Source organism: Curcuma longa, chromosome 5, assembly GCF_044706935.1.
Source record: "Curcuma longa cultivar G26 ecotype Majalengka, Jawa Barat chromosome 5, ITB_CL_G26_1.1, whole genome shotgun sequence".
Lineage (NCBI taxonomy): Eukaryota > Viridiplantae > Streptophyta > Magnoliopsida > Zingiberales > Zingiberaceae > Curcuma > Curcuma longa.
The window spans coordinates 8682191-8750388 of record NC_133865.1 but is presented as its reverse complement, the minus strand read 5'-3'; the positions used below and the strand labels follow the sequence as shown (position 1 = coordinate 8750388).

General features: G+C 36.3%; 11 protein-coding genes and 1 pseudogene across 13 annotated transcripts in view; 5 read left to right on the top strand and 7 right to left on the bottom strand.

Annotated features, from left to right (window-relative positions):
* The window catches only part of LOC141829692 (rhodanese-like domain-containing protein 8, chloroplastic), a 5994-nt gene extending 1012 nt beyond the window's left edge, over positions 1-4982 (bottom strand). The window contains 7 exon segments of the mRNA XM_074717214.1: positions 85-185; positions 1147-1238; positions 3033-3207; positions 3585-3734; positions 4471-4524; positions 4669-4874; positions 4877-4982. Of these exon segments, the coding sequence (XP_074573315.1) occupies positions 85-185; positions 1147-1238; positions 3033-3207; positions 3585-3734; positions 4471-4524; positions 4669-4874; positions 4877-4982 (884 nt within the window).
* Positions 4983-5399: 417 nt separating this feature from the next.
* LOC141829260 (uncharacterized) lies at positions 5400-12156 on the bottom strand. Its single transcript, XM_074716697.1, has 11 exons — positions 11761-12156; positions 10350-10437; positions 9534-9625; positions 9247-9365; positions 7508-7623; positions 7302-7429; positions 7105-7191; positions 6294-6354; positions 6168-6208; positions 5966-6086; positions 5400-5888 (listed from the first exon to the last, which is right to left on the bottom strand). Exons 1-11 carry the CDS (start codon positions 12108-12110, stop codon positions 5829-5831), a joined length of 1263 nt encoding a protein of 420 aa, XP_074572798.1. The 5' UTR covers positions 12111-12156; the 3' UTR covers positions 5400-5828.
* Positions 12157-12820: 664 nt separating this feature from the next.
* Positions 12821-16774, bottom strand: LOC141829326 (glutamate receptor 3.1-like). The gene is made up of 6 exons (XM_074716779.1): positions 16012-16774; positions 14586-15934; positions 14209-14486; positions 14101-14132; positions 13597-14003; positions 12821-13509 (listed from the first exon to the last, which is right to left on the bottom strand). Exons 1-6 carry the CDS (start codon positions 16334-16336, stop codon positions 13030-13032), a joined length of 2871 nt encoding a protein of 956 aa, XP_074572880.1. The 5' UTR covers positions 16337-16774; the 3' UTR covers positions 12821-13029.
* Positions 16775-18536: 1762 nt separating this feature from the next.
* LOC141828821 (myb family transcription factor MOF1-like) lies at positions 18537-19920 on the bottom strand. The gene is made up of 6 exons (XM_074716208.1): positions 19779-19920; positions 19597-19673; positions 19484-19520; positions 19304-19406; positions 19100-19211; positions 18537-18767 (listed from the first exon to the last, which is right to left on the bottom strand). Exons 1-6 carry the CDS (start codon positions 19918-19920, stop codon positions 18537-18539), a joined length of 702 nt encoding a protein of 233 aa, XP_074572309.1.
* Positions 19921-23095: 3175 nt separating this feature from the next.
* On the top strand, positions 23096-27597 carry LOC141829639 (protein SET DOMAIN GROUP 40). 2 transcript variants are annotated; one of them, XM_074717160.1, is made up of 7 exons: positions 23096-23291; positions 23375-23525; positions 25291-25422; positions 25520-25660; positions 25747-25968; positions 26519-26738; positions 26841-27597. In XM_074717160.1, the coding sequence occupies exons 1-7, from the start codon at positions 23101-23103 to the stop codon at positions 27143-27145; spliced, it is 1362 nt and encodes a 453-aa protein (XP_074573261.1). In that variant the 5' UTR covers positions 23096-23100; the 3' UTR covers positions 27146-27597. The 2 variants fall into 2 exon arrangements, with proteins under 2 accessions (XP_074573261.1, XP_074573260.1); XM_074717159.1 differs by having other exon boundaries at positions 26519-27597.
* Positions 27598-28958: 1361 nt separating this feature from the next.
* Positions 28959-29709, bottom strand: LOC141829448 (RING-H2 finger protein ATL80-like). The gene has a single exon (XM_074716916.1). It carries the CDS (start codon positions 29671-29673, stop codon positions 29116-29118), a length of 558 nt encoding a protein of 185 aa, XP_074573017.1. The 5' UTR covers positions 29674-29709; the 3' UTR covers positions 28959-29115.
* Positions 29710-32157: 2448 nt separating this feature from the next.
* Positions 32158-34514, top strand: LOC141829282 (glyceraldehyde-3-phosphate dehydrogenase B, chloroplastic). The gene is made up of 9 exons (XM_074716720.1): positions 32158-32334; positions 32425-32542; positions 32621-32778; positions 32860-33027; positions 33098-33258; positions 33337-33398; positions 33494-33543; positions 33619-34025; positions 34120-34514. The coding sequence occupies exons 1-9, from the start codon at positions 32248-32250 to the stop codon at positions 34253-34255; spliced, it is 1347 nt and encodes a 448-aa protein (XP_074572821.1). The 5' UTR covers positions 32158-32247; the 3' UTR covers positions 34256-34514.
* A 222-nt stretch (positions 34515-34736) lies between these two features.
* On the top strand, positions 34737-37841 carry LOC141829815 (putative serine/threonine-protein kinase PBL7). Its single transcript, XM_074717318.1, has 8 exons — positions 34737-34845; positions 34934-35097; positions 35187-35379; positions 35656-36047; positions 36163-36439; positions 37140-37153; positions 37581-37670; positions 37773-37841. Exons 1-8 carry the CDS (start codon positions 34737-34739, stop codon positions 37839-37841), a joined length of 1308 nt encoding a protein of 435 aa, XP_074573419.1.
* On the top strand, positions 37725-41034 carry LOC141828967 (putative serine/threonine-protein kinase PIX13). Its single transcript, XM_074716360.1, has 6 exons — positions 37725-37919; positions 38245-38600; positions 39098-39233; positions 39591-39733; positions 39818-39941; positions 40368-41034. The coding sequence occupies exons 1-6, from the start codon at positions 37853-37855 to the stop codon at positions 40718-40720; spliced, it is 1179 nt and encodes a 392-aa protein (XP_074572461.1). The 5' UTR covers positions 37725-37852; the 3' UTR covers positions 40721-41034.
* A 196-nt stretch (positions 41035-41230) lies between these two features.
* Positions 41231-45011, bottom strand: LOC141829993 (protein NLP1-like). Its single transcript, XM_074717463.1, has 5 exons — positions 44979-45011; positions 43989-44807; positions 43875-43918; positions 42790-43804; positions 41231-42611 (listed from the first exon to the last, which is right to left on the bottom strand). Exons 2-5 carry the CDS (start codon positions 44698-44700, stop codon positions 41725-41727), a joined length of 2658 nt encoding a protein of 885 aa, XP_074573564.1. The 5' UTR covers positions 44701-44807; positions 44979-45011; the 3' UTR covers positions 41231-41724.
* A 20739-nt stretch (positions 45012-65750) lies between these two features.
* LOC141829532 (expansin-like A2) lies at positions 65751-67931 on the bottom strand. Of its 2 annotated transcripts, none has more exons than XM_074717025.1 (5): positions 67754-67931; positions 67570-67679; positions 67313-67491; positions 66472-66604; positions 65751-66391 (listed from the first exon to the last, which is right to left on the bottom strand). In XM_074717025.1, the coding sequence occupies exons 1-5, from the start codon at positions 67869-67871 to the stop codon at positions 66140-66142; spliced, it is 792 nt and encodes a 263-aa protein (XP_074573126.1). In that variant the 5' UTR covers positions 67872-67931; the 3' UTR covers positions 65751-66139. The 2 variants fall into 2 exon arrangements, with proteins under 2 accessions (XP_074573126.1, XP_074573127.1); XM_074717026.1 differs by having other exon boundaries at positions 67570-67676.
* A 225-nt stretch (positions 67932-68156) lies between these two features.
* LOC141829814 (uncharacterized) overlaps positions 68157-68198 on the top strand; it is a 13808-nt pseudogene continuing 13766 nt past the window's right edge.

The window sequence follows — 68198 nt, the reverse complement described above, 5'->3', positions numbered from 1 at the left end:
AATGAGGAGACCTATGAGAATAGTCGGAACTCAAGAAGGTTGTGTGTTTTCATATGAGCAGTGCAAGCAAGAACAATATGGTACCTAAGAATTGTGGAATACACATCACATCTTATGCCACCAGTACAATACATCAGTATATCAGTGTTTTCCATGTCGATTTTAGCTAAAGGATCGGAGGCTGCCTGGATGCAGAAGATGCAAAATGAGTTTGAAAAATGGAGAATAGAACTACCAAAGGGATAAAGCAGCAGCGATTTACATACATTATCTGCATTTTCTTTATAATTTGTCTATACAGGTGCAAATAAATATGCACTTAGGTCTTAAATATGCAGTTGTGTATGAAGTTCTAAGTATTTCCTACAGACCACATCATCACTCTCTAAGCAGGGCAGATAAGGAAGGTTTTTATATGGATCTCATGTCCGTGTGTAATATCATCAAACCCTACTATTTTTTTCCATCACTTTTAATGAAGATTATCAACATGGAGATTAGTAATTGAGAAGATATTTAGGGAGTTTCTCATTCATGTTGTGTCTTTTGCTTGGTTTGGGAAGATTGATGGGTGGTCCAAGCGAGAATTGTAATTGTAACACGAAAGTAAATCAATAATATATTTGTGAAGATGAAGATAAAAACAAAACAAGATTTACGCAAAAGCTGCTTTATCTTGGGCAAATGTCTTAACAAGACCATATTTTTCTAAAATGCTCTGACAAGGATCCCTTTTCAAAAAACAAAATATACCCCTAAGATAATTTCTCTCCATTTTTGTAAAAAATTGATGCAGGCCAATTTAGAAAAATAGGAACTTTTTAAGGCATTTGTCCTTTTATCTTTTGAGGCAATAAATCCAATTAAATAAGGTGGCTAACAAATTTTCAGTAGAAATATCTACATTAGGTAAGACACACTAAAAAATTGATTGTATGCTCGGTGCTGCCATTAGAAAGCAACTACGGTCATTTGAAATGCTTAATGCTATCAGATTAACTTGTGGGGGTGGCGGGGGGGGGGGGCGGTGTACAGATTAACCAAACAATGACAAAATTGTTTTGTTTTCTGAAGGTAACTATGCTAACATTTGGCCAGTTCTGGAACTAAACTAAGATAAATGTATTAGCCAAAAGGCGAACATACCTCCACATTTGAGAGTCCAAAAGATGTGCTTCTAAAACAGTCGACATTAGGTCTTTGTGCTCCTTGGAAATGACCAACATCCCACTCATAGCCTGCATAGATGTGACAAATCCAGATGGCATGAAAAAAATAAGCAAGCATGCAAAAAGCAAAAAAAGATATGGATCACAAATATATAAACAGCATTCTATGAAATTAGAAGAGAGAAATTCCATAAATGGTCATACACAATGGAAGGGAAAAGGCAAAATTCTTAAATTACACACCAGGCTGTCTTAATCCCAAACTGTGTTGTTATTGTTTGAACAATGCGGGCATCCATTGCTTTTCATGGACAAGTTCCTTACACAACACTTTCTTTAGGATACTATTATTGTTTCCTGTGGCCAAAATTACTTTTGATCGCCTTTTTCTCAAGTGGCAACTGTGTTACATTGACCCTTTCATCAACTTCGCAATAAGAACATCTTCATTCATGGTAGTCTTACTAAGAAAGTCTAATATGACGAAGCATCATGGAGGAAATTTTGACCTAGTGTGCAAGCTAAAAAATTCTTTGCACGAACCGGCACAATCTTCAGGGGCTTAATTTGAAAAAAAGTTAGCTATGCACTTTTTTAGCTTGAAATGACCAAGAGCTTGATAGATCACTAATACCTCACCTTTTAGTCAGAAGATGCCCGAATCCTTATTGTCTCGGTAGGCAACATCATCATGATTCCATTAGCATAACATGACCAAGGAGTACCTCTATTAGCATTCTCAGGCCAAAGACATAACATATCTCAAGTACTTATTTGGCATGAAGGTTGACCTCTTAGGGGAGGCATTAACAACTCTCAAAGGAAGTATGTAGTTGATATGCTTGAAGAGGCTTATGTGTTGGAGATCAAACAGCTAAGATTCTATCAGATTCTGAAGTACAAAAAGGCCAATAGAGAAATTGAATTAGCAAAGAATTATAAAGTATGACATCTCCTTTGCAGTTAGTATGATTATCATAATCACTATTATCAGGCAACCTTGAAGATTCTATAATACCGTAAGAATGCTCTAGGGCAAGATCTTTTGTCTCAAGCTATGAGGTATATTGACATTGATTAGAAAAGTTCTTTAATAGATAAATGTTCTGCACCATACTACCATAGTTTTTTACGAGATAATCTAATTTCCTATAAGAACAAGAATCAAGTGTAGATAAAATTATGACTCCAGTAACATGTGAGATCATTTGGATCAAAGTCATCAAATAATTGATAATCAAGTTGGGACATACTTCCAATAAAGTTTATAAAATTGTATTATGATAATCAATCCGCCACACAAATAATCTTGAATCTGATGTTTCATGAGTACCAGAACATATTGAAATTGATATCACCTCCAATACATAGAAGATATAATCCAATAAAATTCTCATTCATTTTGACTTCAATGATAAGTTGGTAGTTTGCTAATCAAATCATCAAAGAATCATAGAATCAAATATATTTGTAACAAGTTGAATTTCCACAATACATTTGAATTAGGTTAAGGGTGAGGATTATGGACCAAGGTAACTAATTGTAAATATCATATAGTATAGAGTGTAATGCATAAAGTTTTAAAATAAATATATGTACAAGTAGATGGGACTACCTAAGGTAAGAAAACCTTATAATTTTCACCATTAAAGCAATTCAAAGCTTCTCAAAACATTAAGTGTTTGATAAGTGGGTGTCGTTTATTTGTTGATGTCGTACTCAACTTTTTATATCAACTTTAAATCGTTCAGAGCATCATATCTTACAGCTCAGTTTTGTGCATAGATGACATCCTACTTAATCTGAGACACAAGTTATGTGATTGGAATGTTTTAAGTGTGCACAACAATGAATAAGAGTTACCATTTCTCACATCCAGAAGTAGGCATTGCCTACCAGATCCGTGGTTATCCACTTTGCTTGTTGATATGCCAAAATCATCCATAGCTTGCAGTCTTTCCTTCCACTCAGATGGAGTCAATGGGTGAGCTCTCATAGCATCATCTACTAGAGGAAGATGGGCAGTGCCACCTTCCATCTAAAGAAATATTAGATATTTAGGGGGGAAAGGTTAGAATATAAATAAGTTGAATACTACAGCTTACTACAAGTTGCTTGGTCAAAAGTGAAACTTCTAAAATATATTGCAGAAATCTAGAAGAAAAAATTTTCATTAGGAGATAACTGCATTATGGAGTTGAATTTTCTGTTACAATATAAAGACCCAAAGAGAGAGCAAAAAATTTCAAATTAAATTAATGGGGTAATCAAATTTCCAATAGATTACAAAAAAATCACAGAGCATTGTTTTTATTAATAAATGAGAAAATTTAAATATCAGAGACACCTTACAGATTAAGAATATTGTGTGGCAAAGCAAATCAAAAGACAAATCTAGAGAAAAAAATTGCTTGCCTGTACAAGTGATGGTTTGTATCGCAATTTCAATCGAGGGAAAGCATGGCCATTACAAGCTGGTGAAACCTGGACCAATAGATCTGAAAATCTATGATCTTTCTTAACCCAATCTGTGTATTCCAGAACATCTCCATTTGGACCACTATACTGCAAAAATAGTATGTTGACGATCCAACAAGAGCTTAAGATGAGTAAAAAGTAAAAGAGTCAGCTTGAAAACACTTCAAATTGTTATTGAATGTAAAATTTTTTGCATGCTGGCAAATCATGTGTTATTGTTGTCTTTGTTGCATTCACAAATCAAAGCAATGCACTGCATTGAACCAAACTGAAAAATCTGGTTCATCAGTTTTTTATTCAGTTTTGGATTAAGAAATAGGGGGAATATATATTTTAGGTTGAGACCATGGTAAACTAGTAAGAAATTTGACTGGCTGTTTTCTCTGAGCAATTGTCATGTATTTGTGAATCAGGTATATAGTAGTTGCATTCTTTTGCATTGATCTAACCAAAACACATTTTATCACTTTCCCAAACCCATGAACGAAGTTTCTGACCAGTCAATGCCATGGAGGCATTCATCAGAGCGGCGGGAGGATATTTGAATGCAGAATGGCCCATTATAAATAAAATGTTTTCTGATCAATTTACTTTTTAAACTACATTCCCTTGTCCACTTTCAGAAAACGTAAGGTGACACAGGCAGAGAATTCCATGAACAATAATCTAAGATATGGCGTTTCCTCTCAATTACATGTTCATACCCTATGTACTTCGAGTAATAACGCAGCTCACAAGAGAATAATAACAGATATTTTTCAGTCATACAGATGCTCTAGATTTACATCGTTCTTATATGCCAAAAAAATTATGTAAAAGGTACCTGCGCATTAATTCCTTGCTCGTTGATGTATATGCGACCGTGAATATCCCGTTCCTGGTACCATAAAGGCGATGTCATTGGGTATTTAGCATTCTCTCTATATCATAATAAACGACTGGCTTTTCATTGTGTAGGGTTAGTGTATTCTAATTCAGACTATAAAAACATATCAAGGAAATGTTTAGTAAAGAACAAGACCTGGATGAAATCGAGGTGCTTAGCAACCACAGCCTCGGGATCTTCGATGGCGGCGAACTTGTAGAAACTGGCAACCACGAAATCTTCCTCCGGGAAGATCGACTTTCTAGCTCCTGATTCGGGATTTTTATCGGCGCGGCGGCGGGAGCCAGCGACCCCGGGGCTTCTTGACGCCGCTCGAATGGGAGAGAAAGGTCGGAGCAGGAAGGGGGAAAAGAGGGGAAGCGATATGCGAGGGGAAGCCGGCCGAGGCAGAGGGCGGAGCGCGAGAGGGACGTGGACGCAGCGCTGCCGCCGACGCATGCCGTCGCCATCCCTCGAGCTGCGTTATCTGCAACTAGGCATTCGCTTAGAATTTTGCCGTTGCCAAATTTGCTAGAACATGAAAAAAAAAAAGGAAAGAGAATGTTTCCTTATCTAGCAGTCAAACATGAAAAAAAAAATATACAGAAAATTAATTTACACTGATAAAATCATTTCCTATGAAATAAATGTAATATTTATTTTTTTCACATCGATCTGCCCAAAGAAACAAAATGAGCGAAAATGGACTTGAGGAAGAGAGTATAGTTCCTTCCTCTAACTTTATCTTGCAATGCATTCTTCGAGTTTGAGATGATCAAGTGCTTATCTTGAATTGTTTCTACAAAGTCCAGCTACAAGTTTCAGAAACCAGAAATTTTATTGATGAATCATCTAATTCAGACAGCATTAGACAAGTGCACAAAATCTTGCAAAAGTGAAGTGGAATGATTCTATTCAACTTGAATACAGTCGATATTAGAATTTGTTTTACACTGGTAAGTGGTTAAGTACCAACCATAAATCTTATCATTTTCCTCAGCAAGAAGAAGAAGATATAATTTATGAGTCTCAAAAAAAGTTGCCTCGAGTAATCTACCCGCCGAGATGTGAGTAAACAACGGTAGATTTTCCAAGTTCGGTGTTCTCAACAAGGGCGGAGCCACATTCATGTCTACCCGGGCTGTAGCCCGGGGGCTCAACGACATTACAAAGGAGGTAAATTTTGATTTACTACTGGAGAACAGAGAAAAGAGGAAGATTAGTCCGGATAGCAGCATCAACATCGTCGTTTGTAGCCCACGGCTTGGGATCAGCCCGGGTAGATCACCCGGGTTGGCTCCACCATTGTTCTCATCTCATTTGTACCATCCAGCAAGAAAATGCCTCAGCAGGAAACAGAAAAGGCATGACAAAGCCTGCGTCGAGAACGAGTTCGCAGTATTGATTACATTGGTAGGCATGCAAGGTGAAGAAGTAATTACTACAAACTCACCTGGAAAATAAGAAGTCTAATGCATAGCATCTTTTCGGTGCACCGGCCGAACAATCTAAGGAACAGGTTTACTAAGGTCCCATCCTTTGTCCCAGTCAATAGTCCTGTTTGAGGATCAAATCTGGAAGAACACAACTTGCAATGTCAAGAAGGTTGGTAAAGATTGTAACATCATTGTAGCAAGAATCTAGCATGAACCTACTTTGGTAGGCGATGCCTTGGACAAGGAATTATCTTAAAAAGCTGCAATGATGATGAAAAGAATAAAAAATAAAATGGATAATTGTCAGTGAAATTAATCACAGGGAGGGAGGTTAAACCAACCAACCTGAGGACAGGAGTACAGGAAATTCAAAACTTGAGGCAAGAAGAAGAGCAGAAGTGTCTCACTGCAGAGAAACGACAGTGGCTTAGCATGGATAGTTGATAAGAGTTTACAGCCACGCGCATGTAAAATACACAAAAGTATAGCCATGCATTTGGATGCTTTTACTGGCATAATATCATGCAAACACTTCAACAACTATAGAAGATCACAAGTAATCCCGTCATGATTCGATAGAATAGACACCATCCAAACCGTACTTGTCTTTATCATTAGTTTCCAAACTGGCATTGAAGTAGAGAGAAAAATGACAAGTGTGGATGATTCTTCCTTTCCTCTGACTGCATCTCAAATCACACTCAGCAACAAAGATCTTCCACCGGCTATATCTCTCCTTTCTATAGATCGTGAACTCCAAGAACAGAGATGTTATGTTTTACTGGTCTGAAGAAATAGTGTTCATATGCCAAAATACAGATTTCAAGTTGATGCTAAGGCCTCCATTGCTCAGAATCAGTCATCAGGTGTCTACAAATATTTGCATCCAACATGGAGATCGAAATGTCTACAGGCGTCATGATAGTTAATTTGTTTTCTGCTAGTGTTGCCAATTGCCTTCTTTATGTTCTGGACGTACACTAATGAACTAAGGGCAACTAAATTTGTTTTATTAAAACTAATAGCCCACATAAAGTTCGTTAGATAGAGACCATTATTTACAGCATAGAGAAATATTATGAAGTTTATAGACAAGTAGGGACAAGAATTTACAGTTGTTATAACGAGAGAAAGTAAATGAAAGAATTGAACTTACCTGAAATGGCCAAGAATTCCAACTACAGCCAAAGCCATTCCAGCAAAGTAGGTGTAGGTATCACCAACAAAGACTGATGAAGGATACCTAGCATACAAATAGAAATACTTGCATCTTTGTATAAACTTCAGAACACCAAGCAATGCAAATGTTTTGTAAAGAATACCATAACCAATTGCTGAGCTGATTATGATTACCAGTTATATGAAAGTAGAGCCAATGAAGTAGTCAGTAAGGGAAGGACAAGATAAATAGAAAATGCATGAGCCTGCTGATATTCTGGGTCTGTAGATGCACCAATTTGCATCACATTATGAATTAAGACCTATAATTGGACTAAGTATTATTAGTTTCATCCAAAATGAAACATATAGAAGAAATATGATGTCTATAGCCTTCTTACTGCAGCGGAAATTACGACAGTCTGCCCAGCTTCCAGGCCATTTAAACCAGCATGGATGTTAATGGAGTTTGTGCAAAAGACTGCTAGCATGCCCATATATAGTTTGTAAATCCAACCTGTTCTTCAACACAAATATACAAGAAAAAAGAGCAAAGCCATGAATTGATCTTGAGATAGATGCAGCGTACAATCATTTAAGAAAGAAAAACAACAAAGTTTGCCACAGAACCCAAAAGACACCATGCATAACCAGATTGAAATAACTATTGTGAGAAAATATCTTTGTTGAAAAATTCAAGATTAAACAAGTTAATATGGTTGAAATTAGTGTTTCAGGATTTGGCAACCTTTCATTGTGAGCCCATTAAAGTTAAAATTATACCTCATCAGAATTAAACTTACAACATTAGCAATCTTATACTTAGGAGCCCATATAGAACTATATTTGGACAACAGAATAACAGTTGTGGCATGTTTAGTATGTTGAAATCAAAAGAGGAACAGAATCGCCATTGCACTTTGGATTTCAATCCTGTGTCTTCTATTTGAAAATGTGGAATGGAATTGTTCATTCTTAAGGTGCGCTTCCTATAAAAGACAGAAACCAAAAGAGAAATAAGCTCCCTCTGTTTATATTGATGGAAAAAATTAGGGTGGGTGATCTTTCTTCAATTTTCCTCTATATTTCTTCCGAGCAGAAATTGCACTCACATATGGAATGAAGCTCAAATTTAAGCCTAAAAAAATAAATTTATTTCTTTTTAAATATATATTTTTCTTATCTTTGACAAATAAAGTTTCAAAATTTTCTCCTTAAAAATATTTCAGAATTTTTCCGTGACTTTTTTTTCTCTACCCTCTTTTTTCCCTACCTATTTCTTTCCTTTGTAGGAAAGAAGGCCTAAAGTAGACGAATTTTAATTCCAAGTTCAAATACTAAATCATCCATTTCCCCTTATTTTCTCTTAGAAAAAAGGGTATGTGTGTATCTCATATTTACATAACTCTCCTTTAATTACCCAAAATCATTTCAATGTTTATTGGAATATTGAAACCAAAGATAGGAAGAGAATCAATTCCATTCTATACTGATTTCTATTCTATTCAATCCTGAATGCATTCCACTGTACCAAACATATATGTTTAGGTAAGAGGGAATGGAACGGGAATAAAATTGGAATTGAATGGAATGATAATTAGATTCCATTCCCAAAATATATTAGAAAATATCTGGAATAAAAAGAAATGTTTAGTGGTAAATCCAACGTTTGTTTCTTGTTTGATAAAAAAAATATTCAAAATCGTTAAAGGAGATTAAATGAATGCAGAATCATATGCATGGCGTGTTCAGCAAGTAAGACTTCCTTGTAGTTGACTTACTTCCTTTTAGCAAGTAAAATGAGGATTAGTCAAGTTATTCTATGCTGAAGTTCCTTTTACTGTTTTACTAAAAAACAGTAATGGAGATGCTGCCATCATGCATAAGGTATCTATCTCTGTTCATTCCCAAGATTCATCCGCTTACGTGTGTGTATAAATATTTCTATTGACATGATAACTAAATGCAACAAGAGAAATGATAATTGTTAAAACCATATTCATTTTTGGATTGAGAACTGTGGCACTAAATGCCATGCAAACTACAGTATCTGCAGTGAACACAAAAATCAAAACTAATATCCTCTGGACAGACAGTGTACGCAAAAACTTAATGTGTTTAATGTCCAACAAAAAAGTACCTAAATCAAGAACAGCTACTCCAACATATTGAATAAGTGGCTTTGGTATGATGATGGTAGTATGCCCAGCATATGCCATTAACAAGGGAAGAGTTGCAAATGAGGGTAGCAACAATTTTCTGCTCTTGAAAAGAAAAGAGAATCAGCTTCAAATAGAAACTAGGGAACAGCTTGCAGGATTCCAGATGAATGAGATGAAGTGGCTGCAGGAACTTGTCAAGAATAAAGGTAACACAAGAAAATACTAGAAGAATTAAATACAATAAAGTTCCTTCAGAAGATCATACACTCTCCAAGGGAGGTCAAGAACATCATCAACAAATCCCAGAAGAATCATGAAGCAGATAGAAGCCAGTGCTGCATTATATTCAACAAGCCACTGCATTCAGAACAAGTAGTTCAACCATGTGACTAAAAATCCATAAACACATGTTAAACTTCTGAAAGAAATGCGTCATGCACTTGCATTATCTGAAAAGAGAGCCATCTGCAATTCCGAGCCCATAACATGTTTTTGAACATAAATGATCAGAAATCAGAATGTGAAACAAGTCACAAAAACATCTCCATGAATAGACCACATTCAGATAATCAGAAAAGAATGGTAAGTCAAAAGGCTACATCGCACTACTTAATTCCTGATGAATCCATAAATATAAAATACAGCATAATGTTGAAATATGGGAGTGAAAGCATACATGGCCATGCTGGTCTCCATCACCAAACAACTGACAAGGTGATAAGAAATGAGAACAAAACTTTCCTAATGCAAAAGAGACCTGGAAAGGTACTAGATCTCAATGGTGGCATAGATCATCTTTTATAAATCTTAAACCACACTGAAGGTAGGAGTGCATATTATGCAGCTTTCAAAATTGTCATTTGCAAAGTTCAAGTAAACCATTTTATCACTGTGACAGTATTCCAACAGCATTTAAAGTGCATCATATTATATCAGCAAAAGAAAGCCTACAAACCATTTTGTTGTTTATTTTTGGTATATTTATGAAGAGTCATTCACAAAATTAATAAACAGAGAGATGCACATATACACAGCAACGTCACATGTATTTGTGAACTTCAAATAGGACAAATATACATACATTGGAGTCTGATGTGAAGTTGAAATGCTGAAACAATATAGCAACAACCAAGTAGACAAATCCAATAACGATGCCCAAAGATTCAGGCCTGAAAAAAAAAAGTGTTTATTATGAATTTTTTTATGCATAATATGATGGAATATCAATAAGAGAATCAGTATGTCTTGAAATCCATAAATATTTAATGCACTATACAGATTCATACATTTCCAAAATAATCTTGTCCATTCAGTAAGCTCACGCAAGAAGTCTTCTTTAAATAACCAGTGAAAATATGTTGATATTTTATAAATATTTTATGTGAGAGTTTAACTGAAAAAAAAAATCAAACTATATTAAGCGATTTCTAATCAAGTAAAATACCACAGCACTAGACAATAAACATTTCAAGTTTGAATTCAGTAGCTTAAAATTAAACTAAGAATAACAATAATTAAAAACTCATAAAAATCTAAAACACTTCTTCAGCAATAAATCAGCCTATTTTCTCAGTTATTTAGCTATTTCTGTACTGAAATCTACAAATATTGTCCAACCTAAAGATTATTACTACATATTTATGCATAAGAGGAACCAACTTTTGAAACAAATAAAAGAAGGGCAAACCAAAACAAAGTAAATGATCATCAGTTTAGTTATGTTGATAATTAAAGTCTCAATGGTTTGTCTCCATTATAGGGCAGCTTAACAATGTCAGCAAGTTCAATGCATAAATTGAAATAGCGTCAACTTGATGAATAACTTAAACATTAACCATGGAAGACAAAATACTTAGGTGATACCTTAATTCATATGTATAGCAGATTCAAATGTCAATAATTTATATATAATATGGAGACTTCATACTGCTTATCAACAAAAATATTATGACAACCTCAACAAATAAGAAACCTACACATTAAAGCCTCGATATGAATATTTTGTGTGAGCGGGAAGCTTCAATTCAAATGGCCAAAGCTAGTCAACTAGGACAAAAGCAGTTTCTCCTAAAACACCCAGAATTATAATGGTTAAATTGAATCCTCTCTTTCAAGTTGGATAAAAAGAAAAAACTGCACGCAACTCTACTAGTTCTAAGAAGTAAATCTTTGCACTATGTTTGAAGGCCATAGACTTCCCGATTGTGTTCAAGACATATTATGCTCTGGCGTAACTTACAAGCCTGAAGTCTAACAAAGTCAGTCAGCCCAACACAAGACACAGACTTTATTTAAGTAAAATGAAATGAATTTAATCGCCAGTATTTATAAACTCGGAAATTAACAATAAATTTCATGCAATCAACCTGCAGGAAGTCAGAAATCAGCAAAATTGACATCAAACAGGCGAACGAAAAGGCATAAAATTTCATCAAGGTAAGCGAAGCTTAATTAAGAAAATCAAGATAGAAAGCAAGGAGGAGAAAACCAACACTTTGATGGCTCCCTGCGGAGTCCCCTTCTTATTGATGTCAAACCCGAAGAGATTTCGGCGCAGCACGTAGCGTGTCGCCACGGGGATCATCTGCAGCGCCACGACGAAGGCGCCGAAGCTCATGGCGGCACTTATGGAGATGGATCTGCGCAATTCAGGCTCGATCTGGTAATGGACGAAGACGAGGTAAAAGAATGGGAGGAAAAACGCGGCGGCGGTTGCGACGATGATGCCAAGTTTCGGCGGAGCTAGGGGCGGGTCTTCCTCAGGTAGCAGTTTCTTTTCCTTAGCCGAGATCGGCGGCTGGATCTCTACAGGTTTCGAGGAGGGCTTCCGGCGAGTCGCCATGGCGGAAGCGGCGGGTCGTCGACTCGTCGGGAAGGAAAGGGCAGGGGTGAACTGAACGAACAAGAAGTGAGGGAAAGATGTCCACGCGGCGGCCGGTGAGTGGACGCTGGACGTGTCAAAAGGGAGTTAATAAGAGTGGGGCCCACTAATATGGGACCCAGACGGCTATTGGGTGCGAAATGTGATCAGAGGTAGCAAACGGGCAGACCGTCCGCTCAGATCGGGCTGAATCAACGGTTAAAACATTTAATCCTTTTCATATACTTCTTTTTTTAAAAAAACTAATTTATAATATCTTAGCCATTAAAGTCATCAAAATTAATATTCTAAATTATTTTTTTTTCGACTAGCCGGATCAGAGTCCATGCCATTAGGATTTTGACAATTTGAAAAGCATTTCATAATTCCGAAACTTTCAAAATATTTCAAAAAGAAAAAAAAAGAAAACAAATTCCTAAGATATTTTAATAATTAGCATGTAAGACACTACTAGCAAGCATGCAAAATTATCATAATACATGGTGTTATATGAATACTTACATTTACATTTCAGTAAGATAAAATTCATCACTTCAACGGTCTCATACGATCAGTTTCATAATTACCTGTAAAAAATAAATCGAGAAACTATAGTTGATATAAAAAAGGATATGATCTCAATTTTATCGAGATTCGACTTTTACCATTTCAATAAGTTTGTTCTGAACTATCTGAATACTTACAGTTATGGAGAGATATGGTAGAGCTAAATCCCACAGAACTTTGATTGGAGCTATTCGTATTGAGACTTCAACTGTCAACCACACTGCTTTCATCGAGAAGTTATAGTTGGTATAAAAAAGGATATTGTCTCGATTTCATCGAGATTCGATTCTTACCATTTCAATAAGTTTGTCCTGAACTATCTGAATACTTACAGTTATGGAGATATGGTAGAGCTAAATCCCACAGAACTTTGATTGGAGCTATGCGTATTGAGACTTCCACTGTCAACCACACTGCTTTCTTCTTGCTGCTGCATTTTTTTTCTTTTCGACCTGTTCTTGGCATCTTCTTCCTTCTCATCAATGAAAGAGAAGAACCTCCGCAGGCTGCGCCTGCACCTCGACCTTCCCACCACGGGAGAATTGGCCTCCTTCGAGGGACAGTGGCGAAGATATTGGCAAATCACGGTTACGAAATATATGAGCAAAGCAAGAACACAGGTCACTCCACATATCAAAAACAGACCCAAGAAGCTTCTTATTTGGAGGGATTCAGAATCGAGCTCGTTGATGTCGGAGCTGCAAGCGTCCGTGCTCAGCCACTTGTCGTGGATTCGTTGGAGATCGCCGTTTTCTGACAGCGTAAGGATCGCAGTAGAGAAGTCGACGGCTAAAGGAGAGTCCCTCGGAAATGCCTAGGATGATGATGAATGGCAAACACACAGGCTAATTAAGATTCATGAAAACTGAACACGATGATTGAAACTTCTTATAAAACTTACGAATCCCCAGCCGTTTCGGGTGAATGCTGATCCTACGACGGCAAACTTGCATTGAGTCGAGAGAAAGAGCTGGATATAGGGGAGCTCATCCACCACAGCGGCAACACCTCCATTGTTTGGCCCAAGCTCAAGTGCTCTTACGTAGTCTTCAGGAGGGCCAAGAGCAATTAGTCTGGACCTCGAAATGCCAAGCTCCTCAGCAAGATAGTTTTCAGTAAATGAGCCGGCTTGGAACCCTATAGGCTCATCACTAGCAACCAAGTTGTCGATGCCTGTCACTGGCGATCGCAGATGCTGGACGGTGAGAATTGAGGTCAGATTCGCTGTGTAACTCGACTGAATTATTAGCACAACGAAGAGCCAGATTATGAGGATCATACGCCCCGTAGTGCTTACAGTGTTTTCCCCTGTGAACAAATTACAGAGAGAAATCTGAATAATATTTGAAGCACAAGAATACTGCTAATCATAATTACTGAAGATCACGTAGGCTTCAGTTCTTACTATGAGCAAAGAATAGAGTTGAGAAGCTGAACCTACAATACAAAGCAATCGGAGATCAGATCGCATGGTGTCAAGTTCAAATGAATTAAAATGCAAATGAACACTTACCAAAACACAGTAACTATCTGTTTTCTAGGCGGGCCACGGAATTCATCGTTGAGCCTGTGCTCGAGGATCCAAATCACTGCTCCTATAAAAAGTAAGGAGAAGGCTGTGACACACCACATTTCCCAAGTAAACGGCTGCAAGAAAGCCCATGCGCCGGAGTTGCTCTTTTTCACGGCCGTCACTATTACAAGCCCAGATTCAGCATATGGCTGTGTGAAGTCAACAATCTTAGTTCGATTTGTTACTATGCTCATGTCACCAACAGCAGCATCAAATTCCTACAACAAGCAAAGATTCATCATGCTCAGTAAGTTTCAGTTTCTTCTTAGTGCTTCATTGAATTGTTTTTGCAGAACCATTTTTTCCTTAAGACTTACACCTAATGCAACCATTTCAGCGAGCTTCGTATAGCTGGGATTCTCATGGCCATTTCCGTAGGACACAAATCTGTAGGGAAGAGGATAAGGCAACAAGTTGACAGCAGCAGTGAACACGTCTATGCAGAAACCATTGATGTCGTTGCCATCTGATGATACTGAAACAAATTGTCTGAAACTAAATCTTTTTGGAACTCCAATTCTCAGCACGTTTCCATTGTTAGGGAAAACCCATCCGCGAGGTTTGGCCATCGTATCGCCGGGCCAAATCACACTGAGCAGTTGTTGGTTTGAAGTGGAAAGATTTGCTGGTTTTTCATACAATTTTTCAGGAGATACAATCGACAAACCAGAATAATTTGACCAGTAACCAATTGTTCTCCACCCAGTTCCTACTATATTGATCAAATCATAGGCTGGTTGAATCAGATTCCTTTCATGATCAAACTGGACTTTACCAGTTACACCATCAAAACTTGTGCTGAGAATCTTGTCCAGCAAAACCTGTCCCTGATCAAACACACTCATGGCCTCGAGATGTAGGCTCCCTCCCTCTGCGTCATGCAAATTCGAGTCGTTCGAAAATGAAACCCTCCCTCCATCGCTGAAAAAGGCATCCAATGCATGCGAAACCAACCAAACAGTATCGTAAGCATACAGTCCATAAGAGTTCAACTTGAAATTTTCAGCCTTTTCATTCTTGATTAGTTGGCTCCATCTTGAAATTAGCATGCTCTTGAGCTTTGAATCTGCAGTATGCTGGCGCAGTGAAAGAACTCCTTGCATTGTCTCCATAGTTGTTGCATCCAACGGCGTGGAAGAATCTAACAGAGAAGAAAGCCAATCCGTTGCTATCCAAACATACCCATTCGACATCATACCGAGGTATCTTGCCGTGGAGAAAATTTTGATACCGATATCTGGGCTCACATGTAGGACAATAATCCTTGAACCCATGAGTGCAACCTTCACCAACAAGTCCATGATGTCGCTCGATGTAGCCCCGGGCCGCAATGCAGCCTTGCTTGATATCATGTGGCGCTTTTCTGCAAGCTTGTCTCCGAGAGAAGTTACTGCATTTCGACCATGACCATCATCGATGAAGATTGCTATAACCTGGTTCCACTGATAATGATCGACTAGATCAGCAACAGCAGCCATTTGGAAGAGGTCGCTTTGGGTGCTCCGGACAAAGAAGGGATATTGCAGAGAGTTAAGTGTGGGATCTGTTGCAGCAAAGGACACGAGAGGGACTCGGAGCTCATTCGAAACATGCGAAATGACATGAGCAATCACAGACGACTGCGGGCCAATGATCGCAACAATGTCCGTCTCCATGAACTGCAAGGCTGTGCAAGTCAAATCCAAAAAGCATTCTGTTAGAGCTCACTCAGGCATTTCAACAAGCGGGCAATGTGCTACGCACCTTGAACAACACCTATGAGGTTGTTGCAATTGGAGTCTTGCATTTCGACAGCAAGTTTGGTGCCTCGGAGAATGCTTGGATCCGCATTGACGTCTCTCACGGCAGCATCAATTGCGACCTTGGCAACTCTTCCAATGGTGGTATTGTGTGAAAAAATGGCACCAACGTGCACTGTAGCAGGCCTCGTGGTGGAGCCATTCATACTGAGGCCGCTCAGGGGGAGATTAAGAAAGATAGCCAAAAAAAGAAGCAAAGCAGGCTTCATAACACTGAAAAATCTCAACTTTTTCCCTATTTTTAGAAACTTATCATAAATCCATCTCATACATGCACCGGTTAGCAAATAAGCAAAAAGGAAGAGTTGCTGAAAACAAGATCCATGAGGAACTGGAAAAGAAATTCGATTCAAAAGAAGTCGAGTTGTGAATCTAGTTTTGCAGGGCAAGGGGGGAAACAACAAAGGAAACAATTGCAGGATTTAGAACAGATAAGGAGGAGAAATAGGAACGTGTGGTTCAACTTCCAACTCAAAAAGTTGAAGCACAAACAGAACGCAAGTTCTAGATTAATGGAGAGAGGGACAGGAAACTACTTGCTCAGATTAAGAAGAAATATAGAAGAAAACATCTCACTGGATGCTGTTCTACTTCTCCTGAGAATTCTTGGGAGGAACAAGACAGGGCAGTGGGATGGCTTTTGTGCCATGGAAAATTATGCAAGGAAACATTTGTATGATATCTACACAAGTGAAAATTTGCATTTTAAGCGGATACAAATAATTTTATATATTCATGGAATGAGAAGACTGAATCTGATTAGAAATGGTTGAGGATATATAGTAAAAAATCCACATTATTTGTGGGAAAAAAGATCTTTAGATTCTGCATCACAAAATACATTATTAATTTATATTATTTTGGTTGTTGAAGGGTCATTTTCATATCATGTGATGCAGCGCAGATAATTATTAATTTATTATTCGAATATGAATACCGAATTATTGATTCAAAATTAAAATTTAAAATTAAGTAAATAATGATTTAAATAGATTAAGACCTTAACATTAAAAAAATAAAATATCCTCAAATTCTGACAAAAATAATTTAAAAAATTAAAATTATTCTTCTATTCCCACGTCACTATATTTTTTTTCTTATTTTTTTAGTTTATTGAAGTCATTCAAATGCATCAATGGATTAGGTTCTTATCACATGATGAAATATAAGCAAACAGCTCAGAAGTTTGTCATTATTGCGTTCCTCCAAAATATATTAATGGAGTTTATTTCGGCTAGATACTATAGATGATCAAGTTATCAGTCAACAAACAATCCAACGGTCATTACTTTTTAACCAGAGCTCAAAGGAAAATATGATGAGGACCTGAAACACATTCAACAGGAGATGAGAATAGTGTCGGGAGTCCCGACAGACCACTCCATGCTCAAGTTAATATCCGTGGAAGGAAAAATAGAAATGTAGAAGAAGAAGAAGACGAGTATATGTAGTTGCTCAAATTATCGAGAGAGAGAGCTCCTTGTTCATACCTTAAGAAGGGTTTATATACTAACGAAGAACGTCTCTCCCCGATGATCCGAAAAAGATCACTAGTTGGGGTTCGAAGAGACCGCTTCTGACGATTGCCGACCTAAGGTCCCGACATGAGGCATTTGAGGGACCAAGTCTGTCAGCCTCGTAACTAGCTTTGCGACGCAGTAGTCGTTGATTATTCTTGTCTTTTGACTTTATGCATGGTACGTGGATATTCGGGAGGTCAAGTTTGACAATCTTATAATCGTCCTAATCCCTTTGCAAGCACTGCACGCTTAAGAAATTTTAGTAGTTTCTGCGTAAGATGGAAGGTGGCGATCAAGATGTGCCAAAGCGAGACGGCTGAAATCGAGACAGCCGAAATGAAACTTTGGAACGAGACGAGAATGCTTTCGAAGCCCAAGTAAGATCTTGAGCCCATGCTGAACCCAAGGTACAGTCCAAGTTGAAGGCGACAGCTATCTCACTCTTGTGGGATCGTTTCTCTCGTATTCATATTGACTCATCTTGTCAAGATCAGTTTGAATCTTGACCTTTCGCTTAATTCTTAACTTTTATCCTAAAGAGAGTCACGTTATCTATGACACTTGTATTAGACTCCCCTTTTCTTTAATGTGACGTGATATTTTAAATTTGATATCGGCAATGAGTTTCCTCTCCTTGCGTTCTTGGGTTAAAAATGCTTCTTTTGGTTTTCATCATGGTTTGGACGAAAACTCAGGAGCTGCTCCAATTAGATAGATGGTGAGATTGAAGTTAAAGACAATGCATCTTTCATTCATCTCTCGCTATTCCTGCTATGTTTTTTTTTTTTGTTCTTTTGATTAATTTTGAAGATAGCCGGTCTTCCATTCCGAATTCACCCATTAATTAAGTAAATTCGAATCCTACAGCAAAAGCAGCTTCAATTAATCCCTCTAGTGAACTAGTATACATCAATAATTGTCTCACAATGCCACACACAAGAGTCTCTATTTAAGAGCTGCAAATAGACATGGAAAGATCCAGATTGATTCTGTGACCACCAGCTGAGCATCCACTGATCTGCCTACTCGACGAAGAAACTGCCTTCCTTTGAGCAGGAGCCGGCGATAACGATAGCGATAACGAACAGCCATAGGCTTCTTCCTTGTCCAATATCTCATCAATGAAGATTGGGGACTTGTAGCATCCATTTATGTAGCAGTGCCTGGTGTTTAGATTGTTCTGCACTTTTCTCCAAAGTTAAACAAACGATCAGCTTTACTGCTCAAAATGATCTTATAAACACCTTGAATCTCTTGCCACATTTCTTGCACTTTCTTTTTGTGTTTTTAATAAGAAAAACAGATGCTTACAGAATATAATCAGTCAGATGAACTTTCAACAAGGAATCGAACGTAATACATACACTCTTTTAAGTATTTTCTATCAAATATTTGAATGAGCTAGTTCAGTTCAAAGCCAAGCCTGATAATTCAGATACAGTTAAAATAAAAGAATCCAGAAAAAGAAAATTTTAACAAAGATGATTTCAGCTTCAGTTTCTGCACTTTTACCTTACAAAGCATGAATTCCTGCTTCAGTGTTCCTGAAGCATTAATGAGCTTGGCATGGTGATCGTTAAACCCCAAGGGATCAGCTTCTTTCTGCTGCGTTTCCACCCTAATTCTTTTAGCAAATCAAACACATATAAGACAGTGCGTGGCCAGAGCAAATTTGATTAGGTTTAAGTACTGCAGAAACATAACAAACTTAACTACCTTTTCAGAGGCTTAAAGAACTGAGACTGAAACTCTTTGCATGAAGCACCATCAACTTTCTTCTCACTTTCATAGCTCGCAGGGTGCCTTTTCGCTTGCAACTCTAAATTGAAAACAGTGGATAGAAATAATGCAGCAAGAATGTTTGTCGATGAAGAACACACTAATAATTAACCTTACCTTGTCTGCTCATGTCACTCCTTAGGCTTCTATACATCTGAGATGAAAGCGAAAGCCCGGGATGAAAAAGATTGATGATCATATGAATCTTGTTACATAAATTCGTTAGTTACCTGGAGATGGGACTTCACGTGAGATATAGTTAAGCCTCTGACATCCATCAACTGAAGCACAAGCTTAGGAGTGGCCTCTGTGCAAAGAGGAGAGACAAGAAAGAAGAAGAAGAAGGAATGAGAATTGAGGGGAGGAAGAAGAAGTGACATTTGTTTGATGATTGAAATGAATAATGAGAGACGGGAACGATGTGTACTGTCTTGGCCTCCAAGCTTCTGAATGGCGTTGACAAAGAGGTTGTGGAGGTCAGGAGTCCACTTGAGGCGAGGAAGCTTAGATCTCGTGTACTGCCTCACTGCTCCATTCCTCCCACAGTTCCCCATTCTTCCTCCTCGGAATGGCGATCAGTCTTCTTGAGGTGTAACGGGAGTGGCATTTTATAGGCAGAAAATTACATTAAAATAAACTACAAAATCTCTGCAAAACATTTACCTTTGAGGTGCTTACACGTGGTCTGCAAAGTATTAATCATGGATACAAAACACACAAGAGAACATACTTGCATTGCAATGCATTTATATATGAGAAGGAATTAAAGGAGAGGACAAAGTGGTGATGTTCCTCGGCTCCTCCATGGCCACCATGACCTGAGAAGAAATGTTAAACAATCATGATTATTTAGTTGCAGACTTTTTGACCCCTCACACACTAGGGACAAGGAGAGCAGATTTGAGGAGCCAAAAGGCTTGTAGTTCATCGGAAGGAGCAACACAAGAAAACGGTCGTAGAATCTCTGAGTCAGGGGATTTCTTTACCACTCCTGTGCCAAAACTCACTCTTTTATGTTGTGTCAATCTCACTAAAGCTATCTATTCATTTATTATATATTATTATTATTATTCAGGTTTTTATCTTTCAGTGTCCTTTTCTAGAAAAAGGAAATCAGTAGAAATAAACCTCAATCACCGATTCATATGATAGAGTGTTTGTCCCTTAGTTGAAGAAATACAAACCAGAGATAGGAGTTTAAAACCAAAGCAGAACTGCTGGCACATTTATTTACACAGTTTATTGATGAGGTCCCTGCGCAGGGATTTAAGCCTTTCCAAAGTCAATTTTAACAACTTTTTTGCTAATATTGCACTGAAATGAGCTCACAGGAGTAGTCCTGTAGGAGCAATGTTGGTGTTGCAGAAGCAAACAAAGAGGAAAAAGTATTTGCATGCATTGAACTCTTTTGCAGGGTGGGTACTTGAAAGCCTAGTCAGTGGCTGCCAACCTCTGAAAATTCTTCCTGCCTCGTGCAGAGCTGATCTGATCAGACCTAATAAAGGACTTTGAAGACCAAACCAAACCCGATAGACTCGAATTCAAATGCGACTGGTTTAGTCCAGTCGTCCAAACATGCATGGCTGCTAGCTACATTGCTGCCTAATGGAAGTTCAGAAAACAACATAGTAATTGCAGGAAGCTCTCTCTGGATTGCATAGCCTCCAGCTGCTGCTACTCTTTCTTTTCTTAAACAAATACCAATTCTGAATCCAAAACTTGTATGAAACAAAGGAAAGAGTTAGTGATTGGTTGAAGACTAGTCCTTAATATTTCTCCGGAGGTGTTGATAAAGTTGTGGACTTGGGAGTTAAATCCGTGGCAGGGTCTAATTCTTTTTGTCGCCATTGATCTGAAGAGGTGGGTCTGCAGAAAGAATGATGGGAATTGCTGCGGTTGCAGAATTCATGTTGCCAAACTATTAAAAGGAATAATAATTGCACTGCTGCTACTGTTTCTTTTCCATGTAATAGTAGTGAAGTAGTGAAGACAGTGAATCGATTGAGTATTTGCTACTATCTATCACATGAATTAAAAAGAAAAACTTATTTCCTCCATCCCCTTTATGCCACTGAGATCATGAGTGGAAGGGTGTGTGTGAGACAACTGTGAAAGAGACCTGTCTTTAGGAGGAGATAGAAGGGTCTGAAGGCGGTCGGCGAGGGAGGAGGATGACCACATCATAAGGCAGCGCATGAAGGTGATGAACACTTACTTACACTTCCGCCAGGCCACCACCACCACCATCATGCTTCATGCACAGCAGCAAAAGTTTTGCTGAAAGGCTTTTGGATATATGTAGATTGATATACACAAACGCTACATTGGGAATCAATATCAATCAAACACAGTTTTCCTGCTCCACGAGCAAACTGCAATCATGGCTTCTCCTGAGCAGCGTCCCCACTCCACAGATTGTTCTCATTCATGGCTTTTCCCTAGTCCTCTCCCTCTCTCTCTCTCTCTCTCTCTCTCTCTCATGTAAGCGATCTGCAGAGAGTTAGTCAAATCATAATCATGGTGCCTTGGACAAAGTTAGGTTGAGCTTTGATGGACAACTGATGCACTGCTGTGTGCAAAGTTACATCTTCAATGAAAATTTGACTCGGTTATACCGATTTTAGCTGTTAGATAAACATGGATGAAAAATGATCTGCAGTTTTGGAGGAAGGAATCGAGCATGGTGGCCTTAAATGCACTGTCATTGAGAGGTCCCTAGTTTCCTAAAACCTTGTAATTCCACTGCATAAGCAACCAAACAGCAGTAAATGCTCTTCTGACCATCTGATGTACTAGGTCAAGAGAGAGATGGACCACCGAAAGGGCCATGCCCACAAACTATTCATGGATCGCAGAGCATAACGTTGATAGTTCTGACTCTGGTTTGGGCGATGACAGAATGCAGATGAATGGATAATGGATTGGTTACTCGGATTAGGATATGTATGAGCATTGGACAGTTTTCTAAATTTAGGTGTTCTACATGAAATGGATGAACCTAACAACTCTTAACAGTTTTGGTAGATCAAATGAGCTAAACTAGTGTATATAGGAAAGGATAGTTAATGATCTAGGCAAATAAACAAACTAAATGAGATAGATCAAATTCAAACGAGTAAATAGTTCATACCAAATAGTTAGAAGAAATTGAGTGAGCTAGTCGAGTTGGAGAGATAATAAGTTCATATCAAAGAATTTGATGAACTTAAGGGAAGGAGAGCCAAATCAAGTGGTGTGCTTAAAGTACTTACGGTCAGAGCCTAAATCGAGGAATAGTTTAGTAGCCCAATTTGCTCGTTCACAATAGAAACATTAATGTTAATAATAGAGTTTTTAAATTTAAATTAAGGATGCTCAAAATTGAAATTGCAACGTTTAAATCTACACTGAGATTTGAAGAATTTAATACATAGTTTAAGTTATTAATATCTACTACTAATGATATTTAAGATTAGTTTGTACAATGTAATTTTGAAAGTTTCAAAATATTAAATATTTTTCATTTATTGAAATATATATAATGTTTCCAACTTTACTTTCTCTGCATCTTACATTTTTCTCGATTTTAGGCTCTTTTTCTGAGCCAAATAAAAAAAGGAAAAATAAAGGAATGAAAGGATAATTTTTAAAATGTACTAAAGATTTTTTATTTTTTATTTTTTTAAATTATTTTACCTAATTTAGTTGAGCTACGCGTACGAAGGGGGAGGCGGAAGGCCGACTCGAGTCTGAAGATGGCTAAATCCGCCGAACAGGATGGCATCGCCGCCCTCCTCCGGTTGGCGGCGCAGCTGGGCATATCCGACTCGCCGCCCTCTCCATCGCCTACTCTCTCCACTAACTCTGACCATCCTTCTTCTTTTACCTCCTCGTTTCCCTGTTTGGGTCATTCCCTTTTCGTCTTCTACTTCCCCGATGCCGGCGGGTAATTGTTTCGTTCTTTACTTGCTTCTATTTTCTATTGCTCTTGAATTTTCATCGTTCGTAGTTCTTCCTCTTGGTCTGCAGCCGAGGACTGGCCGCTGCTCGAGACCTCAGGAAGGGCGAGCTGATTCTAAGAGTACCAAAGGCTGCTCTTTTTACGACGGATAGCGCGATGGCTGATGCCAAATTGGCATCTTGCCTTGAGAAGCATCGGCATCGCCTCTCCCCCGTTCAGGTCGGCTTGTTTCATTAATTTAGATTTTGTTCCCTTTCATTTCTATGTTCTATTGTTGTTTGCATAAGGATAAGGTGGAATTATTAGACATAAGTATGGAACTGAAGGTGTTCGAATTTAATGGTTGAATAAGTTTAGAGATAGCCCGACTATCAACCAAATCCACTGCAATTTCTTCTCAAGGTTAAATCTTTGTTAGTCATGCTTGACCCAGCTAACTGCATAGACAAACTAATCCTCCTCAACAGGAAATTGGACCTAAAATTTTGCCCCATGCTTGTATTTTGAGACAGCACATATGTAAATGATGCTGGATAAAAGAGAGCAGGGAAAAGAGGAGTAATTTATTTGGTGTTGTTATGGAGTAAACAAGTTGAATGTGGAAAACTATCTGAATCCATGATAATTAAACCTCCTTGCATGTTATGGTTATGTAGGATATCTGACAATTTTATGGACACTGAATTGGTATATTTTTGCAAAAGCACTCTGGCATTGTATATAACTGAAATATACTGGTCACAAATTAGACGTGTGAACTTTTGAAGTATTCATCCTCTCGGGTATAAAACATTGTTTTATGAAATGTGAAGGCGAATAGAATAAGTCTGATGGTTGAGATCTTTTGTAAAGAAGGCAAAATGTAACTCAGTTTCTGAAATCTTTTCAAGGATACAGATTAATCATGTGTGTATGAGAGGCACACATGCTAGCAATAACAAATTGGGTCACTAGTTTTGCATGTGAGAGTTGTGGACTATGGATTGTCCAGGACCTCCAGAAATTCCCAAATTCATAAGTGCAGACCTTTTGTGTCTTATTTATAAGTTCTCTTGGTTATATAATAGCAATATAGCTTTTCTTTTTCTTTTTCTTTTTTTTTGTGTATGTGTGTTTGGGGGTAGATTATTGGAGAGTTGATTTTGGGCATACCCTGAGAAAATAAAAGGATTATACTAATTAGCACTATAGAGTTTGATGAAACAACCAAAAAATAGCCAATCATATTGGTCATCAGGATAATGGCTCATGCAAGAGAATTTTATTGGTTGTTATATTGTTTTGAAGTATATAAAAATAAAATAAATCCCTGCTTGTTAGCTTCTGCTTCTATTGGTCTGAGTACATCTGACTGGCCAAGTAATTTTAAATCTCATCTAAGACCTTCTAAATGCCATCAGTTAAAACTGTCTGGTTATTGTGTTTACCTAAATGTGCAAATGGAAATGCCATCTAAACTTAAACTTATGTATCTTATGTGGGTTTGCCCTTTATATTGGCAATACGTTGGATAACAAAGAAAAATTATACAACTGAAATCATTTTGTCATCAAACTAAACTATTCTTTGTCCCATTAAATCTAACTGCATCAGAAAATCCCTGAGAGCAGGTTTAGTTAGTGTTATACTTTCTTATATTTTCCTTGGGTTCATAGTTAATCAACTATGCCTATCCTTTTACAATACAGTTTATTTAGCATTTCAACTAGACAAGTTTACTAAATAGCAAGTTCTATAATATAAAGTAAATTGTGATTTCATCATTCGTGGTGTTGAATCAGAAATCTCAAATACATACTTTTGTGGATTTATGCTGTAAATTTTTTAGTTATATGTACAAGATTTTTCATAACATATCTTGTAAACTAGCCACGTTGTCTTTCTATATAATTGTATCTTATGAGAAGTTAGACCATTTCATAACTTGTTACTCTCCTTCCGAAATTCCTCTTATTTTTATGACCAACTAATGGTTCATTTTCAGATGCTAGCAGTATCCCTGTTGGCTGAAGTGGCAAAAGGGAGAAGTTCTCAGTGGTACCCTTACTTGGCGAATTTACCTCGTAGTTATGACACATTAGCTAACTTCACCAATTTTGAAGTTAAAGCATTTCAAGTAATGTTTGGTATAGTCGTTTCCCTTGTTTTCTTGTAGTTTATGATTGTCTAGCTTACTTATGTGCCACCTAAAAGACTATTCTTATGATTGTCAGGTTGAAGATGCTATTGGAGCTTCTGAGAAAGCCATTGCTCTGGCAAAGTCAGACTGGAAAGAGGCTGTTAGCGCCTTGAAGGAATTGGACCTTAAGCCTCAATTTTTAACTTTTAGTTCCTGGCGTTGGGCTTCAGCAACTGTAGGTCATGGATCCTAAACCATTCTTGCTTGTTGTTTCTTCTGATCACTTATTTATTAGTAATTTTATCTGTTTTCTGCTTGAAGATATCCTCTCGGACATTGCATATACCCTGGGACAGTGCTGGTTGCATATGCCCCATTGGTGACTTGTTTAATTATGCTGCACCTGATGAAGAACATTCTCCAGAAAACTCAGAAGATACACATCCTGATGTCTCAGTACAAAGGTTAACTGATGGTGGATATGAGGAAAGTAAAAGTTCATACTGCTTTTATGCAAGAAAAAATTACAAGCAAGGAGAGCAGGTACTTTGTTAACATGCTTGAATCATGCACTCCTTCTATAGCCACCATAGTGTAATGGTTTCTAAGTTTCTGGTTTTCTCCATAGATATTTTATTTTCCTTCATAGTATACCTTTTTTTGACTTTTTTGTTTGGTTGGTAAAATGAGAGAAAATAGGTTGAGATACTATGCACATGTTCAAAGCCAGAGATGATAATAAATTCCTTGATTAGAAGGGTTGAATTGATTATATTTGAAGGTGCAAGGGATAGAGAGATCAAAAAGAGTTTGTGTAATAAAAATAATTTAATTAATTGAATATTGTTAGTAAACATAGGCTTTTGTTGAGTTCAATGGATGGATAAGAAATTAAGAACAATGTTGCTGACCGCAAATAGTTGAACAAAAACAACTTACAATGTTGTCAGCTTGTTTTACACCTCTATTACCACGCTGCACTTAGGTTGAAGCTGGAGATGTTGTAATTTAAACTATTATGCCATTAGAAGCTTTGGATCATAAATGACTGATGTGATTAACTTGGCTGTTGCACCTGAAATTTTCTTTTCAGGTACTTCTTGGGTATGGAACCTATACTAACTTAGAGCTTCTAGAACATTATGGTTTTCTATTGAAAGAAAATCCAAATGACAAGGTGTTCATCGACTTAAATGGAGGAATGTGCACATCAACTACTTGGCCTAAAGATTCTCTTTACATCCAACCGGATGGAGCTCCTTCCTTTGCCTTGTTATGTGCTTTACGCTTGTGGGCTACTCCGGCAAACCTACGTAAGACAATTGGGAGTCGAATTTATAGTGGATCTTTAGTGTCAGTGGAAAATGAGGTTTTGATCATGAAATGGTTAGCTAAACACTGCACATGTATATTAGGAAGGTTGAACACTACGGTTGGTGAAGATAACAGGCTACTTAGCAAGATTGACAGAATGATAGACCAGTATTCTTGTCTACGATCAGCGGAGACTCTTTATCAGGACAATGAAATTAGGGACTTTTTTCAAGCTCATGGCATCAAAGAGGAAGGGTATGATTATATTCAACTGCTAAAAGCTAGGAGGTATCTGGAGAGATGGAAATTGGCCATTGAATGGAGGGTGACCTATAAGAAGACTCTTCAAAGCTGTGTTTTTTACTGTGAAAGCATCGTTTGCTGCCTACCCATCGAGCATGCTTAACAGACAGATCAGCATTTTATGGATTTCATCAGAGAAATGATCTTAAAGATGCAAGTTTTTTAAATTGGCCGTACTGTATTTGTGCAGCAATTACCCTATTGCACTTATGAGGAGAAGTTGTTATTGATTATGCTCTTGTGAGAAATTGTTAAATAGGTATTTCAGTATGCAATTGGACTGTAGACTACTGAAGAATGAAGAACAGAACCTCGTCAATTTCAGTAAGTGGCACTGGAACATCAACATCTATCTTGAGGATTTAATGAAGAAGATTAAGACGCAAAACTTTGACTATCAACAGATAATGAAGTTTTATTTTCTGTTGAGGTATTTTTACTGTAATTTCAGAAAAGCAGAATCTTCTAATGCTTTATGATGGCCATCAACAGATAATTAATTTTTATTTTTTATTTGAACTAAGGCATTCCAAATGAAGGTTTTTTTTTTCTTTCTGTTGATTATGTATGAAAGTTCACCTTGAAAGAGATTGATATCAATGATATGCGTCATAAATCAAAGTTAAACTTTGATCGACATTCTGGAACCAATTTCAGTGTGTTATTTCAATTACAGTGCCATAAAGCTAAAAGCAACTTAACTTTACAAAGGAATGCCATGCTTGAGCTAGTTCATCTCCTTCAAAATGCTCTCACTTTACAATGTTTTTTCAGCATTCTAAATAAATGGAAATACAAGAACTTGTTTCATGGATTGGGATGTCATGTGAGTTGGTTTACACACTTAGCCAATAACAATGCATCATCTAAAAGTTTCTTATATCTAACAGTTTATCGCCGCCACTTTGGAATTCTTAAACTACAAGCAACTTTACAGCATAGTTTCTAGCTTGAAGGCAGACATGTAGGCCCCAAACTCACCAAAGTACAGATGGATGATTCTTCCCCTTTATTTTCCTGTTCCCACCTCTCATTTTGATCCTTCCAAGTATACATTCTTCAGTGGGACAAGAAGAATTTAAAGTCAAATAATCATACTTCCTTTTGTTTAGCTTCTTGGAGAAAATTCCAGTTTCTTTTTCAGTGCATTCTGTTCTTTAAACATCCACCAGCCAAGAACCTTGGTGGAGTAAAATATAGTCCAATGGTGGAGGAAGTGTTGCCTTTCTCATTCAAACTTAAAAGATGTCAATAAAGGACTAGAAAGTGCTGGCTTTTCCACAAGCCCTTTATTTGATTTCAACATTATTATACAATCCGAAGACACCAATCTACAAATAAATGGCTTTGTAATCCATCACCAGAACAAACACTTCCATCTGTTTAGCTTCTTGAGGGAAATTCCAATTTCTTTTTTGTCGCATTCGATCTCACTTCTTTAAAAATCCACCATCCAAGACCCTTGGTGGAGTAAATTAGTCCAGAGGTGGAGGAAGAGTAGCCTTTCTCAATCAAACTTAAAGATGGCAATAAAGGACTAGAAATGGCCAACTTCAGTTCATATTCAGATGCTTCAGCTTAGGTTGTTTTCCACAAGCTTTTTGTTTGACTTCTATGGTATTTTACAATCCTAAGACACCAAATTACCAATGAATGGCCTTGTTTCCCAAGGCGACATTAGTTAGTGGGAGGAGAAACTTTTGAGGAAAAGTAATCAATCACACACTCCCATACAGTCCAATGGTGGAAATACCAATTGTTTCCAGTGCCTTCTTTTCAAACTTAAAGATGTCAACAAAGGACTTGGTGGAGTAAAATAATGGCTGGTGGAGGTTTGCCTTTCTGATGAAAAAGTTCAACAAAGGACTAGAAAATAATGGCTTTATTTCTTGGTGATGAAAAAGTTCTTTCAGAGGTTTCAAGTTGAAGTTTTGCTAGATTTCTGCGGTATTGAACAATACAAAGGCACCAATTTACAAAACAAATAGCCTTGTAATCTATTACAAGAACAAACCCTAACCAGAGAGATGAAATTTACAAGTATTTTTAATGAAAAGGTTAAAGAAAAATAGTTTAGGGGAGGAACGTACCGGCGGCGCCGTCCTCTCTGGCCTTCGCCGCTTCCTCCGTCGCAGAGGCGGCAGAGGTGGTAGCGCATGAATCCTCGGAGCTCGCTCCGTGCCGCGGCGACGGCCGGGCAGCGGGGGCCGCGACGACGAGGGCCCGGCGGCAGAAGGGGCAGCTGGAACGGGACATGAGCCAGGTGTCGACGCACCCGACGTGGAATCCGTGTCCGCACTGCGGCAAGATGCGGATCTCGTCGCCGCCCACGAACTCCGCGAGGCAAATCGGGCACTCGGCGAGCTTCGCGTCCGCCGAGGCGGCGTAAGCGACCTTGGGAAGATCCCATAGCTGCTTCTTCTTGAGCCCCTTGCACGGCGGCGCCGCGGAAGCCCCCCGGCGGCGCCAGGAGCAGCGGGCCACGAGCGCGAGCCCGACGACGCAGATCAACGCGCAGAGCAGCGCCGCGAGGATCACCACGACGTCGGAGTCTACCGCGGGCGGATCCGATGGCTGGGTCGCCGGTAGCACATCGGAGTTCGCCTGCAGGATTCTCGCCGCCCGGGGCATTGGCGTATCGAAGAGAAGCGTGTGCGACTGCGGAGTGAGTTCACAGCTGTTGGGATTCGATAACAATTAATTAGCTGAAATAAATAAATAAAAAAGGAAAATTTTCATTTTTGCCCTCTAAAATTTATATCATCTTTCTAAAAAGATCTCTCCAAACTTTACAGAATACCTCTAAAATTTTCAGGATCGCTATTTCAACTGTAACCATTAAATCAGCTAACTTTATTTTATATTAAAAAAAGTAAAATAAAATAGTCAACATATGAGGTCTTATCACATCAGTATCAGTGAAGGAATAAGAGTTTGATCTTCTTGGTGCTTTAAATTACTATATATATTTCAAAACAAGATAAACTTTAAGAAAAAGGAGCACAAGACAAAGGACTTCAATCGTGTGCCTGCCTTTTTAAGAGAGATCTCTTTGAGGTCTTGGTAGAACTTGCGCGAGCACCACCAAAATCTGCAGCCACTATGTCGAATGACATGCCTCACTTGCACGAAAGAGGTTGAGTATCTCTCACTGCACCTTCTACGTCGCTTTACAATCCCTGACAAGGGATAGTGGAGCTCAATGGGACACGTCCATGGCATGGCATTGATTGAAGGAATCCACAATTGCAGATTCTGCACCTGTCAAAAATAAAGCACCACATTATATGGTGTTGATTGAATCTATCAGAAAGAGATTTGACAAAATGGCAGGGATCACCTTGTTGAATGATACTCCACTTCCAGTGTTTTGTCCAACTTGTTCATCAGTATTCTTTACATAGAATCCCAAGTCAGAACTGCCCGACTACATGAATGAGCATCCTTCTGAGGCAGTCTGACTCGAGAACTTACAGAAACTGTTAGCTGTGAGTTCATCTTTTGTGTTTCTGTTCTGTTGTGCTTAAGTCATGTTCAGTTATTATAGGCTCTTGGTTATTGGCTTTTGATGTGATTTGCATCTCAACTTGAGTAGAAGGGTTGGCTGTTTGTTTCTGTACAATTTTGTGTCTGATGTCATAGATGACGTGGCTCCTTGTAAGATAAAGTTTAACAGTCAAGCGAAAGTCAGAGTTTAAGCTGACCTCACAAGACAAATCAATATGAGCTCAGGAGAAACAATCCCACCAGGATGAGATAATTGTTGCCTCTGGCTCAAGTTGTACTTCGGACTCAGCATGGACACAATTCTGGATCTCCCTTGGGCTTCCAAAGCAATCTCGTCCGACCCCAAAGCTTCATCTCGGTCATCTCAGTCCTGAATCTTATCTCGGTCAACGTCGTCTCGGCCATCTCGGTTCCGAATCTTGTCTCGGACATCTCGGTCCCGAGTCTCGTCTCAGTCAATCTTGTCTTAGCCCTCTCGGTCCCGAGGCTCATCTTGACCGTTCCGATCTCAATCATCTCGATTTTGGCCATCTTGATCTCGACCGTCTTGGTCTCAGCTATGTTGTCTCGATCATCACATCTCGGCAGCCACCCTTCGCTTTACGCAGAAGCTATTAAAATTTTTCAAGTGTGTGGTATCTACAAAGGGGTCAAAGCGCTTACGAGATTGTCAGATATGGTCCCCTGATGCCCTCGTACCTGTGCATAAAGCCACAAGGCAAAAATAATCAGTGACTGCCTCGCCTCAAGACGGTTACGAGGCTAGTAAACTTGGTACCAGATGTCTCATATTGGGACCTTGCAATCATCAGAGTTGGTTTCTTCGAGTCCCGACTAGTGATCTCTTTTAGATCGACAGGAAGAGACATTTTCCGTGAATATATAAACCCTTCGTAAGGTCTGAACAGGGCTTGGGCTCTCTCTCTCTCTCTCTCTTTCGTTCTTTGGCTCTCTCTCTCGACACTTTGAACAATTATATATACTCGTCTTCTTCTTTTCTGCACTTTTATTTTTCTTCCATGGATACTAACTTAAATGTTGAAGTGGTCTGCTGAGACTCCCCGGCATCCTTCTAACTTCATGTTGAAGTGCATTTTAGACCCTGATCATTTTCTTCTTCGATCTCCGCCAAGAAGACACACACATCGGATTCTATGGTTAATTGATTGTTTGATCATCCATGGTATCTAATCGGAAAGTGCCATTTCTTGAGAGCCTTTTGAGGTCTGCTCATGGAAGATTAACTTCTTTACGTGGGTATCCATCTAGGGACATTTTGAAACAACCATATGGATCGTTTCAATTATCATTTTCCTCCTAGCAAATATAACCTCAGTTTGAAGCTTGTTATACTCACTTTACTAATTAAATATATTAATCAAGATAAAATATTGGGAAATTATCTCTCTATATAATCCTGAATTAAATTTGTGGTGGTTGGGAAATAAAACGTGTGGCTGCCTTTGAAGATTGATATCAGACACAGCCACCTTATCTAAACAAGATTGTTTCTTCGACATTGAGAAAGCTGAGGCCTTCCTCATGCCCTTCATTCCATCACCATACAAAAAATGAGTGATGATGCCATTTCCAATGGTTCATCATAAGTTTTCTCTTTGTTTTTTTCTTTGTTTTTGGAGTGCCTCACTTGGCATATAAATCTCTTATCAACAACCCTTGTGCTCTTCAGTTGCAGCCATGGCTAGCCATGCAACTCTCGCCTCCTCCAGAATCCCTTGCAGCATGAGGTTCCACTCCAAGACCAACTCACCCTGCTTCACCAAGGTATATCTCATTCTGCATGTGGTTATAACAGTAATTTGCAGGTGTATGAGTGCCATGTCGAATGATCTGAATCCAATTTCATGATTGCAGAGGCTAGAGTTTGCTGAATTCTCCGGACTGAAATCATGCACGAGCATCACTTTTGCAGGGCACAGCAGAGAAGCATCCTTCTCGGATGTGTTGGCTTACCAGTTATCTACCAAGGCAAGTTCTTCCACAACCTCTTCGCAGCCAGATTAGATGTTTCTGAAGTAGTTTTGTGTATTTGCTGCTGCCTTCCAGGCAGCTAGAGCTGTTCCTACAAAAGGGGTGACTGTTGCAAAGCTGAAGGTTGCAATCAATGGTTTCGGGAGAATAGGTCGAAACTTCCTCCGCTGTTGGCACGGCCGGAAGGACTCACCGCTGGAGGTCGTCGTCGTCAACGACAGTGGCGGCGTCAAGAATGTATGGCACATCTGATGTTTAAGCCTTTCCAATTCTTCCAAGGAAACAAAACAAAGTTAGAACATTGTTATTCTGTAACAGGCATCTCACCTTCTCAAATATGACTCCATGCTCGGGACCTTCAAAGCTGATGTGAAGATCGTTGACAATGAGACTATCAGTGTCGACGGCAAGCCCATCAAGGTCGTAGCCAATCGCGATCCTCTCAAGTTACCTTGGGCCGAGCTAGGAATCGATATCGTCATTGAGGTACATGATTCCTATTCAAATTGTGAACTTGCTACTACAATACAAACTTGCTAATCCCTTGTAAGAACAGGGGACGGGAGTCTTTGTCGATGGTCCAGGAGCTGGGAAACACATACAAGCCGGTGCAAAGAAGGTGATCATCACAGCACCAGCAAAAGGAGCAGACATCCCGACGTACGTTGTGGGGGTGAATGAGGGAGATTACAGTCACGAGGTGTCGAATATAGTTAGGTATGCAAGCTTTCTTTGCTCCTGACACACAATACTTCTCCCTCTTGATGTCTGTCATTTGATTTTATCTTCACACAGCAATGCATCTTGCACGACCAATTGCCTCGCTCCTTTCGTCAAGATCTTGGACGAAGAATTCGGTAATATAATATATCCATTGCTTGTGCTTCTTCAACTTTGAGCTAAATGAAAGCTAGTCTTGTAATTCTTGCTTGTGTTCTTGTTGCTTTTGTAGGCATTGTGCAGGGAACCATGACGACTACTCACTCTTACACAGGAGATCAGGTCTGATGTCTTCTTTGACGCACGATTTGATTGACTGATATCTATCTGAGTGGTTAGCTCTGATCGACTTCGCAGAGGTTGCTAGATGCGTCGCACAGGGACTTGAGGCGCGCGCGAGCGGCGGCGCTGAACATTGTGCCGACGAGCACCGGCGCAGCGAAAGCAGTGTCGCTGGTGCTGCCGCAGCTCAAGGGAAAGCTCAACGGGATCGCGCTTCGCGTGCCGACGCCCAACGTGTCGGTCGTCGACCTGGTCATCAACGTCGAGAAGAAGGGAATTTCAGCAGAAGACGTCAACGCTGCGTTCCGAAAGGCGGCCGACGGGCCGCTGAAGGGCGTCCTGGCCGTGTGCGACGTTCCCCTGGTTTCCGTTGACTTCCGTTGCACCGACGTCTCCTCCACGATAGATTCCTCGTTGACAATGGTGATGGGAGAGGACATGGTCAAGGTGGTGGCTTGGTACGACAACGAATGGGGATACAGGTATATATATCGCATTGCTTTCCCATGATCGGTTGTAGACGATGAATCAGAATAGAATTGTTCGACATGAACTCATGATTCTTTGATGCTGCAGCCAAAGAGTTGTCGATTTGGCTCATCTGGTGGCGAGCAAGTGGCCTGGAGCGCCTACACAGGGGAGTGGAGATCCTCTCGAAGACTTCTGTGAGACCAATCCGTCGACTGACGAATGCAAAGTCTTTGAAAGTTAAAACAAAAACAGCAAGATACAACACAATCTCTTTCTTTGGAGGATGGTCACAATATTTCATTCTGTCGATCAATGAGGATGTTTCAATCTTGTGCTGAATTTGTACTGGTTTTCTTCTTAACTATCAATACTGGATGTCATTTCGATCCAAGCAATAAGATGTTTTTCTTACTAAAATGAAAGAAAGTAAGGTAATGAAAGCTGCCTTCCTTGTTGATCTCGATGTCATTTAAGGAAACTTTTAATCCAAAATTACTCCATTCTCGTCTCGATTTCCAACTGAAATTATGGATCAGAGCTTTCCAGTTTGAAATGCCAGGTCGGGCGGCCTAATCCGAATCTCCTTAAGTAAATGCGTTGCTTGGTTGCGTTACCTTCGTCATTGCATCGCCGAGAAGCGAAATGAGGGAGATGGCGACGGGGCGATGAACTAGCGTGTTCGATAGGTTTTGGCGAAGAGCAGATTTCGGTTGCTGTTATAAATGAACTGTTTTCCCTGTTTCAGCCCTCGCCGGAGGGGAATCGACGGTAGGATTGAAGACGCCCCTCGCTCCGATTCTACTTCGAGAGTAGCGGTCGATGCTTCTTCAGGTGGGTGGCTCAAACCCTAAACTGCCTCAAAACTTGATTTATCCTCATTCTTGGTTCCAAACTTAGCCCTTTTTTCGATGCGCGATAGGAAAGGAGAAGAATGCATCGTATCAAGAGAGCTGGAGGAGCGAATCCGCGAAAAAGTTCGCCTTTAAGGATCTCGCAACGGCCTGTCGGAACTTTCAAAAGGACAATGTAATCGGTGAAGGGGGTTTCGGTAGGGTTTACAAAGGGCGACTTGATACAGGCCAGGCAAGTGATTTCCCTCCCCCTTCTTCTTCCTCCTTCGCTTCCTACTGAACAAAACTCAACCTTTTGATGTTTTGATGCTGGTGGTGCAGACGGTGGCCATCAAGCAGCTTAACCATGACGGCGCGCAGGGAAGCAAAGAATTCCTGGTGGAGGTTCTGATGCTGGTGGTGCTGCAGCATCCGAACCTTGTGAGCTTGGTAGGGTATATTTGTGCTGAGGGAGGTGAGAGACTGTTAGTCTACGAGTACATGCCCAAAGGAAGCTTGGAGGATCACTTATTCAGTAAGCTTTGTTGTTTCCCTTGTCACATTGTTCATCCAAACTTATGATCTTTGTTTTCCTGCTAGCATTGATAAAAATTTTAGATATCTGCACCTGAAATATCAAGTTTAGGTGATCAACTATCTGCATAAATCTCATTCTCCAACATTAGGAGAATCATTATAGTTTCTGGTTATTGACAGATGTTTGTGATACATTAAGAATTGCATGAATGGTTGTCTTTCTTTTAGCTTTGGCAATCAAAAGTATATATTATTGTGTGGTTTTGGATGGCAGATATATCTCCTAAGAGACCACCTCTCGACTGGAATGCACGAATAAAGATTGCTCTTGGAGTTGCAAAAGGGCTCACATACTTGCATAATGTTGCAAACCCACCTGTTATTTACAGAGACATGAAGGCTGCAAACATATTGTTGGATAACGACTTCAACCCCAAGCTCTCTGATTTTGGGCTTGCAAAACTAGGACCCGTCGGTGACAAGACACACGTTTCGACGAGAGTAATGGGAACATATGGCTACTGTGCCCCTGACTACGCCATGAGTGGTAAGCTCACCCTGAAATCTGATGTTTACAGTTTCGGCGTGCTGCTTCTGGAGCTGATCACAGGACGACGAGCTTTTGACCCTCTGAGGGCTCATGCACAGCGGAACTTGACGCTTTGGGTGAGTCAGTTAAGCTTTTAGCGTTCGATAGAAGTTTCAGATGTCTCGCTTTTGCTTTCCTTTGTCCCTTTTCGAGCTTTGCTGATGCTTTAGCTGTCTATGGTCTTTCTGCAAGGTGCGTCCCTTTCTCAACGACCGGAGGAAATCTTTGCGACTGGCTGATCCATATCTCCAACGCTGCTTTCCTCCGCAGGCATTCCAACAGTTGGTTGCCATAAGCTCGATGTGTCTGAAGGATCAGGCTCATGTTCGGCCGACCATGACCGATGTTGTGGCCACCCTCGACGTCGTAGCATCCCAGCCTTATGCTCCTGAAGCTGCTGACTTCATGTCCACAGGCAGAGCTCCATCTTTGAATCTGAGACAAAGGGCTAACAAAGATCAATCACAAGGTAAAAAAGGATGATCCAGATAGAAGAATTAATGTTTATAGATTGGAAAATGAAGTAAAACAAATATTTACCATTCAATTATTGGCACTATTTAATTCACCTATGTTAAAATGTTAATAGTAAATATTTATTTTATTTTATTTTTGGAAAACCAAATTTTAAAATGGGAATTTTCAATATATTTAAATGCCTCTCAACATCTTTAAAGAAGAAGCTTAAACAAATAAATTGAAAAGATTTAGAAAGTTAGATAGAAAGAAACTTGATTTTTGACCAAGAAAATAAAATGGAGAAATAACTTTTCAATATTATTTCGTGGTTAATTAGTCAAGATAATTAGTGGTCTTCATCCTATTTTTTTCCACTTGAAAACTATGTTTTGATTTATATTTTTGTTATAAAGTTTAATTTGTCTAACTTCTATCAAACATTAGAACTTTTTTTAGAAAATACATCTTATTAATATTGAAAAGTGTCTTCATATAATTATCTTGTAGTTTAGTTTAGCCTAATCTAAGATAATTCTTTAAAAGTTCTCAACATAATAAAATATTTTAAGGTTACTAATTTCGAGATAGAAATTTTATCAATGTTTTTAGAAAAAAAAAGTTTCTGAAATACTTCTTTTTTAAAAAAAATCAATTTTGTCAATTGGGAAAAAAAGCTCTTAAGATTTTTGCCTAATTGCAACTTGTTGCAGGCAGCGTTGAATTAGTATGTTCAAAAATCCCACGATACTGCAAATTCAAGTTGACTTGGACTTCTTCCCGACAAAATCCAAGCCACGCGTTGCATGTCGAATCCTTCAATGCATGACTCGTTTGACTTTGAATTAGTATCCCACGCCACGCAGACTACGTCCTTATTAGGCCCACGGACTAGACTAATTCAACCATTAATCTTGAGTTTCTTTTTTCTGAAAGTTTCCCCCAGTTAAACAAATTGAAGCATTTTTTTATTACTCACACAGACATATTAAGTTTATCAAATTTGTAGAGAAAAAGAAGACATCATCTCGCCTCTTACTCATCCAATAATTTCATCTCATCATTCATTGAAAGATTATTCTTTTGTAGAAAAATATTGTAAAAACAATTGTCGAATACAAAATTGATAAACTATGAACTTCGAAATTCTTGAGGTGCTCAAGTATTTGCTTTGCGACAGCGAGCTGAGTCTCACCTGTATGGCACAGTCATTGAATGATGTGAAAGTGAAAGCTAAAAACAAGGTAATCAAAGAACATCTCTAGTCGTTGTCAGTGTTAAACAAGCACTTGCCCGGTTCCTTCCTCTCCTTTTTCTCACCTTGTTGCTTCCTTTGTTCTCTCCAGGGTGATGTCCATTTGCAGAAAGGAAAGCCAGTGGAGAGACAAATTCAGGCAGTAGATCAGCAAATATAGACACAAAGGTGATGGGCGGCTGTTTTGGTTCTCCTGTCAAGCATTTGAGCCCTCATGATTCCAGACCCTCCGGTGCAGGTAATCTATGTCCACCTCTTGAAGCTTGCATCTCTGGAACCCTAATTTGTTTAAAGGGGTTCTCTATTTCTTGGAAAGGTGAAAACTTTCCTTGATCCCCAATAGCTGCTTTATACCTTTATGTTGGTTTGTTTTTCCTTGTTCTGTTACAGTATGATTTATCAGCGAGAAATTATAAAATCTACATGGAAAGTTATCTTTTGTGAAAATAATCTTACAGAAGTTGTGTGATTTTCTTCATCTATTCTTGCTCATAGTATTGAATGCCCTTTTGCTAATTGATGATCATGGCTTCATCATAGTGTCTTGTTTCCTTGGAATACAGGTCGATCTGCAGAGAAGGCCGGCAGCCGGAACATTCCTGTATCCGATAGATTGTCTAGCATAAGTAGCACTACTTTGGGGCAGTCCGTAGGCAGCAGCATTGGGAATTTTGAAGATGCATGCTTGCAAGGCCAGATCCTGGAGGTTCCGAATCTCCGGATATTTACCTTTGCTGAATTGAAGAGTGCCACTCGGAATTTCAAACCTGAAACAGTTCTCGGGGAAGGAGGATTCGGCCGGGTCTACAAGGGATGGGTTGATAAGAAAACACTGAATCCAACAAAGAGTGGGGTTGGGATCATTGTAGCTGTGAAGAAACTGAATCCTGAGAGTGTACAAGGGTTGGAGGAATGGCAGGTCACTTGCTTTACCCATTTTGTAGTTATACTTAACTAAAATCTTCTGTCTCTTTTTGAGGATTTAGAACTAGAAACTAAAAGAAATGATAGACTTCCTTCTCTTATAAGTTTTCTTTCATCAAAATAAACACTAACCGAAACTGAAATTACCTTTGTTAGCTGTGTGATCCTTTTTGCTTCCTAAAATAAGTGAACTAGAAGCCACGACTAAGATATTCTACCGTTTATTTTCTAAATTTCTTCATTCCTTTGAACATTAAGCTAATTTGTGAAATTTTACTGTAGATTCTTCTCTACTTTCCCTATGTGAAAGTACTTCAATATAAAACTCTTCATCGCTGAAAACTAAGTATACTTTCAATTGTTCATTGCTAAAATGAACAATCTGAAGTAGTCAATTGATATCACTTCTTTTGGTTGCTGCTCACTTTGCTAAGTTTCTTGTTCATCTGATAAACTTAGTTTGGTTTCTCAGTCATGCTTCTTAAATTGCAGTCTGAAGTGAACTTTCTTGGGAGGTTGTCACATCCCAACCTTGTCAAACTCTTAGGCTATTGTTGGGAGGACACGGAACTTCTACTTGTTTACGAGTACATGGCCAGAGGGAGCTTGGAGAATCACCTTTTCCGAAGTTTGTATTGTCGCTCGCTCCAATTTAAATTGTTTATGCCTACTTGATGCCACTAAATTATGATAATATGAGTAAGCTTATAAATCTGTTAGCACTAAGTTTAGCAATGATTGGAAACTCATCTACTGTTTTGCATCTTCTCTTTGAGAAGCCTTATGATATAATCAAAAATCATCTTTAATTTAGACACAAAAGTGATACTTAGAATGTATAATTTGTTTGTCAATCTGTACCAATTGAAAAATATTATCATTCGAAATATTGCAGTTGACAGTTATTTGTTTTCTGAAATTGTCTAAAGTTTAATCTTGTTATCGACTCAAGTGTAAAAGAATCGAATACTTTGATAATTGGCAGAAGGAACAGCTTCTGGGCCACTTCCATGGGAGCGCAGGCTGAAGATAGCAATTGGTGCTGCTCGAGGTCTTGCATTTTTACATGCCTCTGAGAGAAAAGTTATATATAGAGACTTCAAGGCCTCAAATATCCTCCTTGACTTGGTATACCGGCTGCCTGTTTGATCATCCAGACTTGCATTCTCTTCAATAGAGATGCCAATGGCCGATGTTTTGTTACTTGTGCAGGACTTCAATGCGAAGCTTTCTGACTTTGGTTTGGCAAAGAATGGGCCAATTGGAGGGCAATCACATGTTACCACGCGAGTTATGGGCACTGAGGGATATGCAGCTCCAGAGTATATTGCGACAGGTATCCGACATTTTGTTTTCTTGCCATGTCAATTAAACTACTTTCAAGTAGGTTATTACACTTAAATGAGATAATTTCACTATTTTGACATCAATGAATGTGGTTCTATACAAATCATGCCAACCATCATTCACATTGTTCATGTTGTCATTCACATTTCTTAAAAATGTGTGTGTGACCTTGCTAATGCATTCATATGACTGTCGATTATTAGGGACATTCCGTCACTGTTACAGGTTCTTCGCAGTTCGTTACATTAGTATGGATTATTTTGAGAAATAGTAATAGAGCTTTTCTAAGAATTTTTATATGATAGAATTTGTATTGTAGTTCCAAAACTCATGATGAGTTAGATGCTGATAGATTTTTTTACCCCAAATCTCTTTGTCATATTAATTTGTATATGAGACAAGTCTGATTGTTCAGGACATCTATATGTTAAAAGTGATGTCTATGGATTTGGAGTCCTGTTGCTAGAATTGCTCTCCGGTTTGCGGGCACTTGATGATAGTCGCCCGAGTGCTCAATACGTCTTGGTAGATTTTGCTAGGCCATTCCTTGCGGACTGCCACAAGTTGATTGATCTGATGGATCCTAGGTTGGGGCGGAAGTATCCGTTAAAAGCTGCTCAGCAGGCAGCACAACTTATCTTAAGTTGCATTTCTGTTGATCCAAAAGGCCGGCCATCCATGAAGGAAGTGGTTGAGATTCTTGAGCAAATTGCAGAGATAAAGAGAAGACCAAAGGAGTCTAAGCCAAGGTCACTGAGCCAGGATTGAAACCAAGGACACTGTGAACTCCAAGTCATACACCTCCAAATGGTGCTCGAGGTAGCTACAATTCTCCAAGAACAAGGTGACCGAAAAGATTTTGCTCTAGTCAATGCAGCTTGGAATCAAGCTTCAATTTCTATCCATGTTGACCTTGATATTTGCAAAGTAAAGGTTATCAATGGATTTTATTGCTATACAATTGTTTATAAGAATTTGTAGGATTAAGTATGAACCTAGCTCTCAACATGATTCCAATGTATTTTCTTCATGTATTTGGAATTGTACCTTGTGTGAGTTACATCACCTGCTTATCTTCTTTCTTATTACATATTAAAATAGTGTTATACAAGAGTGGTTTCCTTTTATCTGGGTGAACCATTTTGTCTGGATCCTTTCTGATGACTTTTGAAACCATTTTGTCTGAGTGAATCATGAAAATGTTCAAGACAGCAAGAGAAGATCATGTAAATAGAAATACTGGAAATTTCAAAATAAAGCCAAATTGAAGTACTTCTGTACACAAACCTAGTTTGACTCACTCTAACTGAAATCCAAATGTTAAAAAACAGAAAGTCATTGGACGTGCCTACAAACTGGTGGCATATACCAACTTTGTAAAGCTATACATGATTACAAACTCCAAATTTGGGGTGAAAGGTGTTGGTGCATCAGCAATTCTGGTAGGCACAAGAATAATCAAAAACCTTTACAACTAAACTACACGAAGTTTAGTTTTACAGTGAACAAGGTCACATTCAAGATGCCTGGAGTAGGAAACAATCGTTTCCGAAACCAGTTTTGCAGCCATGATATGCTTAGAGCCACCATATGGAAAGAATCGAACCAATGAAGAGTATAGATACACCATATCGAGGCCATTCAAGATTCATCTTAATTGAGGTGATACCATCTCTGTGTATGCCAGTGCAAATTTATGCTGTTTCACTTATTGAGATAGCAAGCCTTAAAGATATCCTATTCTTCTGTTCGAAGAGGCTAACCTTCAAAGATCAAGCAAGCACTGAGCTTCCCCATGATGATCTGGTGGTTGATTGGGCAACATGATGAGCAGAAAGTTTGATGGTATGAGCATTTGTAAGTTTGTACACATCGATGCACTCCTTAAGGTCATCATCGCATGTTATTAGGATCCATTCAGAGTCATCATCAAGGTATTTGATATCCACTGATGCTGTGTCAGTTATACCGAACCGCCGCATTATCTCTTGCTTTAAATCTAGGAAACCCCAAGCAGGATGTAATCTGAATATCACTTTCTCTTCCCCACAAATTGCTTTGACCTTTAACAAATCACGTCGATGCAACGGCCAAAGGGACTTATTTCCTGAAGAACGATGATCAACTTGTAACTCTTGGCTTACAGTTCTAGCGACAGAGACCGGTGGTTGTTCAGTTGGGAGATGCAGTTCTATGTGGCTTTGAGCTTCCTTGAGGATACCACTCTGCTTCTTATCTGCTAAAGTATCTTCTATAAATGCAAGTTCATGAGCATTATGCATGCACTGCTTTTGTTCAATGGAACAACCCTGACTTGAACTAGAGTTCTGACTGCATGAAGATGAGGAAAGAGAATTCGACCCAGATGTGCGTGAAGTGAATCCACCTTCTACCACTTCGTTTACATTCGATGACTCGGGGTGATCAAATTGCTTGGAAGGGGAAAATGTGTTCTCCACTGTTAAGTTTTTATCTGACCAAGTGGTTTTAATGAAGTTCTCATACAGGGAAGTGAACTGAATGCCTCCTGCAGGACCATGGACGGAATCTAATACCACTTGCAGTTTCTTCAAGGAATGGCCGACTTTCTTGATCTTTCGCGAAGGCCAACGACTAATCCCATGCTGCCTACATATTCTTTTCAGAGTAGTAGGGCACACTGAAAACAAACACAAGTATATGAACAACATGCATGCAACACAGTCGTATTCTTTGGACTTAACTTTATGCACAAGTGCACCAACGATTCTTGGAAACATAGCGTCTTAGAATATAGAATTATTGATCTATAAGATTTACGAAAACAAATCGAAGAACTCACAAGGTATAATGCTTACCTCCAAGGCTCTTGGCAGCATCCTTTAAGCTACCAGCAAAATATTTCTGAAGCTCCTGCAGATTAACAGTTTTCTCAGTCTTCGTGCGCCTCTTCTCCGTCACCTTTTCCATATTCAGAACACTAGTTTCGGCTGAAAAAGAAACTGTATAGTCATCATGGGAATCATCACACAGCTGGGTGAATTCCGGCAATACTTTTTCAGTAGGGATTACTGCATCTGAAGGGTGTGTTGTTACTCTGAATCTCTCAAATTCCTTTTTCATAGGCTTCCCTTGTGTTGACTCTGCAAAAAGACATTTCAACAAACCTTCTTGTGATTTCGTCCCGCCATCACATGATGCAAGCTCAGCAATACCTACATTTGAAGCTCTTGCAAGTGGTTTTGGATCAATCTCTGAAACAGATTTATCAGAAAGTGTTGCTGAAGAGATATTTTTCTCATTGTTTTCGGATACAATCTCATCCTCTAATTCTTCAGTTGCCACAACCCTTAACGTTCTGCTCACTTGTTGTATTGTGATGGACAAAGAACTAAGCATCAATTTCTGTGCTTCACTTCCTATGCAATCGACAGGTAAAAAGAACTCCAACACAAAATCTACATTTCCAGTATGAACACATCGGAGCCGAATAGCAACTGCAGCCCTCAAGTTGAATAACTTAGCATGGTGCGATAACGGATATTCTATCTTGCTAAAGTCTGTTATATTTGAGGAGAAGCATGGTTGATTTGTCATAAATGCTTTACCGACTATGCCTTGGCCTCTAAACAAGTGGTGCTCAGAGCACGCTTGCTGAAAATCCTTCATGCTCGGATCTTGCACATAGCAAGCATCATCGTCAGTTGAAATACAATCCATGAAGGTTTGTTCATCAGAGTGCCAATTTCCCTTTTTGCCTTGTTGGAGGCATGATATCCATGTTTGAGCTAATGGCAACCTGTGGGTCTTGCAAGCAGTCTGCAAAACCATCTGGATCTCCGATAAGGCAGCTTGGTAAGAGTCGCCAGTCATCTGACAAAGAACAGATGTGTATCAATGTGATGCTAAATTCAATTTGTTTTCAGGAGTTTTTGTAGCTCACCTTTAAATGAGGAACACTAAAAACTTCACGAGTCCTAAGATCGACTGCCTGCAATAACAAACAGGAACCGTAAGCAAATACTTTTCTAGCAAAAGCAGGAATCAAACTATGAACTTGCCTGAAAAGCATTGCAAATCTTCTCAATATCAGAACTGTAATTGACCTTTTGTGTGGTCATCACTAGCTCCACAACCCCCAAACAAGATTGACTATCTTTCTCAAAAACCGGCAGGGCTATCGTGCCACGAACATCGTACTGCCGAGCATCCTTCACGCGAGGGTACTCATAGCTGCTGAAGAATCGGACGTCCGGTGAACACTCGGGCAACTTCCACAGAAACACCCGGCCGGGCAACCCCACGGCTTGATGAGAGTCCTCGTCGGCCAAGAACTGGTACCTGGTTGAGGCCGACCGATAATTCACAAGCCTTTCGCAGTTGAAATCTAGGAAGAAAGGCTGGCCACAGGTAGTAAGGACCTGTTTTCCCCCTCTCATGACAGGCACCCAAACCTGAACAAGAACATCTCCGTCTTTATGCGACTCCTTGATGAACCTAAGAGCATGGTTCAATCTTTGTTTCACAGTAGACATTGGATTATTATGCTGAGTTTGCCAGATCTTGTCTGGTTCATAACCAAAATCGTCGCCTACCAACCCAACTTGTGTGGAAGATTGAACAGCAAAAACTGGCCTCCCTGCATCAACTCGATCGTCGATTCTCGGAACAACAGGCAAAAAGTTGGAAGGGTGGAAATCAGAGTAATCAAAGTCTGGCCATGATAGTAGTTCATCCAACAGGTCCAAATCAACCCCAGAATCTTCCATGAGAAAGTCTCTTCACAGCCCCATAGCAAGAAAGAATCTCCCAGCAATACAATCCCTAAAAGCCCATCCTAGGGTTTACCTCAGCAATCAAAGAGATGCAAGACAAACTGCAAAAAACACAGCATTCAAACCAAAGGGGGGATTAGTAGCGACAAGAAATGGAAGATGCAAGCAAACTTGGATCAGGAAAAAAAGAAAGAACTAGTCTTTCTCCCACTAGTCCAAAAATCCAAACTCGTTTGTTTTCTGCAGAAAAGAACATCGCAAGAAGGTATTACCTTTACACTTTACAGAACCATTTTCGGAAGAACTAGTCTTTCTCCCGGAGGTTACTACTGCATCAGATGCAAAGGAGCTAGGAGAAAAGTTGCGAGTCTGTGTGGCGCCATCAAGAATCTTCAGGTTCGCATCAACTCTCCTCAAAAGCCTAGTTTTCCAGAAGCAGTATCTCCGTTCTCAAACCTGAATCCTGAAGAATTTGTGGCAAGGAATTTGAAGCGGTTGTCCCACCACTCCAGCAACGAAATTACCATGACTGTCCCCATGGAAGATCAGAGCCCTCAGCCCAGCCGCCATCAAGGGGCAATAGAGGAAATGCAAGGATCAAACTAGTGTTGACCAAGATGCAAATGCAAATCCAGATTCTTCTTCGTTCTCATTTGGGATCTCGGGAGATAGATATTCACGATTCACACTTTGTTAAATAAATAAATCAAAGTGGAGTAGAAATCTCGCACAGAAATTCAGAAACCAAAAGAGGAAAAAAAACAAAACACTGGAGATCGATCGAAAATTGAGATGCGTGGAGTTGGCACCACATGGTGGTCCTAAGATTTGCAAGAATCTTTCACCAAATAAAACAAAAGGCGTGCGAGAATCTTCAAACTTTACTGCACGATGATGGTCGTTCACTAGCAAGATGATGAACTCCAAATTCCAAACAATTATATATGAATTTGAAGGATTGCAAATTAACAAATTCGCCAAGCGATCGCCATCACCTGCCAGTGTCACACCTTTCGAACTATTTAAAAAAAAAAACGGAGGACCAATGAGATGAAATGAAATGAAACGTACGTCTGATCCAGTTGGCTACGGAAACAAAAGGCTCAAAATTGACTTGAAGATTTCAGATGGCGACGTGTTCATGACAAGAGAGGACTAGCAAACAAACAAGCAAAGAAATAAATAAATAAAAGGGAGAAAAAAAATGGCTGCCCACAGATCCATCACCATCGAGCATATACGTATCCTTCCTTCTTCTTGGGATAAGGATGTCGTTACCTCCATTTCATTTCAGAGTTAATGGGACACATCAATCTTAATTGTTCTTGGGTACAAGAAAGGTTTTTACTAATCAATCAGTATATGAATTAGCTGCAATAGTTAATCAGTAAATAAGATTTGGAGAATAATTCTGGTTTGCTTTTTGTAAGGGTGTGTTAAGTACTTGATAATTAATTATTTATCGGATTGATAGTGATCAAGTAACTGTTTTTTTTCCTTTTTATTTTGAAACATGAATTTTAAAATAAAGTATTGATATGTTACGTGTCTTCCCATGCGCACAATGTCCACGATTGAGTACGTGTTTAAGTAAATCGAAGCACTCGGAAGTGATCCGAACGCCCCGCACACTCAGTCATGAATAGATATCATGCACAGGAAGGCGTGTAGTATATCAGTACTTTATATATATATACTGATATCTTGTACGTCTTCCCGTATGTGCAGCGTCGAAACTGAATACGTGTCAGGCAAGTTGGGACCTCTGGAAGTGATCCGGACGTCCCACACACTCAGTTACGGACGAATGTTACGCACAAGAAGGCGCTGCATATCAATATTTTATATGTATATTGATATCCTGCGCGTCTTCCCGTGTATGTAGTATCTGAGATTGAATGCGTGTTAGGGCAAGTCAAGATGTTTGAAAGTGATCTGGGCATCCCGCGCACTCAGTCATAGACGGATGTCGCGCACAAGAAAGCGGGCAGCATAGCAGTACTTTATATATATACTGATATCTTGTACGTCTCCCTGTGTGTGCAGCGTCCGAAGCTGAATACGCGTCAAGGCAAGTTGGGATGTCTGGAAGTGATTTGGATGTCCCGCACACTTAGTTACGGATGTATGTTACGCACAAGAAGGCGTCGCATATCAGCATTTTATATATATATTGATATCCTGCACGTCTTCTTATGTGTGCAACGTCTGAAATTAAATGCGCGTTAGGGCAAGTCAGGATGTCTGAAAGTGATCTGGACATTCCGCGCACTCAGTCAGCAGGCGGATGTCGCGCACGAGAAGACGTGTAATATATCAGACTTTATATATATATATTGATTGAGAGGGAGACGTGGAGGTAGCAATGCCAATGCTTTTAATTTCTTTTTCACAAAAAAGTTGGATAAAATGAAGTTATTTTGTCCGCTCAAAATTCTATTTTTTTTAATAAAAAAAAAATACTTCAGTTTTTAAATAATCGAAATATTAACAAGTTTTATCATTATACCCCTAATTAATATAGCGATTTAAATTTTGTATTTTATATTTCTTTTATTTTTTTTCAACCTCATAATTTATTTCATTCATTTGCAACGCACATAAGACCAAGAAAAAAATTTAGTTGAAAATAATAATATCATCTTATATTTATCTGTTAAATTATTCATTTTTTAACATTTTACTTAATTTTTTTAAAGTTCTAACGAATTTGAATTTAAAAAAAGTTTGTTCTTCCTTGGTATATTTGAAAGGAAAACGATTCCTAAGCTTAAAGGTTTTTTTTTTTTGAAGACTTTCTATATCAGCTCAATTTTTTATGTTTGTATCCAACTTTTTTTTTCATCATAAAAGGATGAGTTCTCACTACAATAATTTAAGATTTAACTTGTAGAACATTGAGTACAAAGTAAAGTACATTTTTTGTCCTAAAGAAATGGTGTGAATTTTATTCTTGAAAATTAGAATGAAGAATGAGAGTTGCTTTCTCAAGAGAAAGGGTTGGTGGTGTGCTCCCTAATTAGAAGCCAAACGGTTGAATTTTTTGAGAGCCAAACAGTGACGTCGATGCAAATAATTAAATAAATCGGTCTCCTTCCTTTGTTAAAAGAAAATGAGCATCGATGCCATCAACAATGAAAAATAAATTAGTTCACTTCTCAACAAATCTTTATTCAATTCCTTATTATATTGCCTTTTTTTTCTTTCTTTTTTTTGCGCCCATGCTTATTATAATTGACAATATTAAACTGACATATATAGTTAATTAGTTAATTTGACACCAAGTAATTTAATCTTTCATTGATATATAAAAACAATTATATATTATTTTCTAGAGTTTTATATTTAATTGAATGATATAATTGTTTTTATTTGTAACGTGATGAATATCATATTAAATGAACTATAGTAAAAACAATACACATGAGCAAGAAATTAAGGCATAGAAAAAAAAAGACATAATTCACAAAAAGTAACAAGGCATTTTCATCGATCGGTTCGGCATTGAACATAAGGTAAGCTCAAGCCTATGGTGCGGATCGGAGAGTGTTCTACATGTGAAATGAAGAATAAATAAATAAACACACACATGTCGAACGAAAGTTGCCCTCCCCAAGGTTGAGATTCATATTCTAAGAATCTTGTAGGGTACGTATTTGAAAAAAAAAATAGACAAGGTTAGGGGCAAAGTGAAATTCACTATATTTTATAGATGGTTTGACTAATTGAGGGGATGCCAGCTGCAAAAAAAAAAAAAAGAGGCTTGAGTTGTCCACAAACCCTAAATCCATGATGTAAACATCCATCAAAAGTTCAACTCCTACTTTTTTAAGCAATTGAAAAGGAGCAATTGCGTTTGCACCAGTTGTTTGAACACACGAAGTGGAGTATCAGACTTCTAAATTAATTTATTAAAACCAATAATTGAAGTTGAAGATACTATGTTTAGATAATTCATATGATGATTCTTTTATTTATCTCATAGATATTTACCAATTATAGTATTTGTCCTTGTTTATTCCATTTATAGTTATCAATTATTGCACTTTATAAATTAGAAAATATTGATAAAAGCTAGCAAATGTAACCCTGAGGAACTAAATAACTTAACTAAATTTTTTCATCCTGAAATTTTACGAGTGTTTTTACTAATCAATCAGTATATGAATTAGCTAGCTGCAATAGTTACTCAGTAAATAAGATTTGGAGAATAATTCTGGTTTTTGTAAGGCAGTGTTAAGTGCTTGATAATTAGTAGGGCAATAAGTAACTGTCTTTTTTTCTCCTTTTTTATTTTTTATTTTGAAACTTGAATTTTTAATATATATATAGTTTTTAAATAATGAAACTACTCTCGAGTTTTCAAACACTTATCATTATAACCCTGATTAATAGAGAAATTACAATTTTGTGCTTAATTATATTTTATTTATTTATTTATTTTATTTCATCCTCATAATTTGTAAATTAGAAAAGAAATGTCACTTATTGGTAATCCATGTGAAACACACGTAATAAGATTTAGTTGAAAATAATAATAATAATAATATCTTATATATATATATATATACAAATTATTTTAAGTTCTATCAAATTTGAATTGAAAAGAAATTTTATTCTTCCTTGTATATTTGAAAGGAAAATGATTCCTAAGCTTAAAGGATGTTTTTTTTTAAAAAAAAACTTTGAAGATCAAAATAAAATAAAATTATTTTTTTATATAGATGATGAATTCTTCATGTAATAATTAAGATTTAACTTTTAGAATAGTTGAATGGAAAGTAAAGTAAAAAACGGCATGAATTTTATTCTTCAAAAATAGAATTAAAGATGATTTTTAAGAGGCCAAACACTGATGTCGATGCAAATAATTAAATATGTTTCCTTCTTTTGTTAAAAGAATATGAGCATCGATGCCATTAAAATTCCTTACCGAATATTTATTCAATTCCTTAGACTGCATATACCATTTAAGCCATTTTTTTAAAAAAACAAAATCAATATTGGACACTTCTAAAATATCAATTTGCATCTATGCTTATAGTCGACAATATTAAAAGTTAATTAATTTGAAATAAACTAATTTTTTTATTAATATATGAAAATAATTATATATTATTTTTATAGTGTTGTATTGAATAAGATAGTATATTTGTTTCGTAACACTATTAATATTATAATAAATTAACTACGGTGAAAATAATATATAATACATGCGAGAAATAATTGATAAATGTCAACGATGCAAAGATAAAACACATGATTCATAAATCATAAAGTAGCCAACATTTTAATCATATGCATGTGATGTATAGATTGATTCGACATTTAGCATGAGGTAAGTGTTGGAAATGTGATGGGAAGAAAGAGGCGGATGAAAGGAGTAGATCATGCATATGTGAATGAGATATACGTTGTAATCAAATATAGAGGTTGCGTAGGGGTACAAATCTAGAGCTTAGATTGTATTGATCCAAATTAGCTTGGCCCACCTTATTTATTGTACCAAGAAAGTTCACTGCCCATAAGTATGCTTGAGATTCAAAAATCAAGTTTCCTTGCAAACATTAGCATAGCATTTGAGACTTGGACTAATCTAAAATACTATTCATTCCATGATGAACCTAAGATTTTCATTAAAGATGCATAGTTTAGTATAGTGATGCAGGAGTAACACATGAGGAGTCGAACTAATTCAACGGATCATAATTTTTGATTTGGAAATCAGAACGAGGCACGGTCGGATACGTTTCAAAGCTCTTTCAGAGACCTTTATTCGGTACCGGATAAAATTCATACCGACCCACTTTTGATCTCATCCGACATCGTTTAGTGCTCCGTTTTTGATCGCATCGTTTAGTGCTCCGTCTGCTTCTCCAAAGTTATTTTTTATTATTTATAGTAATTTCCTTTTTTTTGGTATTTTTAACTGTCAAGCTAGAGTTTTAGTGTATGACCTATTTATAGGTGTGTTTAGCCATTTACGGTTAGTGTAATTGTTTAATAAACATTTTCTTTTTTGGCAAAAAATTAGAAACGGCACCGTCAGTGACTTTCTACTCCATTTTTTCAATTTCTTGATCTTGATCCCTTCTTAATCCTCCTCCAATCTTTTGTCTTCAGAATAATCACTATTTTGTCCAGCGTCATATAGTTCCTAGGATTACATACTAGTTGGTACACAATAATCGGTCCAATATAGATTGAATTCTTCTGAGCAATATAATACAACAAAAAGTTTATAAAAATATTCATTGAATTAACATAGGCCACAACATCATATTTACAAAAGCAAATACAATGTATAAACATAATTTGCAATAGAATGAAAGATATTGCACTAATAACTACTTGACTCACAAGGTTAACAACTGCAACTGAACCATATATTCTTAAATCTTGTAAATGTCGTTCCACAAGTTGAGGCTGTCAAAGAAAAGAGGTTAATGCGAGAAATATTGCATTACACAAGAGAGTCTATTTAAGAGAGACACAAAGTAGATCACTACAAAAATAATCACAAATAGTGATAAATTTAACGATCGATTACAATCCAGTCGCTATTTTAGCGATCGATTTTTAACTTCGATTACTATTTTAGTGACCGATTTTTAACTTTGGTTGCTATTTAGTGACCGAATTGTAATCAGTTGTTAAATTAGCGATCAATTTTTTAAATCGATAGCTAATCGATCGTTAATCAGATTTAGCGATCGATTAGTGATGGAAAATTCGATCGCTAATTGATATTATTTTTATAGTAGATGAATTTTACCATAAAAGAAGGTCTAACAATCTGGAATTTAGGTTTGTATGTTAAGTCGACAATCTGCCTCCATAAAAAAGGCATGGATCCTCAAACCTACAAGCATTGATGTAATAAATCCTCTTTCAAAAATGCTTGTTATAAAGCATACCCTTCCTTATATATCATTTTCCTAAAATGCTTTAACCACCCTTAGAAAAGACAATAAACAAAAAATAAGGTTATGGAGATGCTAAAATCAATTTGATTATATAAAGAATGTTGAATGGTTAAACAGGCAGAAATAAGGGTAAGTAAAAATTTGATTAAACTGAATAAATCAATCGCACCGATTTAATTTAAAATTTTAATTCAATTATATTGGAATTTTGATTATTTTTTCTAAAAAAAATTGATTAATTCGGTTCAATTTTAATTTTAAAATTTCTTATTCGGTTAAACCGAATAAACCGAATTAATTGAAATAAAAAAATTTACAAATTCTTAGTTAAATAAACTTATAAATCCCTAACTAATTCATAAATTTTTCATAATATTAAAAAAAAATTTGGTTATTTCGGTTGAAAATCAAATTAATTGATATTTTATCGGTTCAGTTTATTCTATTTTTATTTAAAAATTCGATCGGTTCAATTTGTTCAAAAAAATTTAGTTCGGTTCAATTCAATTTTAATTGAATTGCAGAAAGCCAACTCTTTTGATAAACACTTAACCTACACATTGTTAATGCTTCAGTATCCTATCATACATTAGAAGGAGATAATTAACCTGCTTTAGCAATGGTATGTCTTAGAACCTCATAAACTGTCTGCTTGCTTTTATTAAATGCTAAAAATACCCTGTTTAATGTAAATAATTATTTTCAATATATATTCAAGTGGTTCAGCACAGAAACATATATCCAGTTCTGTATTTTAACTACAGATACATCTAAGTAGAAGAGCAATCTAAATTCCTGATAATGCTTAGAAGTGTCTCAATTTACTATGTACACAACTGCAACCAATGAAAACATAAGACAATTTCCAAAGTTTTCTATAACCAACCAAGCTGCAACCACAAACTTAGCAAACAAGTTTTGGTAGAAATGAAGTAATCAAATTCAATCTAACATTATAAAGGCAAAGAGGAAGTAATACTTGGACAAAGGATGCTGTAAATCCATTAGTTTGCAAAATCTGTTCTGATTCAACAAAATTAGCAACGTTGCTGTGTGAATCAACTCCTTTTCTCCACGTCCCTTTAGGAAAAATATAGATTCAATGGTACAACAATTTCTTGAAAAAGAAAAAACTAAAATTAGAATGGATGAAACATATTAAATATCATGTTATGATCTATACTTTGATTTCCTTCCTCTTAATCAGTTACACTCAAATAAATATAACTAAAAAAATAACAGAGGGATTTTTTAATGAACAGATATGTTCGATCGCTAAATAGTGATTGAATTCAAATTTGGTTATTAAATTTAGCGACGGAAATCCAATTTGATCGCTAAATTTAACGACGGAAATCCAATTCGATCGGTCGCTAAGTTTATCGACCGAATTTGGATTCCGTCGTTAATTTTAGTGGCCGAATTTAAATTCGATCACTAAAATTAGTGACCGAATTCCGATTCAGTCACTAATTAGTGACCGAATTCAAATTCGATCGCTAAATCCAATTACGATAAATTTTTTAATAATTTTTTAAATTGATTGATAATCGATCGTTAATTGGATTTAGCGATTGATTAACGATCAAAAATTCGATCGCTAATCGATATTATTTTTGTAATGAGAAACATATTCTCCTCATGCATCTACGTACAATTAAGATAACATTAATAATTTGTGAATCAATGTCAGCTTGAAAAGTTTGGAAACCTGATATCCAGTTAAGGCTATTGCAATGAGTTAATAAATTACTTTAAACTTGCAAAACAGAATTGCAAAACATGTAAACAAGTAAAAGACAATATCAAAATACTTTCGTCGCTAATTTTAGCGATCAAATTTGAATTCGATCACTAAAATTAGCAACCAAATTCCGATTCGGTCACTAATTAGCGACCGAATTCAAATTCAATTGCTAAATCCAATTACGATGAATTTTTTTATAATTTTTTAAATTGGTTGTTAATCAATCGTTAATCGAATTTAGCGACCGATTAGCGATCAAAAATTTGGTCGTTAATTGGTATTATTTTTGTAGTCAAAAACCTGTTCTACTCATGCATCTATGTGCAATTAAGGTAATATTAATAATTTGTGAACCAATGGCAGTTTGAAAAGTTTGGAAACCTGATATCCAGTTAAAGCTATTGCAATGAGTTAATAAATTACTTGAAACTTGCAAAACAGAATTGCAAAACATGTAAACAAGCAAAAGACAACATCAGGATAAATTACTTTAAACTAAAATTAACGATCGAATTCCGATTCGATCACTAATTAGTGATCGAATTCAAATTCGACGCTAAATCCAATTACGATAAATTTTTAATGATTTTTTAAATTGGTTGCAATCGATCGTTAAAAGATATTAGCGATCAAAAATTTGATAGCTAATCGGTATTATTTTTGTAGTGAGAAACATATTCTCCTTATGCATCTACGTGCAATTAAGGTAATATTAATAATTTGTGAACCAATGTCAGTTTGAAAAGTTTGGAAACCTGATATCCAGTTAAGGCTATTGCAATGAGTTAATAAATTACTTTAAACTTGCAAAACAGAATTGCAGAACAGAATTGCAAAACATGTAAACAAGCAAAAGACAATATCAAGATAGTTTCGAATTTTAGCGACCGAAATTGAATTCGATCACTAAAATTAGCGATCGAATTTTGATTCGGTCACTAATTAGCGATCGAATTCAAATTCGATTGCTAAATCCAATTATGATAATTTTTTAATATTTTTTTAAATTGGTTGCTCGTTAATCAGATTTAGCGACTGATTAGCGATCAAAAATTCGATCGCTAATCGGTATTATTTTTGTAGTGAGAAACCTATTCTCCTCATGCATCTACGTGCAATTAAGGTCATTAATAATTTGTGAACCAATGTCAGCTTGAAAAGTTTGAAAACCTGATATCCAGTTAAGGCTATTGCAATGAGTTAATAAATTACTTTAAACTTACAAAACAGAATTACAAAACATATAAACAAGCAAAAGACAATATCAGGATACTTTCGTCGCTAATTTTAGCGACCGAATTTAAATTCGGTCACTAAAATTAGTGATCGAATTCTGATTCAGTCACTAATTAGTGATCGAATTCAAATTCGATTGCTAAATCCAATTACGATGAATATTTTTATGATTTTTTAAATCGATTGCTAATCGGTCGTTAATCAGATTTAGCGATCGATTAGCAATCAAAAATTTGATTGCTAATCGGTATTATTTTTATAGTCAGAAACCTATTTTCCTCATGCATTTACGTGCAATTTTGGTAACATAAATAATTTGTGAACCAATGGCAGCTTGAAAAGTTTGGAAACAAAACATGTAAACAAGCAAAAGACTGATATCCAATTAAGGCTATTGCAATGAGTTAATAAATTACTTTAAATCCAATTGCAAAACAGAATGCAAAACATGTAAACAGACAAAAGACAATATCATGATGCTTCTGTCGCTAAGTTTTAGATATCCCGGGCATTGCATTTTAAATTCGATCACAAGCAATTCTGATTCGGTCACTAATTAGTGATCGAATTTTGATTCGGTCACTAATTAGTGATCGAATTCAAATTCGGTCGCTAATTAGTGATCGAATTCAAATTCGGTCGCTAAATCCAATTACGATGAATTTTTTAAAGATTTTTTAAATCGGTTGTTAATCGATCGTTAATCGGATTTAGCGACCGATTAGTGATCAAAAATTCGATCGCTAATCGGTATTATTTTTGTAGTGAGAAACCTATTCTCCTCATGCATCTACATGCAATTAAGATAACATTAATAATTTGTGAACCAATGTCAGCTTGAAAAGTTTGGAAACCTGATATCCAGTTAAGGCTATTGCAATGAGTTAATAAATTACTTTAAACTTGCAAAATAGAATTGCAAAAAAATACTACTTCTTGGATGATGGGTAGAATATAAGAATCCAGTTGTAAAACAAAAGTCAACACATTAACATTCTCATGCTAACTCAATGAAACAATTTTTGAGAATCACATCTCACTTTTTTTTGTGCAATGGACATCATATGGGTGTTTGGGTTTAGATGGTGAATGTACATATGAGGTTGGGGTAATGGAAAATTGGGGGGTTGGCAAATGCAAATTATACATCTACCCTTGTAAAAAATATATAAGAATTTTTTCAAGTTTTTAGTAAGGGTAAATAAGTAAATGGGCATCCACATATATATTCACCAAACACTCCATTTACATTTACATTTTCTCAACAACCCCAACTCTACGTTGAAAAAATACAACTTAAAACCAAACACCCCCATAGTCATTCCAAACAAATCTACGTTTTGCCTGCAAGATAGAAACAGTGCAATTCTTTTTCATTTAACCAAATACAACATATAAGCCTCAAAAGACCTTCAATAAAGTTTAGACTTTTTGACAATCAAACTTTAACTCTTCATTAAAACCATTCCAAATTGTTCGCAATCTACTAAAACGTACAAGAAATTTCACTTAGGTTAGGAGTCAAAAAATTGAACCTGTCTCTAAAGAGGTGCAATCTTTTGCTCACCATTCAACCCATTTAACTTTTGCAAGTTGAAACACAAATTATCATTATAGACATTAGAAAATAGAGATTTAAAAGTTTCTATATTTAAACCACAAATGATGGATATTAGCGACCGAATTGAAATTATAAATATAATCAAGAAGTGTTGATTAATTTTTTAAAAATATTAACAACAGAATTATTGAAATTTGGTTGCTAAATTTAGTCACCAATTTTCAAATTTCATCGTTAATGTTAGCGACTAAACTAATAATCGATCGCCAACTTTAGCGATCGAATTTTAGTTCAGTCGCTAATTAGCAACCGAATTGGATTTTGATTGCTAAATCGAATTACGATGAATTTTTTTGTAATCTTTTTTCGGTCATTAATCGGATTTAGCGACCGAAAATTCGATCATTAAATGTAATTGTTTTTATAGTGTAGAGTGTCAAATTGGCCTCATAAGAGAAGTATAGGCCTGACATTCCTTCTGCAGCATCAAGAAGAACATAAAACTTACCTCCCACTTTTTCTTATGAACATTTATTTCAACCAAATAAATTACTATAAATTAATAAATATTATTAATGAACGTAAAAATATAATAAACACTTTCGAACATGTTCAGAAGTGTAACTATGCAGCCAATTATTGCATGAAAGAATCTGCACACTTGATATCTTATAAAATATTGGTTATATATGATAAATTTGTGAGATATATTTTAAAAGTGGATTGTAAATATGGATCATCTGATATTGATTGTATGTAAATATAATTAAGGGATGTTGATGAATTTTTTAAAATATTAATGATGAAATTATCGATCGAATTGAAATTCGGTTGCTATATTTAGCGATTGATTTTCAAATTCTATCATCTATATTAGCGACTAAATTAATAATCGATCGCTAACTTTAGCGATTGAATTTTAGTTCGGTCGCTGATTAACGACCGAATTGGATTTTGATCGCTAAATCGAATTACGATGATTTTTTTTAGATCTTTTTTTTATCGTTAATCAGATTTAGTGATAAAAAATTTGGTCGCTAAATGTAATTATTTTTGTAGTATAGAGTGTCAAATTGGCCTCATAAGAGAAGTATAGGCCTGACATTCCTTATGTTAGCATCAAGAAGAACAGAAAACTTAGCTTCCAATTTTTCCTATGAACATTTATTTCAACCAAATAAGTTACTATAAATTAATAAATATTATCAATGAACGTAAAAATATAATAAACACCTCCGAACATGTTCAGAAGTGGAACTGTGCTGCCAATTATTGCATAGAAGAATCTGCACACTCTGATATCTTATAAATAGCATGTCCTTGGTAAGATACGACACATTCACGCTTTGTTATGGCCAACAAATATGATCCTGCAATATCAATATATTAGTTAGTAACAACATCATATTGTTAGAAGATAGAAAGTACAACAAGATGAGATGAGTCATAATTGTTTGTGATTATTATCCAAACCCAAACTAAGCTATGACAGAATGTGACTAATAGAGAAGTTTTAAAAATTATATTTAAATTCCTTTTAGGGTCACAAAAGGGAAGAACTTTGGAAAAGATAAAACCAGAATAGTAAGTATGTTTCTAATTTTATATATGATAAAACTTAAATTTAGCCAATAAAAATTAAAATTTTTTATTATTTAGATATTGAGTATATATGATAAATTTGTGATATGCATTTTAAATGTAGATTGTAAATATGGATCGTCTTAGAATGAACTATAATATTAATTGTATGTAAATATAATCAAGGGATGTTGATGATTTTTTTTAAAATATTAACAACGGAATTAGTGACCAAATTGAAATTTGGTTGCTAAATTTAGCCACCGATTTTCAAATTCCATCGTTAATGTTAGCGACTAAATTAATAATCAATCACTAATTTTAGCGACCAAATTTTAGTTCGATCGATAATTAACGATCGAATTAGATTTTGATCGTTAAATCAAATTACGATGAATTTTTTTTGTGATCTTTTTTCGGTATTTAATTGGATTTAGCGACCGATTAGCGATAAAAAATTTGATCATTAAATGTATTATTTTTAGAGTGTAGAGTGTCAAATTGGCCTCATAAGAGAAGTATAGGCCTGACATTCCTTGTGCAACTTAGCTTTCACTTTTTCTTGTGAACATTTTTTCAATCAAATAAGTCACTTTAAATTAATAAATATTATCAATGAATGTAAAAATATAATAAACACCTCCGAACATATTCAGAAGTGGAACTGTACAATTATTGCATGGAAGAATCTGCACACCTAATATCTTATAAATAGCATGTGCTTGGTAAGATTCGACACATTCACGCTTTGTTATGACCAACAAATATAATCCTACAATATCAATATATTAGTTAGTAACAACATCATACTGTTAAAAGATTGAAAGTACAACAAGGTGAGATGAATCCTAACTGTTTGGGATTATTATCCTCCATTAAACTTAATAGAAGACTACACTGCTTGTAATATTCAGAATTTTAAAATTATTTTTAGTTATATTAAACATAGATCTCTTTATCTCCCTATACCTCTCATGCCTTCATCTCTAACTAAATCAAGTTGTCTAACTATTGATCATCTTTAAATACATTAATACAATTTTAACATACTGTCTCTAATTTTATCATCGAAACAAAGCACTAAAATATGAATCTCACCAGTCTTTTAAAATGGGTTCACAACCATACAACACAATAAAATAACCCCTGATAATACAGTGTTAGGAAATGCACATACCTACTAAAATTTTCAATATGCCGATCACACCAAAAATATTGTAAACTCTGGGAGAGTGTATTATGCTGCTTTCTGGATGTTGGGTTGTACATGGTACAAAAGAGGTAAAATTAGATGAACTTTTTTCCTAATAGCTTAAAGATAGCTAGTAATTCTCTAAAATTGAGGCATTCCTAGTTAACAATCTTCAGACAATATAACCTTTCAAGTTATATTAAAGTTCAAGATATTCAATTAACTGAGGAAAATTTAAATATAGGTCCACAGCGAAGGAAACTTTTCCTTAGTCATGTAGGTTAAGCCTAGGAAGAAGAAAATGAGATTGAACAAAGGGAGCTTGTGATCAGGTTCAACAATTTCTATTGCCCCAACTATTTGAGAATGCATACATTGATACACACCATTAAACTCTAATAATTAAGTAATGTCCCTCCATATTACATGAAGTAAATTTTGGTCAGTCTATAATCTACCACTCACAACTTCAATTTAATTAATTATTAGATCAACAAAAAATAAACATTCCTTAATCCATATATATGTTATTAAAGAAACCATACTTGAATATAGAAAATAAAAAAAATAGACTGGACAACAAAAAAAAAAAAACAAGGCAAAGAACACACCTATCCACTACAGTCTACAAAAATAACCTTAAATAGCGACGGATTTAGCGATCGAAATTGAATTCGATCACTAATTTAATGACCAATTTATAACATCAGTCGTTAACTAGTGACCGATTATATTTCGGTCATTAATTAGCGATCGAATTTAATTTCGATCGCTAATCGTCAATTTAACTAGCGATCGAATTTCGGTCATCAATTTTGCGACCGATAACTAATCATGATATGTAATTTAACAAGGCAAATTTATGTATAAACAAATTTATCTTCAATAAAAATTAATTTTTTTATCATTTAGATAAAATTGTGATATGTAATTTATATCTTGGATTGAAAATATAGATTGGATGAGAAACAGGCTTAACGTTGATTGTATCTAAATATAATTAATCGTGACATATTGATAATTTTTAAAAAACATAGGCAAAATTAGCGACCGAATATTAAATTGGTCGCTAAATTTTAGCGATCGAATTGGAATTCAGTCGCTAAACTAGCTACTGAATTTTTGTTTCAGTCGCCATATTAAAAATCAAATTTCAAATCAGACAGCCAAAATTAGTGATCGAATTAGATTTCGGCCGCTAAAATTAGCGACCAAAATTTAATTCGGTCGCTAAATCAGTTTATGATGAATTTTTTAAAGATTTTTTTTATCGATCGCTAATCGGTCATTAATCGGATTTAGCGGCCAGTTAGCAATCAAAAATTTGGTTGCTAATTACTGTTATTTTTGATATCAAACTCATTGATCCATCTAAACGGCTGATTGACAGATAAGTATTAAAAGAGTCATCGATTGGTTGAAGAATATATTTGTCTGGAAAATACCACATTCTCAACTTCTTGTATAGCATTTTTCCTGTTTATACTAAAAAACACAAGCATATGAATGTACAAGAAAAATGTCGATTAATGAATTAGATTATTCAGTAGTTAAATGTATTTGGTGATGATCAAAATAATTGATCATTAAATTTTTATCGTTAATTTTAATAATCGAATTTAATTTGATCGTTAAAATTATTGATCGAGTTAAAATTAATGATGAATTAAAATTTTGATTATTAATTTAGCTACTGAATATAAATTTAATTATTAAATTACTAATGAATTTAAAAAATTTTATCACTAAATTAATATGATAATATTTAATAATAAAGATGAGTTAATTCGGTCAAAATCTAAATTAATCAGTTCAATTTATTTAATTTTTATTTAAAAATTTTGATCGATTCGGTTACTTTAAAAATTTGATCGCTAAATTTAGCGACTGAATTCCAATTTGATCGCTAAATTTGGCAACTGAATTCCAATTCGATCGCTAAACTAACGATCGATTTTTTGTTTTAGTTGCTATATTAAAAATCGAATTTCAAATTGGACAGCCAAAATTAGCGATCGAATTAGATTTCGATCGCTAAAATTAGCGACCGAATTAGGTTTATTTTAGCGATCGAATCCGATTTCGGCCACTACAATTAGCGACCGAAATCTAATTCAGTCGCTAATTAGCGACCGAAATCTAATTCGGTCGCAAAATCAGTTTACGATTAATTTTTTTACGATATTTTTATCGGTCGCTAATCGATCATTAATCAGATTTAGCGACTGAAAATTTGGTCACTAATTACTGTTATTTTTGATATCAAACTCATTGATCCATCTAAACGGCTGATTTTTTTTTTGATGGAACGGCTGATTGACAGATAAGAATCAGAAGAGTCATCGATTGGTTGAAGAATATATTTATCTGAAAAATACCACATTCTCAACTTCTTGTGTAGCATTTTTCCTGTTTATACTAAAAATCACATGCATATGAATGTAAAAGAAAAATGTCTATTAATGAATTGGATTATTCAGTAGTTAAATATATTTAGTGATGATCAAAATGATTGGTCGCTAAATTTTTCATCGTTAATTTTAACAATCAAATTTAATTTAATCGTTAAATCGAGTTAAAATTAATGATGAATTTAAAATTTTAATTATTAATTTAGCTACTAAATATAAATATAATTATTAAATTACTAATGAATTTAAAAAATTTTATCACTAAATTAACATGATAATATTTAATAATAAAGATGGTTAATTTGGTCAAAATCTAAATTAATCAGTTCAATTTATTTAATTTTTATTTAAAAAATTTCATCGATTCGATTACTTTAAAAATTCGATCGCTAAATTTAGCGACTAAATTGCAATTCGGTCGCTAAACTAGCGACCAATTTTTTATTTCAGTCGTTATATTAAAAATCGAATTCCAAATCAGACAGCCAAAATTAGCGACCGAATTAGATTTCGGTCACTAAAATTAGCGATCGAATTAGATTCGGTCGCTAAAATTAGCATCCACCGAAATTTAATTCGATCGCTAAATCAGTTTACGATGAATTTTTTTATGATTTTTTTTATCGATCGTTAATCGGTCATTAATCGGATTTAGCGATCGATTAATGATAAAAAATTCGGTCGCTAATTACTGTTATTTTTTATATCAAACTCATTGATCCATCTAAACGGTTGATTGACAGATAAGAATCAGAAGAGTCATCGATTGGTTGAAGAATATATTTGTCCGGAAAATACCACATTCTCAACTTCTTGTGTAGCATTTTTCCTGTCTATACTAAAAATCACATGCATATGAATGTACAAGAAAAATGTCGATTAATGAATTGGATTATTCAGTAGTTAAATGTATTTAGTGATGATCAAAATAATGATTGGTTGTTAAATTTTTCATCGTTAATTTTAACAATCGAATTTAATTTGATCGTTAAAATTAACAATCGAGTTAAAATTAATGATGAATTTAAAATTTTGATTATTAATTTAGCTACTGAATATAAATTTAATTATTAAATTACTAATGAATTTAAAAAATTTTATCACTAAATTAACATGATAATATTTAATAATAAAGATTGGTTAATTCGGTCAAAATCTAAATTAATCAGTTCAATTTATTTAATTTTTATTTAAAAAATTTGATCTTACTTTAAAAAAATTTTGATTTATTTGATTTTGATTAAATGGATTAGATTTTAAACAGATTATTCGGACCGAATCTCATTGATCTTTTAAAATGGGTTGAACAGTTAAAAATAATAGATTAGCAACTTTAATTTTATTAATTCAACTAATCAGAAAAATAGAAAATAGAAATAATAGGTCATCAAAGTTCTTAATCCGTATATCTGTTATTTGTGACACAATACTTGAATGTTGAATATAGAAAATAAAAAATCAAACTAGACAATAAAATAAATCAGGAAACACACCTATTGAGTTGACTAACAAGCCTGATTAACACACCTATTGGGTGAAGGGTATATTTGTGGGGAACTGCCATAATCTCTTTTGTAAAAAGTGGAATCCATCACCTTAGCGGCCTCACACGGTCGGCCCCACGACCATCTATGAGGAGGTAAATCGAAAAACTGCAGTTAAAAAATAGAAACTGCAGTCACAAAACTGCCATAATCTCAACCACATGTGTATGTCATCCATCCATCAGTGTATAGTTAGGAAATAGAAAGATATAATAAATATTTACTATCTATCCTAAAAATCACATATATTTGATAAAAATATAGATTACTGATTGATTATTCGATGGTTAAATATATTTAATAATTAATTAATAATTAAATGATTGATTATTAAATTTTTCATCGTTAATTTTAACGATATATTTTAATTGAGTCCCCAAAATTAACAACTGATATTTTATATTATGTGACTTATAAAATTAATCACAGGTTTAAAATTCTAATCATTAATTTAGCAATTGAATATAAATTCGATTGTTAAATTAAATGATGATTTTTAAAGTTTCATTGAATTTAAATTTGATTGTTAAATTAATATGATAGTATTTAATAATATAATTCAGTTAATTCAATTAAAAATTAAATTAATCGATTTGATTTATTTTATTTTTATTGAAAAATTAGATATGTTGGATTAATTTTAAATAAAAATCATTTATTTGGTTTCTATTAAATCAGCCCTAATTTCACCGATGGTTCAACGATAAACAATACAATACAATTTGGTCGATATTTTATATTCGACGGCTAAAATTAATGATTTTAACTTTAATTTTAATTCTGATTAAATCAGTCCTAATTATGTGATCGATTTGAATTTGATCATTAAAATTAATGATTGATATTTTATATTTAGTGACTAAAATTATTGATAGATTTAAAATTTTGATTATTAATTTAATGACTAAATATAAATTTGATTGTTAAATTAATGATGAATTTAAAAAATATTGTCACTAATTTGCGATTGAATTTAAATTTAATCCCTAAATTAGTATGATAATATTATTTAATAACAAAGAAGGCTTGCGATGAGCTTCAACAAGTTCTATATATTGTCCCAACTATTTGGGAACACATATATATTGATCGTATACACCATTAAACTTTAAAAATTCAGTTATTAACATCCAATCATATTGTAGCAAGTAAATTTTGGTCGGCTTATAATCTACCATTCACAACTTTAATTCTCAACTAATCAAAAAGTCCTTAATCCATATCTCTGTTATTTAAGAAACCATGCATATTTGAATATAGAAAATAAGAAATCAGGTTGGACAACAACAAAAAATGGGACAGGGAACAGACCTAATCTTACCAATGTGATCACTCTTACCAATGTGATCCATCACTGTATAATTAGGAAATAGAAAAGCAAGATGAATATTTTCTTCCTATCTTAAAAATCAATATGTATATGAGTTTATTAAAATGTAACATATACGGCATAAGGCAGTAGAAAGCAGGTTCATATTAACCCCAGAACCAACTGTAACGAAATCATATATATATCCAATGATGATTGTAATAGCAAAGTAGAAATAATAGTTTGCATGAGAATCTGCCTATAACTGAAACTAAGAATTAAGATTAACAGTGAAAACTACGTACAAATTTCAAATTTACACGAACACGATGCAAACTACAAACATAACTGTAAGCCGAAGTCTCAAAAAGGTGGATCTGGCCCCGTAAGCCGAAGTCTCAAACTGGCCCCGTAAGTTGTTGTTACGTAGCAATTGTAAAAGAAACTGAAGGACATAAAGCATTAATTCACATATTATTTCAAAAGAATGAGGATCTAGATGGGTCGGCCCATGTGAATTGATCTTAAAATGATTTGATAAAATATCAACTCAATCCGTTTAAATTATTTGATAGGTCAGGTCAATCCGATGGCCCAATTCAAATTGATGGCTCTAGCTATATTGCCTTTTATATAGATTGTCCAATCTATATGAATTGATCAATTTGTTTATTTGAGGTGTCTACCTTGATCAACATGATTTAATTGTTCAAAACATACATATTGAAAATATTCACCTAATTGTTCAAAACTATATAATTTATTGTCTCCTTTAAACATGCTCCTCCATCTATGCGAGTTACACCTAATTGTTTTGAGAAAGTATGTTCACTCTCAGCAGCGAAAGCATGTTCTCTCGGGAAATTAGACCACGTAAAGATTAGCCAAATGAACATACTAATGACTAAATCAAAAACGTGCTTCCAAACATCTTAATCCAATTTGATCAGATTTCTCGATGTTAGTTGCTTCTTTTCCTATTCGCAGGGATCCATTGCTTGGGAAAGAAAAGCTACTTTGATAGATCAGTCTCTCAGTCGCTCGAGATCAAAGAATACATTTTACAAGCTTGGTATGGTTTGTTGCAGCTGTTTACTCCAGGAAGAAGCGAAGATGAGCATTGGCTTGTTTTGGGAGATCTTTGCAACGAAAACTTGTAAGTCCACAAGAACAAAGCATGATCAGTTGTACCAATTTCTGCTGTTGAGATTCAACTGTACTCGTTCTCAATCTCCAGCATTCAATTCCAAAAGTGTTCGGAAGAAATGAGTGATCTGGTTGAATGAAATCCTAGATTCTGTCTTCTGTCTGATGATTAGTGGGTGACAAGTCTCTCTCAGTTGGAAGCCAAATTCCAAAAAGTTGTTGAATAACTACAAGCATGCGTACACCTCTGCAGCTTCTTCCTTCGCACAAAGGTAGAAAGAAGAAGGTCAGGACCATACCTCATCTCTGAATTATTGGATTACTAGATTAGATCAATATGTATATATATGCTTATGCAATGTGTCAAGTGAAGAACATATTAAATGCATCTTTATAAGGGCGACTTTACATGACTAACCTAATAGGTTAGTAAGCAACAAGAACATCAACTACTTGTTCCTTCACATGGAGACTTGACCAACTAAAGTCCAAGCAATTATGTCCTAAGCAAAAGCTATCTAGTTTAGCTAACCCACCACTAGGTTAGGTTTATAGCTTCTCACATGTCTAATAGTGGCCAAACCCTAGTGAAGAAGCCAATTAAACAACAAAGTTGCAAGATAATAATGGCAAAATTATATATTATTCAATGCCCTAGCCAGTAGGTAACATGCCATTTTCTTTGGAATAAAAAACCTTGGCACTTTGTTGCTTTATCTTGTCACCAACCACAATAAACTTGTGAACTGAAGACCACTTGGGTTGAGAATTCTTGTTTGATCACTTCCATTCTCCTGAGTCACAAGGGTAGCAGTCCTCTTGAGCAGTATCAGCAATCTGAATTCCCATGTCATAAACCGAGCCAATTGTCCAGTCGGCCGGCAAGACCGCCTTCGGTGTCCCAAGCCACTTCCCATCGTACCCCCCTGTTACAACCATTCTGAAGTAGAGTGGTCTAGCGGGCACCGAGCCGATGGTGCTCCAGACCGGGCCATGGTCTCGGTCCATGGACTGCCAAATCGGCGAGTTGACCTGATTCGACCCGAAATGAAGCTTAAACATTAGGGTGAACATTGGGAACCATGCCAAAATGTGGTGTGGCTCATCAATACCTGAGCTACATCAACTCCTAGTATGTCAGTCTGACCTCCTTGGTACAGTAGTTTGATGGCCAAGTGATTAGATCCTTTCTTAGTTTCTTCTACTCTGATGGAGAGGTTATGGCTACTATATTCACAAGGAATCCTGCTTGCTTAAGAACACATCAAGTCATCACATCATTGAGGAATGTGACAGTGAAAATGATATGGCACATCAAGAATCATAAAGAAACTTCTGTTTTTGTTTTTCACATTTCTGAGACAACAAATCTAATTGTCAAAAACTTCTAGTTTTCAGTTGTTCAATAGTTTCATATCCTATTCAAACTTCGAAAAGAAACTAAAATATTTCTCTTTGTTTGAAACTTTCATACAATAAACAAATAAAAACAGAATAGCTATCCTAATAAATATCAGCAGAGCTACGCTCTTTCAGAGATGGAAGGGAAATTTTAAATTTTAGCATCAGAAAACTTAGATTTTTAAGTTTCTGAAAATGACTACCATGTTTCTGTTTTCATTTGTTTTGTAGTTCCTTAATCTTTTTTTTCAAATAATTGCCATTGTTTGAATCTTCCCTGTGACGAACAAGTCAAGACTGGATTACGATACACAATAAACAATATCAGAAGCATCTTGAAACAAAAACCATTTTCTGTAAGTTATCAGAGCTAAATGATTTTTCTCAGAAAGATGGAAGGAAAATTTTGAACTTTTATCAGAAAACTTCTACTTTTAATCTTTTGAAAATAACTCATGTGTTTGTGTTTTCAGTTGTTTTTAGTAATTCATTACCTTACCTTTTCAAAAAACAGGATTAAATTTGGTTCCCAATCTAGTTTATAGTTCATACCTCTTGTATTCCACACCCACAATGCCACGTCTCATCAGCTCCTGTTTCTTGCCATTCTTTGCCATGGCCATGAAAGCACTCTTGTTGAGCACCAAACCAGTGCTGTTGCCCTTGTTCAAATCTGTCAAGGTCACCTTCACCCCTGCGCTCCTACAAACTCTTGTGTTCTTGCACCTCACCTGCATGCATATCCAAACCCCTAAAAAACCAATCAGAAAACCATAAATTCAAGCAAGATTAAATCTTTGATCTCGAACCTGGAAACAAGCTCCACAGCCCAAGCCATCTCTGTAAATGGCAGGGCTCCCAGCCGCCACATGCCCCCCAGTGAATTCCAGGGCCATGGAGCCATACCCACAAGTCCCTACTGCAATCCATAAGCTCCAAAAGTTTGGAAATCAAAACACTAATTAAAGTTACGGCGACTCGAAAATTAAGTACCTGAGGAGGAGAAATGTGCTGCCTTGGAGTGATGGACGCACCTGTCACAAGCTGAAGCAGAGAAGAAGAGGAGGAAGAAGTAGAGGAGCAAAGAGGAGGCACTTTTGGACGCTGCCATGTGGGACTCAAAAAGCAGCAGGGAGCTGGGGAAGAAGGGAGACTTAAAAGAAGCACAAGGTTTGTGCTTCTGGAGAGGATGAGTCAAAGAGCCATAAAAGCTAGTAAATTTGATAATAAATAAATTCATTTAAATTGGCCACCAACGAAAGCAACAAAATAATGCAGAAGTTTACATAGTTGGGCCTTCAATGCGGAATCTTTTGATTATTTGTTGGGCCATCTTAGCGGGCCGTATCGGGCCGAACAGAACCCGTTAGAGCATCCACAGTGGGAGCTCCCGTGGATGACGTGGCCCCGTGGGGGCCACAAAAAACCGTATCGACCA

Excerpts from the sequence above, each read along its gene's own strand:
- LOC141829260 (XM_074716697.1), bottom strand. The coding sequence starts at position 12,110 with ATGGCGACTCGCCGGAAGCCCTCCTCGAAACCTGTAGAGATCCAGCCG. Across the intron at positions 9,626-10,349 it reads ACTTCACATCAGACTCCAAT|TGGCTTGTTGAATATAATGC; the intron begins GTATGTATATTT and ends TTCTGAATGCAG. Across the intron at positions 6,209-6,293 it reads TCCTGTACTCCTGTCCTCAG|CTTTTTAAGATAATTCCTTG; the intron begins GTTGGTTGGTTT and ends TCATCATTGCAG.
- LOC141829326 (XM_074716779.1), bottom strand. The coding sequence starts at position 16,336 with ATGAGATGGATTTATGATAAGTTTCTAAAAATAGGGAAAAAGTTGAGA. Across the intron at positions 14,133-14,208 it reads CAGATAGTTACTGTGTTTTG|GTTCAGCTTCTCAACTCTAT; the intron begins GTAAGTGTTCAT and ends TTTGTATTGTAG. Across the intron at positions 14,004-14,100 it reads AACTCTATTCTTTGCTCATA|GGGAAAACACTGTAAGCACT; the intron begins GTAAGAACTGAA and ends ATTTGTTCACAG.
- LOC141828821 (XM_074716208.1), bottom strand. The coding sequence starts at position 19,920 with ATGGGGAACTGTGGGAGGAATGGAGCAGTGAGGCAGTACACGAGATCT. Across the intron at positions 19,521-19,596 it reads ACGTGAAGTCCCATCTCCAG|ATGTATAGAAGCCTAAGGAG; the intron begins GTAACTAACGAA and ends CTTTCATCTCAG. Across the intron at positions 19,212-19,303 it reads TTCTTTAAGCCTCTGAAAAG|AATTAGGGTGGAAACGCAGC; the intron begins GTAGTTAAGTTT and ends ATTTGCTAAAAG.
- LOC141829639 (XM_074717159.1), top strand. The coding sequence starts at position 23,101 with ATGGCTAAATCCGCCGAACAGGATGGCATCGCCGCCCTCCTCCGGTTG. Across the intron at positions 25,423-25,519 it reads TTGAAGTTAAAGCATTTCAA|GTTGAAGATGCTATTGGAGC; the intron begins GTAATGTTTGGT and ends TATGATTGTCAG. Across the intron at positions 25,661-25,746 it reads GGCGTTGGGCTTCAGCAACT|ATATCCTCTCGGACATTGCA; the intron begins GTAGGTCATGGA and ends TTCTGCTTGAAG.
- LOC141829448 (XM_074716916.1), bottom strand. The coding sequence starts at position 29,673 with ATGCCCCGGGCGGCGAGAATCCTGCAGGCGAACTCCGATGTGCTACCG.
- LOC141829282 (XM_074716720.1), top strand. The coding sequence starts at position 32,248 with ATGGCTAGCCATGCAACTCTCGCCTCCTCCAGAATCCCTTGCAGCATG. Across the intron at positions 33,028-33,097 it reads GAATCGATATCGTCATTGAG|GGGACGGGAGTCTTTGTCGA; the intron begins GTACATGATTCC and ends TTGTAAGAACAG. Across the intron at positions 34,026-34,119 it reads GACAACGAATGGGGATACAG|CCAAAGAGTTGTCGATTTGG; the intron begins GTATATATATCG and ends TTGATGCTGCAG.
- LOC141829815 (XM_074717318.1), top strand. The coding sequence starts at position 34,737 with ATGAACTGTTTTCCCTGTTTCAGCCCTCGCCGGAGGGGAATCGACGGT. Across the intron at positions 34,846-34,933 it reads AGCGGTCGATGCTTCTTCAG|GAAAGGAGAAGAATGCATCG; the intron begins GTGGGTGGCTCA and ends GATGCGCGATAG. Across the intron at positions 35,098-35,186 it reads GGCGACTTGATACAGGCCAG|ACGGTGGCCATCAAGCAGCT; the intron begins GCAAGTGATTTC and ends CTGGTGGTGCAG.
- LOC141828967 (XM_074716360.1), top strand. The coding sequence starts at position 37,853 with ATGGGCGGCTGTTTTGGTTCTCCTGTCAAGCATTTGAGCCCTCATGAT. Across the intron at positions 39,234-39,590 it reads GGAGAATCACCTTTTCCGAA|AAGGAACAGCTTCTGGGCCA; the intron begins GTTTGTATTGTC and ends GATAATTGGCAG. Across the intron at positions 39,942-40,367 it reads TCCAGAGTATATTGCGACAG|GACATCTATATGTTAAAAGT; the intron begins GTATCCGACATT and ends CTGATTGTTCAG.
- LOC141829993 (XM_074717463.1), bottom strand. The coding sequence starts at position 44,700 with ATGGAAGATTCTGGGGTTGATTTGGACCTGTTGGATGAACTACTATCA. Across the intron at positions 43,805-43,874 it reads TTAGTGTTCCTCATTTAAAG|ATGACTGGCGACTCTTACCA; the intron begins GTGAGCTACAAA and ends GTTCTTTGTCAG. Across the intron at positions 42,612-42,789 it reads TGCTGCCAAGAGCCTTGGAG|TGTGCCCTACTACTCTGAAA; the intron begins GTAAGCATTATA and ends GTTTGTTTTCAG.
- LOC141829532 (XM_074717025.1), bottom strand. The coding sequence starts at position 67,871 with ATGGCAGCGTCCAAAAGTGCCTCCTCTTTGCTCCTCTACTTCTTCCTC. Across the intron at positions 66,605-67,312 it reads GTGGGTGTGGAATACAAGAG|GATTCCTTGTGAATATAGTA; the intron begins GTATGAACTATA and ends TTAAGCAAGCAG. Across the intron at positions 66,392-66,471 it reads TAGGAGTTGATGTAGCTCAG|GTCAACTCGCCGATTTGGCA; the intron begins GTATTGATGAGC and ends GGGTCGAATCAG.